This window comes from Callithrix jacchus, chromosome 10 (genome assembly GCF_049354715.1).
Source record: "Callithrix jacchus isolate 240 chromosome 10, calJac240_pri, whole genome shotgun sequence".
In the NCBI taxonomy this organism is placed as follows: domain Eukaryota; kingdom Metazoa; phylum Chordata; class Mammalia; order Primates; family Cebidae; genus Callithrix; species Callithrix jacchus.
The window spans coordinates 116,417,574-116,489,042 of NC_133511.1; the positions used below are offsets into that span (position 1 = coordinate 116,417,574).

A 71,469-nucleotide genomic window follows, 5' to 3' on the forward strand; every position below is an offset into this window, starting at 1 on the left:
ACTATTGATCGGATAGCCAAACAGGCTACTGTTTCTTAACTGTACAACTGGCCTGCTTTACAGCTAAATAAAACCTAGGGCACATAGAGCTAAATGCTAGAATAAGCCAGACATTATCTGCACTTCTGTCTAAGTCAGAGGCTCTACATCTAGCACACAATTAAAATCCCAAACTTACAAGGTTTTCAATGAAAGTAAAGTTTGCTGAAAGTTAATGTAACATGTACTATCCTAACTTCCAATTTTGTGGCCTTAAGCAATCTAGTCCACAGACATAAAGGAAGTTTGCCTTAGAAAAAATGGTTATCATCTTTAACAGTAAAAAGGGGAAATTTATGTAAAAAGAATCTTATATAGTAAATTCTTGTCCTAAAGTAAATTAACTAGTTGTTTAAAGAAAAAGATGTTTACAAGTCAGAAACTTGAAGCATGTCAAAGATTGTCTGGGAAAGTCATAGAAAACGTTATAAAAGAGAATTTATGCAAGAAATGTATAATTTAAAAGTAATTAAGCCTTCTAAATGCAAAACTATTAAACAGTTTATGTGCAAAGTGTGTAAAGAAAGTAAATTTTACTTTTAGTAAAATGATTATAAAGAAGCATAAGAATATAGATTTTTACCCACATTTAAAAGTTTTTTAAAATTGTTTTGAAAGTTTAAGCAAGTGTTAAAACGTTAATTGTAAAAGAAATTCTGTTTGTAAACATATTAGCTAAAGTTAAAGAGTGTCATCAGGTTTTTCTGTACACTAGACATTAAAAACACAAGTTTTTCTTAAAACACTAACCTTTTCTTTAACAAAAATTATAAAAGTTAAAAAGAGTCTATAAAAATCTTACCTTATAGTCAGACATTAAAATTAAATAAATGTCTACAAAATATTATTAAAATTAAGTTTACCCCCGCCGGAGGTCATGGCGCTCGCGAAGGCGAGGTCATCAGTTCAAGGCTAACCCGAGCAACCTCATAAGCCCAAACTGATTGGCAAAAAAAAAAAAAAAAAAAAAAATTAAGTTTAACATTAATCGCACACTAATATAAAGGTGAAATTTAGCTTATCTAGTATAAAATCATACAGGAAGCATTGTCAAATATAAAATAGTGTTTAGCTTTCATTAGTCTAAAAACTAATAAAAATAAGTGCTTATGAGAAGTCAGAAATTCAGATATTGCCGGACCAGAAAAAAAAAATGTTATCCAAACCCCTTATGAAGAAAATCTTGTTCTAATTGACTCAAAAGACCCATTAAAGGCCCCAAGCTCTGTGTAATGCAGTTCTCAAAGTTTATAAGTGCATTAAAATTTATGCTTTCGCAAAAAAAGTTGCAGACAGTTGTCTAATTGGTAAGAAAACAAATAAATCCTAAGAAAATTACCCCTTGGGACTCCATGTTTGGGTCCCCCTCCACGAATACTCTCTCTCTCGGAAGCTACTTTCCCTCTCCTAAACTCCATCTCTCTCTCTTTTCCCTTCTACTCAGTGTGGAAGCTGCTTTCCTCTCCTGGATTCCTTCTTTCTGGATTCTCTCACTTAGTGTAAGAGGAGCTTTCCTTCTCTGGTTTTACCCTCTGGGAACCCTTCTCACTCAATATGAGAGTGGCTTTTCTTTCTCTCACTCAGTGTGAAAGTTAGCTGTTTCTCTCTCCTCCTTTTTCTCTCTCCAAATAAATCACTTTCTACAAACAAACAAAAAAGAAAAAGAACAGAAAATTACCCCCTAGAAGAAGAAATTCAAGACTCAGACCATTTCCAAGTGTCCAAGTTGATTACACTGAAATATCTGCAATTAGTCAGTGGAAGTATTTATTAGTAATAGTAGATCATTTCACCCATTAAGTAGAGGCTATTTCTTTTTCAAGTGTAACCACTAGTAATGTAGTTAAAGCATTAACTGAATATATTTTACTCAAGTTCAGACTAATAGAAAACATTGATTCAGACAAAAGAACCCATTTTAATGCACATATCATTAAAAGGTTAGCGCAAGTCTAGACATAAAGTAGGTATATCACATTCCTTAGCATCCATACTCCTCAAAAAGAGTAGGAAAAATAAACCAAACTCTTAAAAGCCCCCTAACTAAATTAGTCCTGGAGATCCAGTTGCCATAGTATAAATGCCTTCCTATTGCTTTATTAAATATTAGAACCACCCCTCAGAAAGATGTTGGTCTATCCCCTTATAAAATGTTTTACGAGTTGCCTAACTTACATTCCACAGCTGATTTCCCCATATTTGAAACAAAAGATGAGTTTCCCAGAAATTATATGCTTAGTATCTCCTCTACCCTTTCTTCTCTTAAAACCAGAGGGCTTTTAGCACAGGAAGCACCCCCAGAATTTTCATTACACCAGCACCAGCCTAAGGACTATGTCCTAATCAAAGGATAGAAAGAAAAAAACTCGAGCCAGCCTACGAAAGACCCTACCTCATGCTTCTAACCACCAAGCTAGTGCCATTTGCATAGCAGAAAAAGATAGACACATAACACCCGTCGAGAAAGCATCATCACCATCAGAATCATAGGCCATTGTCCCAAGATAAAGCCCTACGAAATTAAAGTTAAGAAAAGCTTAGTCTATTTTTTCTTTTTCTGTTTTTCCCTTTAACCACTCCCCATCTTATAATGTAATTAGATCTAACTCACCTCTAGTTATTATTTTTGATGCCTGTTTAGTTATGTCTTGTAGAGATTTACATAACCAAAGACAGCTTATGACTTCAGAAAAATATCTCTGTCCCTCTTAAACTTCCTCAGATTAAGAAGACATTATAAGTTCCTGTAAAGATACTAGGAATCTAGAGAATAGTAGCTGTATTAATTAGTAAGGATCAGACTCTTGCCCCTCTAAAACAAAATCTCTATGTTCTGCTAAGTCTAATGTCCTATAGAACCCTAAAAGTTTGAGATAGACCCTACTTCTGCAAGTCTTTGTCAGTCCTTAAAACCACGTATCCATTTCACCAAAAGCATTACCCTTGTTAGCTGTCAATATGACCAATGTAATCCTATACAGCTTACTATTACTATCGCAACATCTAAAAACTCTTCCTTTTCATTAAGCTGTGTTTATAGTATAAGAGCCGACATTTCAGGAAAAGATCTTAAAAGATTTTTTTAAATATGCTTTATTGCTCCTTCAACCTCTCTATCATCACTTCTCACAATGACACGATGACAAAACCAAAGTCTCTGTAGTAGAAGTAAAAAATCTAAATCAAACCATAGCAATTAAGACAACATATCACGACGTAAATGCTTGGCTAGAATAGATTAAATATTCCATCCATATTCTAAATAAAAGTGATCATTATGCTTGTGTGCATAATAAGCCAGAAGCCCAAGTTGTCCCCTTTCCATTTGGATAGTCCTCTAATCAATAAGACAAAGACTACATAATAGCTCTTTTTCAAAATCCTACAGCCTAAGATAATGAACTGTGCCAAACTCCCTGCTATTTCCTGAAGTACAGCACCCTGCAAGTCAGCCCCTGAAGGCCATCCAGGCTCCATCTTCCAAGTCCAATTTTATCTTGTGCCTCCAATGACAAAAAGAAAATTTAGCATTCCTTAAAGAAGTAACAGAATGCAGTGAAGTCAAGCACTCACAAGAGCTGACCCATCAGTCCACCCTTATTCATCCCTGAGAAGATGTATAGTAATATTTTTGAAGACCTTCACTAGACACTCTGCTAAATAATTAGAGCAGTGCTTGTGTTCTAGTTAAATTAGCTATTTATTTTACCCTAGCATTTCATCAATCAGAAAAAAAAAAACAAGACATCGTAAAACAAGAGAAGCCCCTCATAACTCTGTCAACCTGCATGTCTGTTTAGATGCAATCGGCATTCTACAAAGTGTACCAGATGAATTTAAAGCTAAAGACCAAATAGCTGCAAGAATTAAATCTATCCTCCCATAGATAACACTTAATAAAAATATAGATTAGATAAACTATATTTATTACAATCAACAACAATTTATTACACTAAAGATGCTGTCAAAAGAAGAGCAGAACAGTTTAAGTCCACTAGCCAAATAGCCTAGAAAAACAGAATAGCTTTAAATATAACATTAGCCGAAAAAAGTAGCGTTATGTTTTGACTAAAATCCGATGTTGTACTTTCATCCCAAAGAACACTTCTCCTAACAGAAGTATAACAAAAGCTCTATAAAGCCTTAATACTTTAAGTAGGGCTGTAGGGCCCCACAGGATCGTGGGGTGCCCCTTAGGCTGTGCTGAGGTGCAGGATCCAGGAAGTAAAGAGACAGGACACTGAAGAACTGATGAAGAGCATCTGGACCCAGGGGGCTACGCAACCGATGAGTGGAGATCAGTGAGAGCCCCACATGCCTAGAAGCATCTGTATTTATTAGGTACAAGCAGAGGGCAGGGTGATGAGTGCAGTCATCATCTATAGGCTTAGTAATAGGGCATACATAATCACGTGAGTCACAAGCAAGGGTACCACCCCATTATGTCACCTGGGCAGAGAAGTGGGCCGTGCAGCAGGGGGCCGTGCTGTGTGCAGTAGTAGAGGGTCATGTACAAAAAAGAGGTCCACCCCCATTAGGCCACCGAGGCAAGGAGGTGGGCTGTGTGCAACAGGTGTCATGTGCAACACTTCTTATCTGGGGGTTGGAGACTTCAAAGGATTTCTAATAGAAGGATACTGTAAGCCAATGCAGTGGGAACTGACAGACTTGTGCTCTTCTCTTAAGATATTTATGGGAGGATGATTTGAGGTAGCACAGAAGCAAGAAAAGACTGACAGGGTATACAGCCACAGTATCTGGTCACACCAGAGGGGTTCTTCTCCCTCAGTTATTTTCAGGATCTCAGGCCTGAGGCCTACTTTCCACAGGAACTGGATGCAAGGTACTACAACTCCTTTATCAGGAGGAGAGACCCTTGCTCCAAGCCTGCCATATAGCATATGCCCTTTCAGGCAGGGATGCCACCACCTGAATCTTTGGTTCCAGTCCTGGTCTGGCTGTTTTCCCACATACTGCTTCTGTTCTGTGACTGCTCTAGGCATTCTTCCTACTACAAACTACTATATGGTTATATGGAAGGATTATATAAATCAGCACTAAATGTGTCACTACAGCTCCGACTAAAATACCTATATGATTGTATAGAAATATTATATGGGCCTAAGTATGATTATATATATATAAGCTAGATATAGTAAGCAGTGAGTTATATTTTAGGTACTAAATGTGCCTGGGGTCTGCACAGTTCTCCTTTCTCGGTGCCCCTGGGGGGTGTTGCCCACACTTTATCTAAAGAACTAGCTAAAAATTTTAGAATTAATAATCTTGTTTCAAACTGGCTAGAAAAGTAGTTCAATAGAAAGAACCATAGTCTCAATTCTTACCTCTTTAGCAACTGTAATAAGTATGCTCCTTCTTCTTAAGTGTTATGTTATACCATGCATTCAAGAGTTAGTGCAAAAGTTAATAAAAGCAGGTTTTACAAAGCCTCCCTTAACTTTCTTCCACCTTATTCAGAGAAGGTTTTTCTTAGAGACTCAAGCAGAACAACTAAGCCGAGACATGCTAAAAAAAGTTTGAAGAAGAAGAACTATAAAATCAAGAGGAAGAAATTGTGGAAAGTAAAAGGTTCCTCTTCAAAGTTTCTCTTCTTGATAAGAATAAATAATAAATGTTAATAATAATTTTGAATACTAACTTTCTCCAAAGACTTCTTGGTTTGGTTTTGTTTTCTAATAACTCTCTGTTAAGCTCTATCCTAAGTAGCTATTAGATATAAATGAAAAAGTACATACTATGTCCTTGTACTTTAACCAAGATGTTTGTCTAGACATGCTCAGGTATGTCCCAGCTCGCAGCCTGTGCCCCTTCCTTATTTAGAAATATTATTAATTTTCTAAGTCCTTTTGCAAGCAGCTTCCTTCCTTTTGTTCTCCATTGCCCTTACCTATTTATGAAAGTTTTAAGCTGTTATCAAGTTTAGCTTAGACTGTGAAGTCCAACTCCAACCAATAGAAATAAAACACAGCAGTAAAGACCCAATACAAAAAAGATAAATATTTCTGCCTTTCTTTGTTCATTGTGCTCTTATGGCAAGATTGCTGACAGGCAGCACCCTTTCTAAAGAAAGCAAAATTCCCTTGCCGAGAAAACTTTTTGTATAAATACTAATTTTTCCTTGCAGCACCAAAGAACAGACATCTTGTTTCTAACAGTCTGGGAAGAAAAAAAAAAAAACAGGAGTTGTAACTATCATCTCTGACAGAATAGACTTTAATAGTAACAGAGACTAAAGGAAACAAAGAAGGACACTACATGATGATAAATGGATCAATGCAACAATAGGAGTCAATGATCACAAACATATATGCACCCAATATAGGAGCACCCAGATACATAAGACAGGTTTTCAATGACTTATAAAGAGACTTGGACTCCCGCAAAATAATAGCAGGAGATTTTGACACCACATTGTTAATATTCAACAGATCAATGAGAGAGAAAATGAACAGGGACATCCATGATTTGAACTCAGTAAACTCAGTGAATGTTTATAGAATTCTTCACCCCAGGTCCGCAGAACATATATTTTTTTCAGTATCACATTACACCTATTTTGAAAGTGACCATATAATTGGAAGTAAATCACTCTTCAGCATTTGCATAGCATTTTACAGACTTAAATTAAATATTGGTTGGCTGTTTGTTTGTTATTTTCTTCCCTTATTCCTTCCTGTCTCCGCTGTTAAGCACAATTATCGGCATAAAAGAGGCTTTTAATACCTACTTTTAGATTGCATTCCAGCCTGGGGAATAGAGCAAGACTCCTGTTCTCTCTCCCCCTTTTCTCTTTCTCTTTCTTAAAAACAAAAAACAACAACCACCAAAAAAAAAAAAAAAAAAAAAAAAACAATGAAATTGACATGCTGCTTAGAAAGACTGGCTGGGAGGCAGGCAAACAGAAAGGGAGAGGTGGTGAGAAAACCAAATTGCCAATAAGATCAGGAATGAAGCAGTGTTGTCACAACAGCCCTTAAAGATATCAGAAGTATAAAAAGTGCATATTATGAACAACTCCACACATAAATTTGACAACTTGTATAAAATTGACCAAGTCCTTAAAAAATACAAATGACCACAACTCACCTGATATGACACAGATAATTTGAAGAGTGCTACAACTATTAAGGAAATTGAATTAGTAATTTAAAATCTTCTGAAAAAGAAATCTCCAGGGCCAGATGCTTTTCCTGGACAATTCTATCAAACCCTTAAAGAAGAATTAACACTAATTCTATACAGTCTGTCCCAGAAAATAGAAGAGGGTGGAAAACTTCCCAATTCATTTTATAAAGCTAGTATTATTCCTACACCATCCCTCTCAAGATGAAAGAAAGTATTAAAAGAAAAACTTTAGACAAATTTAATTCAATGGAATTTCACAGAGCAAAGAACAATTCGAGAATCAGGCAGCTCCCCAGAACTAGAATAGATTTGGAGACGCTCCAACGCTGCCACTTAGCTGAAGATAATTTATGAACAGAGAAAGGAAAGCTTAGAGAAAACAGAAGTGAGGTATAGAAACAGCTTCCTTGGCTGTAGTTCACAATACGGGAGAGACTCAGATAGCTAGAAAGATATTGAGTGTTCTCAACACAAAGAAATGATAAATGTTTGAGGCAGATGGATATGCTAGTTACCCTGATCTGATCACTATATATTATATGTATCAAAACATTCCTATGTACCCCATAAATATGTACAGTTATGTGTTAATTTAAAAATGCAATTTTAAAAAGTATTTTGAAAATAAAAAGGTTAAAAAAGAAGAAAAAAGAAAATAAATAGCTGCCCTGGCTACAGCTGGACACTCACCTTGTCTGAATACCATTGGAACAGTTGGCCACCTCCTAGTGGTTGAGGTTTTGCTTCTGTAATTGGCTGAGCCTCAGACACCTGTTACAAAAGCAGGCTAGTGTGTTTCCACTTTCAGTTAGGTTATAGTTCACTATGTATTGAAAAACATTTAGGCCAAACTTAAAGTATTAAGGAGGTAGCTTTAGGCTAGATTAATTTAACAAAAGAAAGAGAAAAGTAAAACTAGACACCAAGGTTCATTGTAAAGATAGACCACTCCCAATTTTTTAAAACTTTTTTAGACAGAATCTTCCCCTGTCACCCAGGCTGGAATGCAGTGGCTCGTCATAGCTCACTGTAACTTTGAAATCTTGAGCTCAACTTACCCTTTTCCCTTAGCCTCTCAAGTAAGTAGGACTACAGGTAGGCATCACCATGCCCAGGCCCCCAAAACCTTTAACGAAATATAGCAATATTTTAAAATAATTAGACACTATGACTAAGTGGGGTTTATTTCAGGAATGCAAATCTCATTCAATATTTTGAAAATCAATCAATGGAATCTACCATATTAGCAGTCTAAAGAGAAAAAACTTATGATCATATCATTGATAACAAAAAGCATTTAATAAAACTCAATATCTGCTCATGACAAAAAAAAGACTCTCAGAAAAATAGGAATAGAATAAAACTTCCTCGGTTTGATAAAGAGCATCTAAAATAAACTCCTATAGCTAATATCATAGGTAATGATGAAAGACTAGATGTTGTCTTTCTAGGTGTGATGAACTATAAATGATCATGGATTATTAAAATAAAGATATCTTACAACTATAATTGATTCCTAATGTCAAGTTGTACACACACAAAACATGAGGGGGCCAGGTGCTGCGGCTCACACCTGTAATCCCAGCACTTTGGGAGACTGAGGCAGGCAGATCATGAGGTCAAGAGAGTGAGACCATCCTGGCCAACATGGTGAACTCTGTTTCTACTAAAAATGCAAAACTTAGCCGGGCGTGGTGGCACGTGCCTGTGGTCCCAGCTACTTGGGAGGCTGAGGTGGAAGAATCGCTTGAACCCAGGAGGCGGAGGTCGCAGGGAGCTGAGATTGTGCCACCACACCCCAGCCAGATGACAGAGCAAGATTCCATATAAAAAAAAAAAATGAGGGGACTTCAGAAAGTTTGTGAAAAATAAAATTAAAAGGCAAAATAAAAAATGTACACTTCATATCGTAACATAAGCACCATCAAGTTCAAGATACTTTTGCAGGTGATGATACAGTCATTAAGTTCATTCCTAAAGAACCGGGTGTCCTGGGACCCTAATCATATCAATGCAGTCTTTCTTTAATGTATAAAAATAGGAGCTCTTTAAAAACTTTTTAACATCAGGAAACAAAAAGAAGTCAGAGGAGCCAAATCAGGACTGTACAGCGGACGCCCAAAGATTTTCCATCGAAATGCTCCCAAGAGTGCCTTTGTTTGATGAGAGGAATGAGCAGGAACATTACCTGGAGAAAGACTCTCTGGTGAAGCTTTCCCATGTATTTTCTCCTAAAACTATTGCTAGCTTTCTCAAAATATTCTCATATTAAGCTGATGTTATTGTTCTCTGGCCCTCCAGAAAGTCCATAAGTAAAATGCCTTGAGCATCTCCAAAAAACTGTTGCCATGGTTCTCTGCTTGATAACCATTTCTTTTTTTTTTTTTTTTTTTTTTTTGAGACGGAGTTTCGCTCTTGTTACCCAGGCTGGAGTGCAATGGCGCAATCTCGGCTCACCGCAACCTCCGCCCCCTGGGTTCAGGCAATTCTCCTGCCTCAGCCTCCTGAGTAGCTGGGATTACAGGCACGCGCCACTGTGCCCGGCTAATTTTTTGTAATTTTTTAGTAGAGACGGGGTTTCACCATGTTGACCAGGATGGTCTCGATCTGTTGACCTCGTGATCCACCCGCCTCGGCCTCCCAAAGTGCTGGGATTACAGGCTTGAGCCACCGCGCCCTGCCGATAACCATTTCTTTGGTTGTTTCTTGCCTTCAGGATTGTACTGGTAAGGCCTTGTTTCATCTCCTGTTACAATTCTTCAAAGAAATGTTTAATGATCCTGATCCTACTCGTTTAAAATTTCTATTGAAAGGTCTGCTCTTGTCTGCAGCCAACCTAAGGTGCAATAGTTTTGGCACCTATCAAGTAGTGGGAAGTTTGTTCAACTTTAGTTTCTTGGTTAAAATTGTGTCAGCTGAACCAGTTGAGGTATCTATGGTGTTGGCTATTGTTTTGACTGCTAATCCTTGATCCTCTTCAATTAGGGCATTGTCTTACCCATCTTAGTGTCTCAAACTACATTCTGTCCAGACAGGCTATAACAAATTGGTGAGAAAACTTTTTGGGTTCAAAACAAGATCGGAACTACATGCCTAGTTTTTTTCATAACATGCATTTTCCACAAACTTTTTTAGGACCCCTTTTGTGTGTGTATTCACTTCTTGCAAATGAATCAGGCTACATACAAACCTTCTTACATGTCATAAGATATTTTTATTCTTCTGTAATACTCTGTTTGTTTAACATGGAAGATACAAGAAGACCAGATACAAAATTAGGCTGGACATAGGCAGGTAGGAGTCAGTTTCCTTCTGCCTTTTATTGATTCGCCTTTCAAACAGCTCATCTAACATTTGCTAATAGCTTTCTTATCTAGTTTAGATTTTTTCACCTGGGAATTTCTGGCTTAGCTGGTCAGGTATTATATTTTCCCTGTACTTTCAATATCCTCTTAAAGCATTACTCTTCCCTTTTTGATTCATACCTACCCTGACTGTAAGGAGGTTTACTGGGTTTTGATACTCTCCACTCTTATGACTAGAAGTAAAAGTAGCCCAATAAAATTTTGAATTACCTTTTCTTCAATTTGACTTTTGCTTCTCTTCCAGAATATTCTACCCTCATTTTCTCCCTTCCCTTTTTTCACACTGAGACACTTTTACATTGCCTGTTATTGTGCCACCCTTATGTCACATAGGACATGTTATGGAACAGGCATTTTCTTTTGAGTCAGCCCAACTGAATTTTGAATACTGGTTTCCCCTCTAACTAGATATGTAATCTAGGGCAAACAGTTTAAATTCCTTAAGTCCTGTCATTTGTAAAATGGTAATAATAACGGCCTGTGATGGACTTAATTGAGGTATCCTTAACTCCATTTCTTTTTGTTCTTCTAATTCTGAAACTCATTTTAATGAGTGCTGTTGTTTGGGTTGATTAGGAGCAGTTCCCAATTAAGGGAGAGGCTAACTAGGCATTTCGGAGGTCAAGCTGTGCAAGGAGACCTGAAAGAACAAGGCTGAGAGGTCCCTTGAGCCTGGTGCTTTTAGAGGCCTGAAGAAGAACAGATCTTACAATTTTGCTTTGTATTTACAACTCTGTTGGGAGAAAGATAAAGACAGAGGGATGGAAAATTCTGACAATGGGAGAAGGAACAGCTGTAAGGAGAGGGAGGGGGAAGTAAGTTCTAAAACATAAAAAGGTCATATGATATTTATGAAAAAAATTATTATTTCAAAAAGATTCTCAATCTCATTCTCTAACACATAATCTATTTTTACTTTCCCACATCCTATGTCTTGGATCTTGATAGACTCAGTTTGTTGTTTTATGTGGTTTGCAATCACAACAAAACAAAATTTGTGTTCTTTGACGAGATTAATACATAATACTGACTCCAGTATTCCCTTTTAGTCAGAACCGACCCATTTAATTTTATTTTCCATATTAACTATTTATGATCAAAATAAGTCTAGCTTGTGTTTGTCCTAGTGTTTCATAATTTTAGTTATAGAAACGATCCAGACTAAATTAATTTAGCATGTGTCTTCTTGACTAGTACATTGAATCTGGCCAGAAAAAACACATTTGCTCTCTACATAGGTAATATAAATCCATCATTAGCCAAATTGCTGCATCCCTTTGGACTGGGTCTCATTAGCAGAGATTGGAGTGGCCATTGGCCGGCACACTTTAGGCCAGCAGGGGGCAGATTAGCTCCAGGGCACCCGCCGGAGCATCAGGGGGCGTGGCTCCTGTTTCCTTGACGGACAGCTGAGGATTCGGGCGAGGATGAGGTAATAGGAGCCCGGGCAAGGAAGACTTGGGGGTGTGCGCGCGTGTGTGTGCGACTGTGAGTGTGCTAGTGCGTGCGCAAGGCCCGAGACAGTGCGTGTCTCCAGCTCGCGCTGCGGGCACTGATCATGCTGCATTAAGAAAAAAAAAAGAGAGAGAGAATTACATTTTGGGGAAGGAGGCTGCAAAGTTGCAGCTGGGCGACAGTGGTGGTCCCGGGGCCATGTCATGGCGGGTCGCTTCTCCGCATCAAACAACCAGGAAAACCCAAGCGGGCGCGGGTTTGCCTTAGCGCCCCGCTCGGGAGGGGGAGGTTCATTCTGGAAGGGACTGAGCAGAGCCGCAGGGAGGAGGAGCTTTCCCCGCGGCGGCGACTGCAATTCGTGCGGCTAAGAGAGAGGGAGGGAGGCAGAGAGGGGAGGGGACCAGAGCGTGCCATTCGGAGCACGGCCGTGCGGCGAGATCCCACCCCGGCGTCTGCAGAGCCCGAGGCGCAACTGGTGCTAGGGCTGGGTCCTCGCCTCGCCGTCAGCCCCAGCTCGCGGCTGCCGGGGCTCGGGCCGCGCGCCCGCCGGGTGGCTTTTGCAAGGCGGGGCCTGTTTGCAGAGAGCCGGGCATTTGCATGAAGCGACTCGACCCCACGGAGCAGCGGCAGCAGCAGCGGACCCCGGTGGCGGCGGCGGCGGCGGCGGCGGCGCGCGGTCCGAGCCAGGCGGCCCCGGTGTCCCGGCCCCGGTGGATGCAAGGCTGGGGAGGAGCCCATGGGCCGGAGCTGAGGCTGCCCGGGGCGGCGGGGCGCGGGGCAGGGGGCGCGGTCGAGGCCCGGAGGCGGCGGCGCAGGAGGAAGCGGAGGAGGTCGGGCGCTCGGGGCCCGGGAGGCGGGCCGCGCAGCGCCGCAGTCCCGGGCTCGCCATGCTCCTGGCCTCGGCGGTGGTGGTCTGGGAATGGCTGAACGAGCACGGCCGCTGGCGTCCCTACAGCCCCGCCGTGAGCCACCACATCGAGGCGGTGGTCCGCGCTGGCCCCCGCGCGGGGGGCAGCGTGGTGCTGGGCCAGGTGGACAGCCGTCTCGCGCCCTACATCATCGACCTGCAGTCCATGAACCAGTTCCGCCAAGACACGGGTGAGCCGGCCGCCCCGTCCCCGCCCCGCTCGCTCCCACCACCTCCCCAACCTGCCAAGGTATCTCCCGCCCTGGGAACCCACTTTGGCCACCTAGTCGGCGCCTCCGTGCAGAAGTGTCACCGAGAGGTGGTGGTGAGAGGCGCGTCGGTCATTCCCCTGGATCCTCGCAGGATCCTCCCTCCCCCAAACGTCCATGCAAGTAATATCAGTGTTCCCGTGTTGCAAACCCACCTTCAACCTACTCGCTAAGAATCCACTCCCCATCCTCTTTCACGCCCCTACTTTTCGGCACTTGGTGGCCCTAAGTCTTTCCGTGTAGAAATTCTCGGGCCGCCTTCAGCCTACAGGCAATCCCGGCCCATCGCAAAGGCTTCCTGCCCTCATCCCCTGGCGGCCGGCACCGTGGCTGACCTGACCCTGCTTTGCCTCAGGCACGCTGGGGCTTGCCACACGTCCCCTCACCCCTGTTCTCACTGCCTCTGCGTCTCCTCTGTGGGATTCCTCCCCACAGCTGGGTCCTAGGTGTGGGAACTGGGGGAGGAAGAAGGGATTCCCTGGAGGCTGTCGCTACAGTTGGGTAAGGGAAGCGCCGGGCTCCCTGTGAGCAGAGACTGGAGCTGGGGGACCCTGGACGCCGTGGCTTTGGCGAATGCCTCTGCTACACGCTCCAAGCGCGCAAGCAACAGGCCGGAGCAGATGGAGAGAGGAGGAGGAGGCTTGGGGCTTCGGAATGCCTGGCAGGGAAGCCGCTCCCTTTGTCTGCTGAAGAGGAGGAGGCAGATTCCTAAGGAGAAACTGTCCCCAAGGCTTCCTCTTGAAACCGTAGCCCGCAAGGAACCCCTGGCCTCCCGGAGCGCCAAGCTCCTGTCTTTCCCTGAGAATCAAGTTGCCACTGTAGCCAGCACAACCCCGCTTCCCAGCTGACCTGCCTTTCCAGGACAGAGCCGGGAAGGGAGCCTGAAGGATGGGGCCATAGGGGGCGGGGGAGGGGGGTCTGCCCTAGGGAGGAGGACGGCAGAACTGCCCCTCTTTGCTCGGTCCTTGCTTAACTGGTGAATGGGAAGAGTTTCTGTCTCCTTCAGTGACAGGTGGGAGGGGGCCATTGTTTCTGGAATTCTGGCTGGGCTTTCCCTAGAGTGTAACCGAGGAGCCTGGAGAGGCCGGTGTGCTGGGGAGGAAGTAGAGAAGATGACTGGGAGAGGCTCTCCCCAGCAAACAGCTGTTTGAGCAGGGTTTCTCCGCTTCCTTGGAAAGCCCCCACATCCTGTGTGCTAATTAGGATTGTCATGGGAAAGGGGTATCTTTCCACCCTCATGTCCCCATCTTTAGTCATAATTCCCAGCAACCCCTTTGCCAAGGACTCTGCAGACACTGGCTGATTTGAGGAGAGCTTTCTGGGGACAGAATTTCTGGAAGTGTCCGAATTGGCAAGGGCTTAAACCGTGTAGGGAAGGGAGAGAGGTGGAGCTGGGAGAGACTGGGAGGAGGAGAGAATAGAGAGGAATGTGGGGAGATTGAGAAAGAGGATTAAGTGTGGCTGAGGGGGAGGGAGAGAAAGTCATTGTGCAACTTGAGTAGAGGTTGTGGAGGTGAGGGTGGACGCCGCAGGTTAGCAGAGGGATGTGTGTTGTGGGGAGCTGAGCCATGGAGGTGGGACCAGAGAGAGAGACCAGCGGTTAAAGATCTGCCAGGGGATTCCAGTTCTGCTCAAAAAAAAAAAAAAAAAAAAAAGCAGGTGTTAGCTTTTCTATTTCAAACTAAATCTCTGCAGCATTAGGAAAACCACCCTTGTGGTAGAAAGGTCTCAGCCCCTTTCCCACATTTGGGAAGAGCAAAGGTGGAATCTGTGTTTGTGGGTACTTAAGACGGGCAAGGTATCTACAAAGATTCATGACCCTTTCTACCGAAGTGAAGTTATAGAGAAAACTGGGCAGAAGGAAAGAAGCCACGTGTCCCAGGTCTCATCACTCCCACCTGAGGACAGGTTGAATACCTCCTGATGGTGAGCAGTTTAGTGAGAGGATGGCACTTCCTGGACTTCAAACTGCAGTCAGAGAACTTGCCCTGGATCGTTTTAAAGGCTGCCTGAGGGTGTGTTTTACATCTGACTGCTTTGGTTTCATCCAGTCATTGCTAGAGCCAGTCAGTCAGTCAGCCATCGTGAGTACCTCTGTCCTGTGCGCCAGGCCCTGTGCTGGGTGCTGCAGGCATTGGGCTGCATTCCCAGAAAAGCTGGGTCTGTCCAGGCACTTGTCAAAGCAGAATAGAAGAATCTCTGGGTTTCTGAGCTCTGAGCCCCCTCCTCTCCCTTCTCCACCAATGCACACATAGTTTCTCTCAGTCTCATTGATGAGGCCATGACAGGGTAGGAACTTTCAACCAGTGGCTCCCAGGCAACCTCAGCCAAGCCCTTGCAATGTTTAATTAAATTATCCACCATCCTTAAGCCATCATTCAAAGCTGGGAACCAGAAACATCCCCATAAACAAAAGAGAGCTGGAAGTCCCCTGCCCAGAGGCGATTCCTCTCCTTTTTTGTTGCCTCCTCTCTATGGGGACATTTCCTGACATGAGAGCTTTGTCTTTTTAGAAGTTGCTTGCTGGCTGCTTAGAGAGTCCTCAGTCTTTCCACTGGCCTGGGCTCCTGACCTCATCCAGCCTGTCTCCAGGGAGATGGCTGGGAGGTTGCAGACACCCATCTGCCCGCCTCGTTTGCCCTGGGTCCTTCTCCTTCCCCAGACTGCCTAGGGTTCTGAGCTTATTTGCATTCTATGCCAGTCTCCTCTAGGCACTTTGGGCTAGAGAATTTGGAAGAAGGGAAGAGATGGGGTGAGATAGATGGGACTGGTTCTTGGCCACTTCCAAAAGCCTTGGTGGGGTCCTCTCCACCTGCCATCATTTACCCTGACTGGGTTGCCCTTTTTCTGTTATCGGGCAGTGACTGAGGAGCTTTACTGCAGCATCACTTTCTCCTGTACCTTTCAGCACGCCTGACCCTACCATCTCCAGGGCTTCCGTAGCAGGATGGGGAAGATCCAGACTGAGAGTGGGAAGAAACAACTGTGGCTCTCATTCCAGGCTTACTGTTTACTCCATGAACTTGAGCAAGTCCCTAAATGGTTAGGCATCTTTTTTTTTTTTTTCTGTAGAATGAAGAGCAGTCTTAAGATTTTTTCCTTTTCCTCTTTTTCTTTCCTTCTGTCAAACGGATCAACAGGTGAATGGGCTGGCCTCCGTGTCAGTGATGATACTGATAAGCACAGGGTGAGGGAGAGTTCTTTCCAGCTCAGATTTTTCCGTGCAAGTTTTATGTCTTAGAAGTGGTGAGAAGTGTCGGATGGAGAGAAAGAGAGTGAGTTGAATTAAATGATTTAACAGGCTGGGCGCAGTGGCTCACGCCTGTAATCCCAGCACTTTGGGAGGCTGAGGCAGGTGGATCATGAGGTCAGGAGATTGAGGTCAACAGACCAACATAATGAATCCCCATCTCTACTAAAAATACAAAAATTAGCCAGGTGTAGTGGTGTGCACCTGTATTCCCAGCTACTTGGGAGGCTGAGGCAGGAGAATCGCTTGAACAGAGAGGCAGAGGTTGCAGTGAGCTGGGATCGTGCCACTGCACTCCAGCCTGGGCTATAGAGCAACACTCTGTCTCAAAAAATAAATAAATAAATACAAATAAATGATTTGACAGAAGCTGAGTTTTAGCCCCCTGCAACACCCTCTACCCTATGTCGGTATGGGAGTGGAGGAGGCAGGCATCATGGTGACCACATGATACTTACCATGCACGGGATGCACCAGGCGTCTGCATCACACCAAGCACATTGCACACCCTATCTTGTTTAATCCCCACAACAATCATATGAAGAACCTATTATTATCCCCATTTTGTAAGGAAACAAGTTGAAAGAGATTAAGTTGCTCAAGGGTTTACAGCTGTCAATGGCAGGGCTTAGATTCCGAATTAGGTGACCTATGTCCTATTTCTTCATTCAGTGAATAGTGATGGAGCAACCATTTAGCGCAGGCACTGTTCCAGACATGTGGGATATAGCAATAATAGGGCATCCAAATGTTTCTTTGTCCTCGTGAAATATTCTGGTGGGCGTGGGGGATGCTGGTAAGAGTGGCCTGGGATTTCTTGGACTCAGTACATGCTCTAACAGCAGTGAGTCATTTACATAGATGTGTGTAACATGCCCTAGAGACCTCGGTGCATGTCTGGAAGGCATTGCCTTCCACTTCCCAGAAGCTGAAAGATTTTGGGTGCTTTCTGAGGCAGGTGGAAAATCTGGAAAAAACTGATTTTCTTTTTCCTTCTTCATCCTTCGATTATGAATATCCTCAGTCCCTATCCTACTGGAGTTCATTTCCTTGGGTTACTTCACAGATTATCTGGGTTATAATCCTGATTCTAGACAAGCTGAGAAGTAGCACATCCGAAATAGGGTGGTCTTTGAAAATAATCAGAGAATAAAATCCCACCATGTCTGTTGTCTCAGCACTTTGGTTCCGAGATCTGTATATTCTCTCTGACTGTCCTCTAGGATTGGACTCAACAACATCCCCTCTAAAACTAGCTCTGCCTCTTGACATCCCTCTGACCCATTTTACCATGTTCCCAGGGTCTAAGCCCAGGATTCTTTGACTCATTCTGTCATTTTGAGTCTTACTTGAGCACCTAATATGTACAGGCATATAGATCCTGCAGCCCAACAGCTGAAATTTGAGTGTTCCTGGCACCACTCAAGGTGATCATTCACATGCAGATTCCCGTGCACACAACCTGGGGATGCTGGCCCGTAGGTCTCAAGGGCATTAATGATTCAATTTGTACCCCAGGAGATTCTGAAGGAGGCAATCCTCAAGCCTCACTTGGAAATCATTCAGCTCCTCGTAGTCAAGTCTTAGCCATGTTTTTCTCTGTAGGGTCTCTCCAGTTTGTCGCCTTCTTTTCATTTTCCCTGCCGACATCTTTCCACTCACCTGGAACTAACGGACAGAGTAGCTCTTGTCTTGTCCCTTTTTTCTTAACAAACTTTACTAGCTCTTCACTGATTACAAATTAAATCTATCATGGCCTGGCATTTCAGACTTTCCAGGCCCTCCCTGGCTCTAACATACCTCTCCAGGATTGTCTTCTCCTATGCCTTATATTTCCCTCTAATCTGCCAAACAGAGGCCACTTCTGTCCTCATGCATTCCTTTAGAGTTCTCTGACACCCTTCACCCTCCAACTAGTCTTAAGGTCCTTTCTTATAAACGCTGTCCTTTGCCATTTCTACCTGTCAACATTCTTTTTATTATTGGAGTCCATGCCGTTTGTTATTCATTTCTTAAAATGTTCTCCACACCTTGAAATGCTTTGCAAACAAACCATCATTACTTCATTTATTCAATCAATATTTCTGAGTGCCTAGCACATGCTGGCATGGAGAATACATTGGTGAGCACACACCTTGATGCCCACTCTCATGGGATTGGGAGTCTACTGAAAGGGACAGATATTCATCAAATTAGCCACACAAATACATACGTAACTGCACATTGAGATGAGTGCTATTAAAATATTTTTTAAGGAACAAGAATTTAACCTGGCCAGGACTGCCTAGGTGGGCTTCCTTGAAGAAATGAGCACTTCCTCTAGGAAGAGCTGTGAAAAAGATGTCAGAGAGTTTTAGGGAGGAAGAAGCATTGTGAAGAGGTCCAGAATCAGAGAAGCCTGGCAATGGGCAGAGACTGAATGTCAGCATAGCTGTAATGTGGGCAGAGTTAGGCTCTGAGGGGGCCATGTATGTTGGTGGGTCAGGGGCATTTAGATTTCAACCTAAGGGGAAGTCATGGAAGGGATTTACGCAGGGAGGGGACGTCGTCAGTTTTCCTGCCAACATGCATTTTGTTGGCATCCTCTTTGCAATATGTTCTGCCTCATAGAGAGTCATTTGCACACTTGTCTTCTAACCCTGTTTTAGACTGAAAGCTACTTGAAGAATGCTTGAATCTGCATTACCCATAGCAGTTAATGGGTTCTCAGTGATATGTGATAAATGATTAAATATTAAAGTAGCCAGAAGTCTTCAGTCACAGCACAGTTTCTGGAGCCCTTGCAACTTCCAGGCATTGGGCACTAAGAATGCAATGAGCTCCACAGCAGCACGTCTGCCTTAGCAGGATGGTATAAAAAGTGTTGCTGAAACATTGGTGCACATCAGCATAGTCAAGCTATACACCTCAGGCTTCCTGAGGGTGGGGCCTTGAGTATGAGAACATTTTAAGAAATGGACGGAAAATGGAGTAAGACCTGAATGGTAAGGAGAATTTCAACAGGTAAAAATGGCAAAGAAGGCCATTTCAGTAGAGGGGACGTAGCGAATTGTGGGGGAGGGAGCCAGTGAACTCTGAAAGGACGTGTGAGGATAAAGGGGGCCTCCGTTTGGCAGGAATAGAAGAAAACACAGAGATTGAGGAAGATAACACCTGGAAAGGTATATTATAGACCCATAGCATAGCTTCCAGAAGTTCTGGGACCATTCTCAGGCATCTCCAAGACTGATAACACTATTGTTATATATATATATTAATCTCCCTCTCAGATGTGCCTAAAATATATAGATATAGATATAGATATATACACATATATATTTCTACATATATAATATACATACATATATATTTTAGGCTCATCTGTGAGGGAGTTAAGTGCACTGACCCTGCCACCCTGGAGAGAATATACAATAGTGCCATTTAAACTCTCTATACTTAATTTCCTCATTTGTGAAAGGTATTTCTAGGCTTGCTATGAAATTACATGGGATATGTGAGGTGCTTTGTAAGTAATAAATATTGTACAAATACCAGTTATGAGAACAGGGGAAGGTAGCCAAATGCTTGGGAAGATAGGGGTAGGTCCCCAGTGAATCCCCACCTTCAAGCCCTTACTGGCCTGAAGGCTGAAAGACTGGACTGCTGGTCTGGGATGAAACCCACAACCCAGAGTGAAAACCTCTGTTCTTGTTTCCCTGCCCTTTCCCAATTGATTCTTTCTGAATAATGCCTTTTAACCAATCCAATGTTGCCTTTTCCAGTACCACTTACAGCCTGCCCCTCCCCTATTCTGAGCCAATGAAAGCCCCGAACTCAGCCACATTGCAGAGACTTTCCTAACTTTGTATAGGGGGACCACCTCTGGGTCCCCTCTCTGCTGAAAGCTGTTTCATCACTCAATAAAACTCCCCATGTTGCTTATTCTTTCATTGTCCACATATCCTCATTCTTCTTGGGTATGGGACAAGAACTTAGGAACTGGTGTGCAGCCAGACTTGGCCCAGGTGGGCTGAGTGGGCGGGCCGTCTCCGGCAGTAGGTAATTTGGTTGAGTGAGGCCTAGGCAGGGTGTCACTGGCCAGAGGTCCCCGGCTTGCAAAGTGAGAAGAAAATCTTGTATCAGTTATATAGTAACTTTCTCTCTTTCTTACACCCCCTAGCATCCTCCACACACACACCCAAACACACACACACATCCCCTGAACTAAACCTTTCCATGGCTTTTCTATCCTGCTTAGCCATATAATAGAAAATAAATTACAATAATAATCACCAATTTTCACTGAGCTCTTGCCATGGTGACAGGTGCTATTTTTGAGTTTTATGTTCATTTAATCCTCAAATCCACCCTTTGAAGTCTCTACCCAGGACCCAAACAGATAAGGAAACTGAGGTTTACTCACACAGCTGAAAAGCACAGAACCACACCTGTTGGCCTGAAAGCCCATATTCTTTGTTCCCCAGCAAGCTGGGCACTTAGGAAGGAAATGGAGGCAAACTAGGGAACTATCGCCTCCCCTTCTCCTGCCCCCCCCATCCTGATACCCCCATGTCCCCCAGCAGAGGCCCTGGTGATGAATAGGGGATTGTTCTGCGTCTCCCTTGTGCCTCTGAATGTTGATGTTTTGGGTCATTAAGGGGCTTGGAGATGGGGTGGGGGGCAGGTTATGACCCTGGCAAAGGCCTGAATAGCTATTGTTTCTTTTCTTCCCCTCTTGAATGGGATTCTGTCCCCAGTCTTGGTGTCTCCCTCTGGGTTGGAGGAGGGGTGGGTCAGAGGCCGGTGAAGGGAGTCTTTTCTCACCACTTTGATGGATAGAGCTTAAGCTGACAGATGCAGAGATTCCAGCATTCCAGGGGCTCTCCCCAGCCTCCCCACCCTGCCCTGAGCCAGGCATCTTTAGCCTTGATGTTGATACCATGAAATGAGCCCTGGTTGAGGATGGGTCAGGATTCAGGTTTTGAGAAACGGAGAAAGAGGCAACAGTTAGAGGCTCAGTTCCCTTGCAGTCCTGCCAGTTCATATCTGTTGTGCCATTACCCTGTAATAACCATGACCTTTTCCCGGCCCCAAAGTGAGATTATCAAAACTAAGGCAATCCTATCTTTAGGAGGCGTCTTGAAAGAAAGGCATCAGATAAATATAAAATGATTCTCATGACCATTAAGAATGTTACGTTTGCTGCCAATATAAGATTTAATCCTGGGAAACATGAGAGAGTTCTAACCTGATTTCCCTTCTTCTCATAGTAACACACCATTTTTTTTTTGACAGCATTTATAAATGTATAGAGACACAGCTTCCTCACAACCGCTTCTGGGCAGCCTTCCCACATGGAGAAAGAATCTTCCCTCAATCCTCCAGGCTTTCACAGCCTTATATTCTTTTCCTCGTGACTCTTGGTGCAAGAGCATTTAGAGGGACGAGAGAAGGAATGTGATCATTATGAGCACCAATGTGTGACAAGGGCTTTACATGCCTTAGTGCATTTATAGAGTTCATGTGAAATCCAGAACCTGGCATGTACAAATACATATTCGTTGAATTAACAAGTGAGCTATATTCAATTTGTACAAAAACTCTAGGAAAGAGTTATCCTATCTCCAAGGAGGGAAAAGGAGGCTTAGAGGTTCTGTGTCAGCTAGTAAATGGAATAAATTTGGCTGTAAACCGAGGTGTCCCGACTACAAACCAAGAGCAGTCGTTCTGCTCCCCTGCACTGCCACCCACATCCTTCATGTTGTAACTCATCTGCTTCTACTCTGGTTGGACTGTAGACATCTTAAAGGGAGAAATGAGTTTCATTCAAAGCTGGCACTTCAGGTAGTGTCAGGCCCAGTACACATGTGACTTGCTAATGCCATTCAGTATAATTGCATGCTGACCCTGACCTCTCCTCTATCCCACCCTGACAGGAACTCTCCGCCCAGTTCGCCGCAACTACTACGACCCCTCCTCGGCCCCTGGGAAGGGCGTGGTGTGGGAGTGGGAGAACGACAATGGCTCCTGGACGCCCTATGACATGGAAGTGGGCATCACCATCCAGCATGCCTATGAGAAGCAGCACCCCTGGATCGACCTTACTTCCATCGGCTTTAGCTACGTCATTGACTTCAACACCATGGGCCAGATCAACCGTCAGACCCAGCGCCAACGCCGAGTCCGCCGGCGCCTTGACCTCATCTACCCCATGGTCACGGGGACCTTGCCTAAGGCTCAGTCCTGGCCAGTCAGCCCTGGGCCAGCCACCTCGCCCCCCACCCCGCCCTGCACCTGTCCCCAGTGTGTCTTGGTGATGAGTGTTAAGGCAGCCGTGGTCAATGGCAGCACTGGACCCCTGCAGCCCTCAGTTACCCGCAAGAACATGGCCCCTCCTGGAGTGGTCAAGTTGCCCCCACCACCAGGCCCTGGGGCCAAGTCACTATACAGCACAGACGCCATTCAAGTCCCGAGGAAGACCGCCCCATCGCAGATGATCCGGAGACAGGCCTCCAGCATGCCCAGTGGGACAACCGCGGGCTCTCCTGCCAGCCCCCCAGGACCCAACGGCAAGACCGGAAGGGTAGCCCTGGCCACCTTGAATCGTACCAACCTGCAGCGACTGGCCATCGCCCAGTCCCGGGTGCTGATCGCCTCTGGGTAGGTGCTTCCACAGCTGCCTCAGGCATACTCACTGCAGAGCTAGGCTACAGCAGGTCTTCTGGATTAGAAGAAGGAGGAGCTGCCAAGACTTAAGCTTCTCCTCACCTTGCACTGACCCCTGGCTGCAGGTGAAGGCAGCATGGGGTGGTAGACGAGGGAGGGTTAGATCCTCGGGCTCTGATCTGGACTCGGGTTGAGACTTTGCCTCTTACTAGCCGTATGATCTAGGACCAGATTCCTAACATCACAGAGTCCTAACTTGGTCATCTGTGAATGCTGGCAGTATCACTCCTGTTCGGGGAGCTGTAAGGCTTAAAGAAGATTGTGGCCAGGCGTGGTGGCTCACACCTGTAATACTAACACTTTGGGAGGCTGAGGCTGGAGGAATGCATGAGCCCAGGAGGTCAAGGCTACAGTGAGCTATGATTGTACCACTACACTCCAGCTTGGGTGACAGAATGAGACCCTGTCCCCCCCCCCCAAAAAAAAAAAAAAAAAAAGATTCTGCCTACCAAGTAATAATAGGCAACATTGATTGAACTCCCACTATATTGTAGTTTGGGGCTTTATCATCTCATTTAATTTTTACAAAAACTATGAAGTAGGCAAGTAGGCATTATCCCATTTACAGATGAAAGTAGCTGTTCACTTGTTTAAGGGTACATAGCTAATCATTGGCAGAAAGTGGGATTCACACTTCAGGATATCTGACGCTAGACCCCAGATTCTGACTCTGCTGTGTTCCTCTTCCACCCCGTACCTTCCACAATGCCCAACATTCAGTAGGTGCAAAACGAGAGTTAGTTTCTTTCCTCTAGTCTCTCTGGAAGCTGGAGAGGTGACTCCGGATTGGAATACCGGCCTGTTTTCAGTGGTGACTTATTAGTTGCCAGGTTCTTTCCACGTACTGTCTCAGTTATTCCTGTGACAACCTGGTGATGCTGTAGGTCCTGTTTATATTGCTTTTTATATTCTTGATCTTCCTGATCATAAAATCGAAGTGACCCAGATCCATGTGGTGGCTGCAACCTTTGCATGCCAGCCACTGCTTTCCTAGCATCTTACAGCCACCCAATCTTCCCTTTCTGTCTCCAGAGAGGCCTGACTCTGCCTGTGGCCCCTCAGCCCAGATGATCAGGATGGTTTTCGATTGCATTGGGTGCTTAAGTCTGAAAGTCCGGGCTGCTCTAAGAACGTGGTTTCAGTACTCAGCTGGGTCCCTATACACAGAGGTTTGACACTGGGAAGAGGGTTGAAAAAGGGTATACCACGGAGTGAGGAGTGCTGAGCTGGAAGTCCAGAGGCCCAGCCCCCACTCCTACCTCTGTCATTGGGGTGAGCCAGAGAATCTTTGCAAGATCCAGTGGCCTTACCTACCCCATGGAGTCATGGTGAACACCTCCACTCAGGGAGCCGGCTCCTTGGCAGTGCATTCCCTTACCCTGTGATCTAAGTGTTAAGCACAGACATTCAGCGCAGAATTGATTTCCCCAGGAGGAACACAGAGCTTCTGTGTTATGCAGTAGGGGATGGAACCCAGGTTTGGGTCTCCTGATTCACTGTTCTTTTGGCTAAAGCCCAGCTCCTCATTGTATGCAAAGTCAGTTTGTAAAAGGCAAAATGCTGGTGAGATGCGTGAGATTTCCCCTGCGATGGCAGAAGTATTTGGGAGCCGGGGATACTTCTGGGGGAAGTCATGAAATGACTTAGCAGCGGCAAGGCTTAGCTATCAGTAGGTACAAAACGAGAGTTAGTTTCTTTCCTCTAGTCTCTCTGGAAGCTGGAGAGGTGACTCCAGATTGGAATACCAGCCTGCTTTCAGTGGTGACTTATTAGTTGCCAGGTCCTTTCCATACATTGTCTCAGTTATTCCTGTGACAACCTGGTGATGCTGTAGGTCCTGTTTGTATTGCTTTTTATATTCTGGATCTTCCTGATCATAAAATTGAAGTGACCCAGATCCATATGGTGGCTGCAACCTTTGCCACCACAAATAGCTAAGGCTTGTGCTGCTTGATTTCTCCCCACTGTCACACAGAAGCATCCTGGGGGTGCATAACAGAGTTCCAGGGTGATTGCTGGCATGGAGGAGGAAGGCTCCTTTGCTGGATAAGAGCACACCCTCCAGAAGTTAGGACTGTCTAGGGCTTGAACCCAAGTGCCTTGCTGTCCCTTGGGGAAAGATTTGCATCCTGTCTTCGGTTTCCTCATCTGTAAGATGGGATAGTAATAGTAACTTCCTTTTACGGTTGTCATAAGGATCAAATGACATATTAAGTGTATAGACTTAGCACAATGCTCGACACATAATAAGAGTTCAGTCAGTATCGGCTGCTGTCACTGTGATTGCTGTTATTATTGTTAACAGGTGTCCATGGAGTTGAAGTCAAAGCTGGGCGGGGTCTGACATCCCACCTTGCCTCTGGTGTCCTTGACAAATGCCAAGTGACTTCATGCCATCACTGAGGGAGAGGCACCCAGGTGGCTTTGAATCTCCGTGAGGGAGTGGAGTCAGCAGCTTTATCTCTCTTCTTTATTTCCTCTGCCTGCTCATAGAATGGGGGCTAGAGAATGTATGGAGGTCCAGGCAGTCCAGTTTCAAAAGGGCTATAGAAACAAGCTGTTTTTTTCTCGACTCTTTTCCTGACGAGGGAGGCCCCTGCCTACCCCTCTCGATCTTCCAGCCCTTTGCTTTTCACCTCTTCCCACCTCCCTCACCCCCATTCCCATCTTCTCCTCCAGCCTTTCTTGGCCATTTAATTAGCGTGTTTATTCCCTTTGTCTGGCATTGCCATCGACCTTCTGTCGTTCAGGGCCCCTTCCCCCTCCTCTGTCTGCCCATGACCTCTTCCAGCAACTTTCCCACGGAAAAAGGAAGACCAGGGAGGCGGGAGGAGTGGGATGAAGAGAAAGGTTTGGGGGCAGGAACAAAAGATCCTGTGAATTATTCAGAGACAGAAGCAGGGGGTTTCTAAAGGGAAGCAAGAAGGGGTCTGCGCAGTGGAGGCGAGCGTCACCCGGTAGCCCCCTCCTCTAGAGTTGAGGATTCTCTGTCTCCAGCTAGGCCTCAGTTGCTGTAGAGACGAGACCCTTGTCCTTCTGGAGGATTCCTGGGCTGGTGCATAACTCTGAGAAAAACACTGCTTCTCGTCATGGTGCCTACAGAGATATCCTCCCTCCCCCAAACCCCCTTCCTCTGCCGCATTGCCAGCTCTCTTCTGTCTTAGTTTTATGTTTTAGCAACAGAAACAAAAACTTGGACCCTCCATAACCAGGAACAGCCCAACTGAATAGGAGCACAGGGTGTCTTCTGATTGGCCAAGATGTGGTTAGGACAGACAGTTTTGGCTAATGGAATTACCGGAAGGATGTGAGATGCATGCCTGCCCTTGGGTTGCTGTTTTCTAGGAGAGCTCAGGCTTTTGTAGCTGGGGCCCCAGCAGGGCGTGACCAGCTGGAACTTCATGGGCTGTTCTCCAAGGTTTCCACTTTAACCAGTCATAGTGGGGGAGGTGCGGTCAGGTGTGGCCAACTCAACAGTCTCACATACTGCCCAGCCCTCAACTTTATACCTGGATACGCATGAGCTCAAGAATTGGAAAATTGGAATATTAGAGCAGAAAAAGTCTTTATTCAGCCCAATGCCCCTTTTATACTTGGGAGATGAAAGCAGAAACAATCACCCCAACTTGCACAGGGCTCAGCTGTTTGCACAGTTATTTGACCTAGTTCCTAAATCCTCACAGGGACCCCGTAGGGCACACATTTAGGATGCCCTGTGCGCAGCCGTGGTAACTCAGACATGGTCAACATTACACAGAAAGGCTTTGTGGCTCTCCCAAAGGCAAAGCAGGTCTGTGCTGAGCGGGGCCAAAACGAAGACTCCCTGACACCAGTGCCAAGCCCCTTCCATCACATCGTTCTGGATTTCACAAGCAAGTATCCCCCTTCTCCCCAGGCCCCTCCTTCCCAGAGCCCAGTGACAAGCCTACCCGCCATGTCATTCCTCTCCTCAAGTGGCAGGGACATGGCATCTCTCCCACCTGTTGGCCCCACAGTCTTCTTGGGTGTCCCAGGTCCACATTCAGGCCCTTCCCTCCCTCTCTCCAGACCTTGCCCCAGAGTTCTTGAGCTGCCTGAGATGTGTGGTGTTCTGGGCATTGGATTATTTCCTGGTTGACCAGATTGGGTGTGAAACCTGCCCGTCCAGTTTATGGGAACAAAGGAAGCTTTTGTCACCCAGATCACAGCTACTTATCAGCTGGAGTGGGGGGTCTGTAGATGGTGAAGGAGAAGGCAGGTGCAGGGCTGGCCCTGTGTGCTGCCCCCTGCTGGGGAGCTGAGAGCAGGACATAGGAAGCCAAGTCTCCCCAAGCCTTTCCAGAAGGAGCTGGGTAAGGAGAATCTGCTGTAAGTGGGGGACTCAGGACTTGGGTGTTCACCTTTGTGTTGTCTGCTATTCCCGATGCCGGGGGAAATTGCCCTTCTTCACGCACACATTATAATTGCCAGCATGTACAGAGCTCACCTTCTCCCAAGAATGGCTCCAACTGCTCACAGCATATAAACCTGTCTAATCCTTCCAACATCCTGTGCAAGAGGTGTACTTATTAAGGTGATAAATTGTCAACCAATTTCCCTGGCATCTTCTAACCCAAGAACCTCACAGTTGTACAGATGAGGAAATGGAGGTTTAGAAAAGTTAACTACCTTAGTGAGGAGCTCCTGGCAGGGATGGAAACCTGATTTTCCTGACTTCCCGTCCACCCTACCATGCCTGGCCCTGGGGAGCAGATCACAGAGTCCAGAATCAAGTCCATTCTTCTTTTCTTGGCCCAGTGGCCCTTGTTTTATATTCAGCTTTCGCTTCCATCGTCCCATCCTGGTTTGATTTGTCCCAGGGACAATTTCAAAGAAAAGTGGCTTTGGGTGGCCCGGTGAGACACAAACATTCCCATTCCCACATCTGTTCTTTCACATCCATGTCCCAGCATTGGTGCACATGTCGTCATTCCTGGGAAGGCACAGAGGCCCAGGCAGGCTCAAAGTAGCTTGGAGCTGGGGAAGCACCTCCCTTACAGGCATGAGGGGCAGAGACAGACCCCACTGCTGGCATGGAGGTCCCGTTACAGCTTCCCCATTCCTCGTGGTGGGTTTCTTCATGGCGCTATCCGAGTTTCTGGTCTGTGTCTGCAGTGTGGGATGTTACAAGGATTACATAAACACATGAGCGCGCCATAGTAAATGGGCTCTGGTGCGAGATTTTCTGGCTTAGCTGTGTAATCTTACCAGGTTTCCTTAACCTTTCTGTGCCTCCATGTAGTTGTCTTTAAAATGGGGTTAATAAATATACCTCTTGCAGAGGACGTTGGAAGTATTAGGTTTATATACTGAGACCAGTTGGAGCCACTCTTGGGAAGAAGTGAGCTCTGTGCATGTTGGCAATTATAACATATGGGTGAAGAAGGGACACGAGCTGTGTGTTCACTGCTGACCCCCAACATCAGGAATAGCAAACAACACAAAATAGGGCTCAATAAACAGTTTTTGGATGGATAATTCCATCAATAAATATTCTTTTTTTCTTCCTCCTGCTTTCCCAGCACCATCCTACCCCCATAGCACAGCTGCTGGCTTCGCAGGCTATCTACATCCTGGAGTCATCTGTGACCGGGTTAGCCTCTCCAAGCCCAGCTGCAGGAGCGTGGGTGGCAGAGGGGATGGCGCAAGACCCAGCCCCGTGTGTCCCATATTTTCCAAGTCAGCGCTGTGGGAGGGCTGTGCCTTTCCCAAGCAGCTGTGCCATCTCCTCTTCAGCCTGGCTGGAGTTGCTGGGGAGAAGGACAGAAAGGGGAGAAGGCTTTGCCTAATATTTATATATGTCTCGGGGAAAAGGGGAAGTGACAGCTGTTCCAGCATTGGTTCCAAATGTTGGGCTGGGGATTGCTACATCTGCATTCTCTCGGGAGCTTTGGGAAATGCAGCTTCTTGTGCTCCGCAGGTGGAGATTCTGGTCTAGATCTGGGACTCCGCCCTTCTAAAAGCATCTTAGGAGACTCTTTCGTATAACCTGGTTTGAACTTGCTTCTTTATTTTTTCATTTCTTCAATAAATATCAATTGAATGCTTACTAGTGCCTGGCTCTGAACAAAACAGAGAAAGATATTTGCCTCTGTAGAGCCTAGATTCTAGAAGGGGACATAATAAGCAACAATTTCTTTTAAAGGATCCTAAGTAGAGCAGGAGTCCTGGCGTGGGATGGAGGGGAGGATGGCGAAACTAAATCTGATGGTCTCAGGAACCTCACCCGGTAGGTCTGAGTGAAGCCAGGACTGAAGGAGTTGTAGGAGGAAGCTAAGCAGTTGTCTGTTGGAAGAGCATTTCAGGTACAGGGAACAGCATATGCAAAGGCTCTGAGGCAGGAGTGCACCTGGCATGTAGGAGGAGCAGCAAGAGCTGAACAGAGAGCTGAGTGATACGAGAGGAGGCAGGGGGGACAAGGGAACCTCGGTGGCAGTGTAGGCTGATCCAGGCTGTGTAGGTCTTGCTAGAACTTTAACTTTGACTCCGAGTGAACTGAAGAATCATAATTCTGAGGTTCTGGGTGGCAGAGTGACATGGCCTGACTTAGGTTTTGAAGATGTCACCTCCTGCTGGCTGCTGTGTTAAGCACTTACTGCATTTTGTTAGAATTAAATACTAGTTTTGTTCCACGTGTCAAATGACATTGTATCTGCTTTTTTCCTTCCACAGGGTCCCCACAGTCCCAGTGAAGAACCTAAATGGCTCCAGTCCTGTCAACCCTGCCTTGGCAGGTAAGAGAAACCCCAGGATGCTCTGGGTTAAGGTAGAGAAATCCGGTCGTGAGCATTTGTGGGGAATAAAAGGAGAGAATCAGATATTAATGAAAGCAAATGGTGCTTTCAGGAATTGCATGGGAAGGCTGTGCAGAGTTTGGAAGAGAACTGATTACTAAAAGCAAAGCATGCAATTGAAAATAAGTGAATGAATAGCTTTCTGGGGGAAAGTACGGGGTAGAGAATCCAGGAATTCTGAGAACTTTCTGCTGGAAAGGAGGAGAGTAGGTTAATGGAGAAAGGAATTTGGGGAGTGTTGAGAGCTGAGTCTCCAGTCCTTCCTCACCCATGCCCTGCCCCTTCCAGGAATCACTGGGATCCTCATGAGTGCAGCGGGGCTGCCTGTGTGTCTCACCAGGCCACCAAAGCTGGTCCTACACCCACCCCCCGTCAGCAAGAGTGAAATAAAATCCATCCCAGGGGTTTCCAACACAAGCCGCAAGACCACCAAAAAACAAGCCAAGAAAGGTACTAGCCTTTTGTCTTATGGGGTACTTGGCTCCCAGCCCTGACTCTGCCTCCACCTCCAAGGGTCATAGCCACAGCTTAACCCTCTGTGCCTCAATTTCTGCTTCTTCTAAGTGGGCCTAACCAGTAAATGTTGACGATTGTACAAAAGCTGATGGTATATGGATCAGATGGAAACACCTTGAGAAATAAAAATATTCAGTGCAAAAGTATAGAAACCTGAAAATATAAGATGTGGTACAAAGAAAATATGTTAGAAGAGAAAGATGACTTTGACATTGGAACCAAAACATACTGGGTTCAAATCATACCTTTGTTTCTTGCAAGTTGTGTGGCCGCACGCAGCCCCTATTTTCTAATCTTTATAATGAAGTAAAAATGGTCACAACTGGTATCCAGGAGGGATATCCTGGAAGGCATCAATGACAGGAAGCAGTCACTAACTAACCTGTATCCCCCTAGAACCTACAGATGCTCTGGCCACTCGAATCCTCCTTTAGGAACCCCCTCCTCCCTGCACGAAATCCAGCAAGTAAGGGGTAAGGGGTCAATATCTGTATCTTTCTAGCACTGCGGGACCCCAGCTTAGCTCTGTGGGTCTTTCTGGTCCCTGGCATTGGTTGTTAAATTTGACCCATCTCTCTAAGCCCCAACCTTGCAACCTTGTGACACTGGATCATGTGTGTGTTGCACTTAGTCCAGGGCCTGGCAAGGAATAGGCTGTTAATTACTAGAAGCTTAATTCTTACAAGAGAAGCAGGGCAACAGGAGGAAAGGGCCCACATTGAAGCTTCTGGCTGTTGCATGATCCACTTCCTCAAACCCTTGTCCCACTTTCCAGTCTATCAAGATTTCCCTGCTTAAATGAACTCAATTGCCTTGCTCATAGTCTTATCAGAAATAACAGCATTTTACACTTTCCCACTCTTCCTGTTATTATGAATAGTGCATATCAGGCCCTTATCTGGCAGAGAGCTAAAGGGCAGTACATCCATTTGCTCATTCAGTTGTCCAAGCAACCCTTTGAGGTAGGTGCTATTGCTCATCCTCATTTCATAGGTGAGGAAACAGAAGCTTAGAGAAATTAAAGGGAGTGGCCCAAGGTGGCACTGAACATTTTTCAGACAGTATCATCCTACCCTCTACCTTCAGGTTGGGCTGTCTTTTACAAGTCCAGTCCCCCCCAGAATACCTAAATCATTGCAGCCCATCAGGGTGCTTCCCAGAGGATCACCCTCCCCCTGCAGCCGGGCTGTGCCTGCTGGCAGTGACAGTGCCATCTGCAGCCAGGAAAGACTGTTCTGGAGCCGTGGATGATAACTTCCTTGTTTCCCATAGAAATAATCTCACTTTGACACCACATTATAAATTGAGACTATACTTAGCAAGCTGTAAAATGAAGGCAGTAAGACTGCCTGATGTTTATTTAACCTGCAACAGTTTACAAAATGCTTTCATTTCTGTTATCGAATCATTTGATTGCAAGGAAGAGAAACCCACCCAACTCATCTCATTTAAAATGTGGGTCTGCTGAAAATAGGCAGAGAGATGTCAGAAAAGGGACTGCAGGAAGTAAAACCTCCTCGTCAAACCATCTCATTGCTTTTCTACAATCCATACTCGCTTCCACCTTCTTAACTTCAATTGCAGAAGGAATTCCTCCCCCTTTTGCTTTTGACTTACCTTATAACTTCCCCATCTGCCATGCCTAATGCGGCAAGCTGTTTGATCTCTTACCTCTGCCTTGGTGGCCCACTGAACCTCCTGTCTCTACAGGTAAAACCCCAGAGGAAGTGCTAAAAAAATATCTGCAGAAAGTCCGGCACCCACCAGATGAGGTGAGTTCAGGGTTAAGAGAGCGGGATTCACCTTCTCCATCACCCACAAGCATTCCCTCTGCCATTGTCAGTTTCTACGGGATATGGCAGGGGCTGCTTTCCAGCTCTGATGGATTCAGGACTGGTCAGAGCTGACTCTGAGGCTCCAAGGTCCATGGTCTAGAGCTGCAGCTGCACCTCTCCTGCCTCCCCCTTCAGCATAGCACTGGTTAATTTTAAGCTATCTTAGCATGGCAGTCTCAGTTTAAGAAAAACATTATGGGCCAGGCACAGTGGCTCATGCCTGTAATCATCCCAGCACTTTGGGAGGCTGAGGCAGACAGATCACCAGAGATCAGGAGTTCGAGACCAGCGTGGACAACATGGTAAAACTCTGTCTCTAATGAAAATACAAAAATTAGCTGGGTGTGGTGGCAGGTGCCTATAATCCCCGCTACTTGGCAGGCTGAGGCAGGAGAATCGCTTGAGCCTAGAAGGCAAAGGTTGCAGTGAGCCAAGACTGTTCCATTGCTCTCCAGCCTGGGCAACAGAGCGAGACTCCTTATCAAAAAAAAAAAAAAAGAAAAAGAAAAAAGGAAAACAGTGAAAAGCTGCAAGAACTCACCTTAAAATGGGTTTGTAACAGAACAGTGGTTCTCAACCAGAGGCAGTTTGGTCCCTGAGGGAACATTTGGCCATGTTCAGAGACATTTTTGGTTGTCATGATTCATGGGAGAGATGTCACCGGCCTCTTGTGAGTAGAGCAGCGGCCAGAGATGGCACTAACCACCCTACAATGCCCAGGACAGTCCTCAGAGCAAAGAATTATCCTGCCCAAAATGTAAATAGTTCTGAGGTTTAGAAACTTCGTGGGACACTTATTTAAACAGCGGTCTCTCTGGTACAATTAAAATGCAATTCCTTTACATTCCTTTACAAGTTCACCTTAAGTAAAGCTTGTCGGTGGGTCTGTCGACAGCATTTGTTTCCTCCACCAGCCATTGGAGGACAAAACAGGACAGTGCATTGTCACAGCCCTCAAGATTGTGATAATTTAGGTGATGAGTTCAAGTTCATCAGCACCAGGAATTATTTCAGGATGTTGTGTAAAGTAAGACAAAATGATATTTCGATTCCAGAAGGCATATGCACCCTGATTTGTGGGCTTTTTAGAAGAGAAGTAGTAACAGCTCATCTGACTTCTGAGATCGTGTGGGAATGTCCCAGGCTGGGTAAGAGCTGACAGCCTGTCTGCTGTGTCTCCCCCTACCCAGGACTGCACCATCTGTATGGAACGCCTCACAGCCCCCTCAGGCTACAAGGGCCCGCAGCCTATGGTCAAGCCCGACCTAGTGGGGAAGCTGTCCAGGTGCGGCCACATCTACCACATTCATTGCTTGGTCGCCATGTACAACAATGGGAACAAGGTCAGTGCCAACGTCTGGAGCTCCTGCCACCCTTCACAATGGGCTATGGAGTAGCAAGATCGTGAAGGCCCTACGGGGCCCTTGCCCAAGTGATCTGGGGAGTCCTATAGGTACCTCTAGGCAAGAGTGATGATCTTGGCTATTCTCAGCAGGATCAGTTCTTCACTCAATTACGGTGCTGGTAAAACCCGTCTTCACCTTCCCTTTTGGGCTGTGCTATCTAATTCTCAATCTCTGGTGTCAGGTCTAAGAGTGGGGTGGGTTTTTGTCCATGGGGATTCTGAGGGGAGTGGCCCATTGTTGCGGCTCATTGCTAGGTGAAGTGTGTCCCCTTCAGTGAGAGAGAAGGAAGTTCTTCTCACAGCGCTAGACCCATGGTGAGTATTCATTCACAGCATTGTAAATGGGTTTTCCAATCACTTTTTCTTCTCCAGGGATAGTGATTTTCAACTATAATTTTCTTTGGACAATTTCAAAACACCCTTGACTGGCCTTTCAAAGATATTAAAGACTGTTGCCAAAGTACACCTGGTAATCCCTGCCCTAGAATCCACTGTTGGAAGAGGGGAAGGCTGTTTGGGATGCTTGTCTATTATCTGACAATGTGGTGATATCCCCTCATTAAAGCCGGTTCTTTGGAATCTGGAAGTCTCCACAGGTGGCAATTATCTCCTTACAATGTCTGAGCATTTCCTACGTCATTGACTCATGCTCTTTCCTGTACCTGAGGTAACTTTCACTCTCCATTTCCATGAATTTGAATACTACTTATTTCCCCAGGCTAAGCTTGGATTACCTTAGAGTCTGAGATATAACTGAGAGCTCCAAGCTTGCTCTTGAGAGCAAGAATTATGTCTGGATTTCAGGGTCTGCTCTGTTTGTCTCTTACTGTGGAAAAGAAGGAGAGGCAAGAGAGGTGGGAGACCTGAGCTTGAATCCTGGCTTATTAGCTGAATGACCTTGAGCAAGGTTTTCTAATCTCTTTGAGATTTTACTTTCCATCTGGAAAATGGAGATGAAAACCCTACCTGCTTTATGGGGTGTTAGGCTATTATTATTCAAATTGATGTGTCCTTTGTAGTAAAGGCTATGATTTTTTTCCTTCATCTTCATGTAGCCTATTTGATTGAAGTTCCCAAAGTACTTTCTTGTTGTCCTTGAGAGACAAGCTCATAGCGGTGGTCAGTCACTGATGGGGGATGCAGATCTGGATCACTTGCTCACTTTCCCAACCCTGGGCTAAAAGCTTTCATTGGCATCTTGCATTTCAAGACGTGATTTTGGGCTTAAAGGGGTTTCTTAGCACATTTGTTCCCTATTTGATGTCTATAACCAAGAAGAGTATGGTAACCCTGCTTTTATTTCTGTGGGGCTTTCAAAAATGTTTCTCAAGACTCTATGCTTTATTCTCTTTTGCATGAATACTTTGAAGCATGTGTTTTAATTTTATCAAACACATGAGATAAAACACAAAAGGGCCCAGGAAGAAGGGAGTGATTCGCCCTAGGTCATGAAGCAAGTCAAGGCTAAAGCAGAGAGCGGGAGCATGGTTTCCAAGAATAGTCGCCTGAATACGAGCTATTGCTTTAAGTGAGTAGACTGGAGAAGTCCCTAAATAGCTCAGCAGAGGATTCCTGTCTTCCTGAGGAGATGGGGTTGTCCTGGCCAGCTTTCATCCCAGCTGCACGGCAGCACATTTCACACACAGCACTCTCAGCCCATGCGCCTTCCTTCTCTTCACCTCTCCTTTCTGGTAGCCTGGGAATAGGATTTGGTGCCCAGGTCCTCCTCCAGGCAGCACCTCACCAGGCCCTGCAGTGAAACCATAACCCTGTCCATCCCTGCATCCAGAACTGCCTCTTCTCACTAACGGAGCCACTGAGTTGCAGTGCAAAGTGGGAGGTTTAAACAGACCTCACACCCTGACAAGCAGCAAGTCCTTTAATCTTGCTGTGTCTCAATTCCCCTCTCTATAAAAAGGGGCTAATAATTTCTTCCAGGCCAGTGTCAGAAGCTGTGGCCTAAATGAAATCAGAAATGTTAAACTCTCTTTATAGAATGATTTAAAGCACTATAATGAATGGCATCATTCTTTCTTCTAGGTGTCTGTGCAGACGTTACACTCTATCCTTCTAAGCAAAATTCATAGCTATTCGTCAAGGACCATTTTCTTAAAGTTATCCTCATTTACTCTAGCTCTTAGTGGCCGATTTCTTTTTTCAGAGCGGTAGTTTCCAAATCTGTATAAGCATCAGTCTTTCCACAGAAATTATAAGAATGCTAATAACATTTAGATACACCACAAGCTAAAAGCTTCCTATGGATTATCTCATTTAATTCTCCCAACAACCCAATGAGACAGATATTTTTTATCTTTCTTCTATAAGGGAAACTGAGACTCACAGAAGTTAATTAATTTGTCCAAGGTCACCCAGCAGGCAGATGGCAGAGTTAAGAATTACGTCTAGGCAGTTTGATTTTCGCATTTGTGGTCTGAACCACTACACTCTGCAGCTTCCCAGTTCTGATTCAGTGGACCTGATGGGGCCAGGCTTAACAAGCTCTGTGGGCGATTCTGATGCGCAGGAACTGGGCAGTTGCTGCTCTCCTGGTCTTGCTGTCTGTTCCATCCATTTGGTACTGAGTGGCTGAATAATGACTTCCTTTGTATGCTCCCCTCAGTGTATGCTCCTGCCCTAGTGATATGGTCCCCTCCTCAGGGACAGGGGCTTCTCTTACATATCCCTCAGCTTGAGGCATGGTACCAGTTGTGGAATTTACCTCCTGTTACTTTGGAGAAAGCAGAAATAGCCTAGGTGACTGGGCTGGAAGGGAAAAACTAAGATCTATCACTCATCATGGTGCACCTTTATCTCTGGTACCTTTTGGGACTCGGTGAAGAAGTTATTACCAGTACTGTTTCTCGATCTGGCTCTTCTGGCTTTGGCCTCTCAGGATGGGAGTTTGCAGTGTCCAACCTGCAAGACCATTTACGGGGTGAAGACAGGCACCCAGCCTCCGGGGAAGATGGAGTACCACCTCATCCCCCACTCCTTGCCTGGCCACCCGGACTGCAAAACCATCCGGATCATCTACAGCATCCCCCCTGGCATTCAGGTGAGCCTTTCTCTTAGGTGGGCCTTTCTCTCAGCCCTTGGTTTTTATTGTTTTAGGTGTTTGTAGGTAAAATGTTACACATGAAGAGTCTCCTTCCCACACTTGTCCCCCATCTACCCAGCCTCACCCACTGACACCACGTCCCCCAACTTCACCACCACTGTTCTGACTTTCCTATGGATCCTTCCAGGATTCTTTGTGCACATGCAACAGAGAACTGCATCCACCCCTCCCATTTTTTTCACAAACAGTGACATTTAGGCACATTGTTCAGCACCCTGCATTTTTCAATTAACAATATAGTCTATAGATCTCTCGACATCACTATAGAGAGAGCTTCCTCGTTCTTGTGTCTGTGTAATCATCCATTGTATAAATGTACCACTATTTGCATTCAGCAGTCTCCATTTGATGGGCATATGGATTGTTGCCAATCTTTGTCTACAAGAAATAGTGCTGGAATGAATCACCTTGTACACATGTGAATGTATCTGTAGAATAATTTTCCAAAAGTGGAAATTTTCAAATGGTATTTGCGTTTGTAATTTGATAGCTATACTTGACTTTGATTTTGAAGGGCATTTCTTTCCTCTTTTGATTCTTTGAAAGTCCTGAAGAACAAATTTGAACACTATTCCTGACTAAATACAAATGTGGCACCTTCCTTCACACAATGAAGCTTTTTCTGAGTGTTCTAGGGCATTGACCATATGCATTTCTTTAGCAAATATGAATTCTTCTAGCCTCTTTTCCTTCCTCCTAGTTTTCTTCTTCTATTTTGTCTTTATTTAACAAATATATGAGTGTGGATTATGGTCCAGACATGTTCTAGGTGTTGGAGAAGCAATGAGCAAAATAGACACAGGCCTTGCTCCCTGAAGTCCTTATTCTAGTGGGACCAGGAAGGCCATAAAGGAAACAAAGGAATAAACAAGGTACTTCCAGATAGTGATGACTGGTGTGGAGGAAATAAAACAGGAAGTTGTGGTAGCCTGTAAAAAGCAGTGAATAAATCATGGTTCTTCCTGGAGGGACTTACTAACCAGTCAGGGGAAGATAAATGTATATTGCTAACAAAACCTTTGAGATGCAGTGCAGGCAAAGTGAGACAATAAGGCCTTCAAAGTCCGATGGACCTGGGTTTCACTTCCTGGCTGAGTCTTTATTAGCCGGTACCTTCAGCCCAAGAGTCCCCAACCCCCAGGCCACCGAAGGGGCCACACAGCAGGAGGTGAGTGGTGGGCCAGCTAGTAATACCACCTGAGCTCTGCCTTCTTCCAGGTAAGTGGGGCATTAAATTCTCATAGGAGCACAAACTCTATTGTGAACTGTGCATGCGAGAGATCTAGGCACGCTCCTTGTGAGAATCTAATGCCTGATGATCTGTCACTGTCTCCCATCACCCCCAGATGGGACCATCTAGTTGCAGGAAAACAAGCTCAGGGCTCCCACTGATCTTCATTAAGAATAATTGTTTTAAGCTAGGTGTGGTGGCTCACGCCTGTAATTCCAGCACTTTGGGAGCCAAGGCAGGTGAATCACGGGGTCAGGAGATCAAGACCAGCCTGACCAACATGATGAGACCCGGTCTCTACTAAAAATACAAAAAAATTAGCCAAGAGTGGTGGTGCGCTTGTAGTCCCAGCTACTTGGGAGGCTGAGGCAGGAGAATCGCTTGAGCCTGGGAGGTGGAGGTTGCAATGAGCCAAGATTGCACCACTGCACTTCAGCCTGGGTGAAAGAATGAGACTCTGTCTCAAAAAATAATAATAATTATTATTTTATTATATATTACAATGTAATAATAAAAAGAAAGGGCACAATAAATGTAATGCTCTTGCATCATCCCAAAACCATCCCCCACTACCCTGGTTCATGGAAAAGTTGTCTTCACAAAACCAGTCCCTGGTGCCAAAGTGGTTGGAGACAGCTGTTTTAGGCAACAGTCCCTTGACATTTCTGAGCTTGGCTTCTTCACCTAAGCAGCCAGGAGCCCAAATGGCAGAGGTTTGGTGAGGATGGAAGATAACATTTTCCTATGCGTAGTAAAGGAAGGGCACAGTACCAAGGTGCTCAATACCTGGTTGTCAACATTATTTGAAGTCCTGCTTGTCATGGGAAGGAGGGGGGCTTATGTCTGTCTGTCTGTCTGTCTGGGAAGGTCAGAGGGGACTTTGAAGTACAGGGAATTCTCTAGTCGAGTCTAGAAAGACATGAAGAAATGGAAGAGAACATTTTTAGTGGGAGGAGGTAATAGAGTTGTAGAGGAAACATTTGCGTATTGAAGGGCAAGAAGGAATGGTTTAATTTGGGGCTCAAGACTTGCAAGGAAGTAGAGGGAGGGAGCATGAAGGAGGTGGAGGGAGAAGACTAGGCTGTGAGGGAGGTTGCAGCCAGATCACAGAAGTCCTTGAATACCAGGGCGGGGGCCATGGATTTTACTCATCAGTTACTGAGTGTGAGGTTAAGAATATGGACCATTGTGTGATTTGAATTATGCTCTAGGAAGGCTAGTCAGGCAAAAGAGTGGGGGATGGCCAGAGGGAAGAAGACCAATTAAAAGACCACTGCCATGGTCCAGGCCCTAGGAATGGGGCCTGAACAAGGGAAGGCCAGGAAAAGGAAGAGAGGGATGTGGTTGGATATGGGGTCAGATGAGACTTCTGGAGTGTCTCAGAGGCAGTCAGTCAAGGTGATAGGGCCATGAATGAAAAAACAGAACTTAGGAGAAGCAGCTGATGGTCTGGTGAGCAGTAGAACAGACCAAAGCATGCAAAGACAAGGGTGGGGCTACCATTTCCTCCAGGATTAAAGAGCGGAGAGTCTACACTAGGGGATAGAGGTGGTGCATGCTGCCTTAATGGGTGCCCCTGTGGCTCTTCCTGAAAAACCCAAGCTCGTATCACAGGAAATGTAGGTCTCCACAGTTAGGATATGCATTCATCCCTGAGTGTAAGTTGCAGGATACTCAGTGCCATGTTACTCAAGTTTCCAGGGACCACACAGGCATGGGCTTCTGTGAAGAGTTGAGACCTTCAAGCTCTGCATTCACTGCAGAGAACCATTCCCTTGGGGAGAAACTCTGGGCTGGGCTGAGGCAGAGTCGTGACTGCTCCACTTAGCAACGAGCTGGGAGGGTACAGCCATGTTGGGTTAGTGCCAGGCAGGCATCCGAGTTGGCCACACAAGCGGCAGTCCCAGGCAGATCAGGAGCAGTCAGAGCCATGGTTAGAATTGGCCTTTCAGTCAGGCAGCTTGGTTTAGAAACAGTCGCAGCAATGGGAAGGTTGTAAATTTGCAGTGATTTCCTGTGAATGTGAAATTCATAACTGTTGGATTCTGCATCTCCGAGAAGGCGTTGTTGCTTCTTTCAGCTCGAATGGCCTCTCCCTTCTGAGAGACCCCACCGCATTTACCGTGCCAGACCACACGTGATCGTGAATCATGTTAGCTATTTTAAAAAATGGAAAACCACAGAATTTCTTATCATTTTGGAACCATGGTCCATAATAAGAGAAAAAGAAAAATCTGTTTTTTTCTTACAGTTTTCTCATTCATTTGTTCTTCCACACTCATTCATTTAATCAGCCAGGACATATTTGCTGATCATCTACATGAGAGCTTGTGCCAAGAGCTGTATGCAATTATCAATATTATACTGGTTGAATCTAGAAAGGGTCTTTTAAGAGGGTTCCAGTCCTGAGGGGGTCAGGGATGCTCAGAAATTAGAGACAAACCTTTGTATGGAGAAGAGGGGATATGGTCATTGTTACCAGGAGAAAATTTGTCACTTTTCATGAGCTTCTCAAAGACACCTGTGCACCCATTCTGGGCACTGGTTAGGAAGCCTGATCTCACTCAACTGTGCTTCAGTTTTTTCTCACCCGGCCAGAGCCTCCCTACTTAATAGGGTATTGTGTGGCAATAGTTGAAATGCTGTTAGAAGATTGTTAGTCTTGACTGTCCCAATTCCTATTGTTTTAAAAAAGAAAATAAAAACCCATGAGGACGAAGGAGAAAATCCACAAGAATCACTCAGAAAATTCTGATGGCATGGCTTATAGCTTGGAGGCACTTTCTTTATTCTGAGTAGTTAAAAATCTAGAGTGCGCGTCGGGAAACCCAGGCTTCAATTTTAGCAAAGCCATAATATTACAGAAGCCACTTATCTTCCCTGCACTGCAGCCTTTTTCTCCTGTAACACAGTAGATGACGAAGATGATGGACAATGAGTTTAACATTTACTGAGCTCTTACTACCATCAGGCACCGCTCACTTAACGCTTATAACAACCCCGTGAGGGAAGGACTCTGCGTCATTCCTCTTAAAGAGATGGAGAACAAAAGCCCCAAGAGAGGCCTCCAGCTAATGCAGTGGGAGGTAGCGGCTCTGCATCTGAACCCGCGTCTAAGGTTGCAGAAATGTGTTAAATGAGCACTCACACTGCTTTTTGGGTCTATTCTCTGTTGAGGTTCTAGGGGCATTATTATTGTCATCATTATTGAAATTAGTCACAGCCTAACCCCCCTCTTATCAGAAATATTTTGAAAAATGCCATTTGCTTGCTTGCTTTCTGCTTTCAGGGACCAGAACACCCGAATCCTGGGAAGAGTTTCAGTGCCCGAGGCTTCCCACGACACTGTTACCTTCCAGACAGCGAGAAAGGGAGAAAAGTAAGTCTGGGGATTTCCACATAGAACTAGGTTTTAGAATAGATCCGGACAGTTGACTTCTATGTCAAGGTCCAAAGTTTTGCTTCTTACAATGCACAGACCAAAGAGAACTGTGTCTCTTTTAACTCTAGACGTACACAGTATCAAGATCAAATTTGAGTCAACCATAGGCAGGGGGTGGCTATGACTAGAATTTTTTTTTTTTTTGCAGTTGGGGTGGGAGTGGGACATTTAGTTTGTGTATTAGTCTGGTCTCACACTGCTAATAAAGACATAAATGAAACTGGGTAATTTATGAAGGAAAGAGGTTTAACTGACTCACAGTTCCACATGGCTGGGAAGTCCTCACAATCATGGCAGAAGATGAAAGGCAAGTCTTACATGGCGACAGTCAAGAGAGATTGAGAACCAAGTGAAAGGGGAAACCCATTATAAAACCATCATATCTTGTGACACTTATTCACCACCAAGAGAACAGTATGGGGGAAACCACCCCCATGATTCAGTTATCTCCCACTGAGTTCCTCTCACAGCACATGGGAATTATGGGAGCTACAATTCGAGATGAGGTTTTCGTGGGGACACAGCCAAACCATATCAGTTTGTTTGTTTCCTCTTTAGGATATTATTGGCAATAATTCATTTATTTTAAGATCCTGTGTCTAGAGCCCTACTGCTTAAAGGCTGGTCCTGGGATGAGCACCAGTAGCCCCACATAGGAGCTCGATAGAAATGCAGAACCAGAAACTACTTCATCTTAATGAGATGCATAGCTGATCTGACAACACATTAAAGCTTGGGAAACACTGGTCTGGGGCAGGGATCTTAATATGTAGATTATTTTCTTTTTATGCATTTTCATATTATTTGACTTTTTCCCTTTTGGAAAAAGTTTCTGCCCTTTTCTCAAAAGGACAGAGAAAACAATCATTGGGTTTCTGGATTCCTAGTGATTCATGATCAGGCTTCCGTGGTTCTATGAACTCTAAAATTAGAATTAAAAATTTATGTTTGTATTTATGTGGATGAGGCCAGAAAATCATTGGATTTTCAAAATCTTTCCTGATCTCAAAAGGAGGAGGAATCATTGATCTAAAGGGAGTGCTGCGGGGAATATCGGCCAAGATGTATTTTAGAGATACAGAGCTTCCTCTCCGAATTTCAGCAGCTTACTCCAACAAGTATTTATTTGTCATGTACTTTGCATGTCAGTAGCTATGGCTATGTTGTTGCTATGGGTCAGTGTCTTAGTCTGTTCTGGCTGCTGTAACACAGTGCTGTAGACAAGTGCCTTATAAACAACAGACACTTATTTCTCACAATTCTGGAGCCTGGGAAGTCCAAGATCAAGGCGCTGGCAGATTTGGTGTCTGGCTAGGACTTGTTTATATGAACCCATCCTGGTTCATAGATGGTGCCTTGTCACTGTGTCCCCACATGGGAGAGGGGCAAGGGGTTTCTCTGGGCCCTCTTTCATAAGGGCACTAATGTCATCCATTAGGGTTCTGCTGTTATGACCTAATCACCTCTCCAAGATCCCATCTTCTAATACTGTCACCTTCGGGGTGAGGATTCCAACATAGGAATTTGGTGAGGACTCATATTCTGACCATAGCAGCAGCTTCAGTCAGCTCTACATGTCTTCCTGTTCTAGAGGCCAGGTGAAAGGAGCAGCCCTTCTCTGCTCCATGCCCTTCCCATGGAAGGGGGCAGAGGACAAACAGAGAACCCAATTGGAAGCGTATCATCCCATTTAAAAGTTCCTGGTTGCTTGTTACTTTCACTCATCCTTCACCGGCCCCAACAAGTCCTAGGCAAGCCAGACAAGGGGTGGGACAGTGACCTGCCTACAGGGAGGCAGTTTGGGTTTCATGTCAAAGGGTATGGATCTGGTCTCTCCCTACAGGTGGGAAGCAGGTCTTTTGGAGGAAATAGAGAATCAACCACCTCAAGATGTGCCAGTGCAGTGTCTCCAGATTAAAAGTCAGGACGATTCTTGCTACTGCTGGCCTTGAAGGGCCAGCTTTCTGTGCTTGAGCCCTGGAGCTACATCCCAACTGTTGGCAAAATGTCTCCGGTGCAAAGTCTTGTAGTTAAAACTAGAATCCTGTTGTCAAGAGCTGCTTTTCTTCCAGGCCTCCCTCTTTATGTTGATGACATACTCAGCATCCCTGGTACCCAGATGGGCACACTAACCTTCCTGGACTCCTGTTCTTATCCATCGCATCCATTGAGCTCATTCCTCCCCACACACTCACTGCCTTCCAAACCACTAGAAGGGTTAGACCCCTCTTCTAACCCTGCCACCACCAACAGAGATAAGACTTCTTCATCTTGTATCTGCTACCAGATTAGGTATCTCAAAGAGTTTCTAGAATCAAGGTTTTTGTGTGTAAAAGAAATAAAACGAAGAAATAACAAAGTGCAGTCTTCTCACCTTGACATATAAAACCGACTGCAGTGTGGGTTAAACTTTCTCCTCACACTAATTTCCCATCCTTATCCTTCACATCTGCTGGTCCAGTACCCTAACCTTGGGCTTCATTGTACATTGAGATATGATTAGAGGATGGGCTTTGGAGCCAGACCAGCCTGGGTTCAAGTCCCATTTCTGCCATTTACTAGCTGTGGGAACTGGCATGAAACTTCTTGTCTTGAAGTCTCAGTTTCCTAATCTGTAAAATAGTGGTGATAATTTCCATCTGTATGGACAGGATGTTGGAAAAATGAAATGAAAATCTCTTTTTTAAAATGCATAGCATAGTGACAGCGACTGTAATTTATCCATGCCTTGAGTTTATATTTTACTATTCTACACATTCTTCTCTATTGACATACCTCAAATCCTTCCCTTCCCTTCCTTTACTACTCAGCTCAGAAGCAGCCTCCTCCATGAATTCTATACTGATTCCTATCTGAGAGTCAACAGAGTGTGATTCAGACCATGAGCTATGGAGTCAGGCAGTCCTGAAATCAATCCCCTAACCCCACCACCCCCAGCCACTTACTAGCTATGAGACTTTGGTCTTTATCTTTTGAGCAAGTCTTTATCTTTTGAGCCTCTGTTTCCTTGAGGGGGATAATGAGAGTACAGTTATCTGTCATTTAATGACAGGGGTATCATTATCATTAGCTTCATCATCATACAAACATCATTGAGTGTGCTTACACAAAACTAGATGGTATAGCCTATTACACGCCTAGGCAATATGGTATAGCCTATTGTTTCTAGACTACAAACTTGTACACCATGTTACTATACTGAATACTATAGGTAGTTGTATGATGGTAAGTATTTGTGAATCTATACATATCTGAACATTGAGAAGGTATAGTAAAAATACAGTAAAAAAGATAAAATTGGGAGGCCGAGTTGGGTGGATCACAAGGTCAAGAGATCGAGACCATCCCGGTCAACATGGTGAAACCCCGTCTCTACTAAAAATACAAAAAATTAGCCGGACATGGTGGCGCGTGCCTGTAATCCCAGCTACTCAGGAGGCTGAGGCAGGAGAATTGCCTGAACCCAGGAGGCAGAGGTTGTGGTGAGCCGAGATTGCGCCGTTGCACTCTAGCCTGGGTAACAAGAGCGAAACTCCGTCTCAAAAAAAAAAAAAAGATAAAAGTGGGCTGGGCGTGGTGACTCACGCCTATAATCTCAGCACTTTGGGAGGCCGAGGCGGGTGGATCACGAGGTCAAGAGATCGAGACCATCCTGGTCAACAAGGTGAAACCACGTCTCTACTAAAAATACAAAAATTAGCTGAGCATGGTGGTGCACGCCTGTAGTCCCAGCTACTCGGGAGGCTGAGGCAGGAGAATTGCTTGATCCCAGAAGGCAGAGATTGCGGTGAGCCGAGATTGCGCCATTGCACTCCAGTCTGGGTAACAAGAGCGAAACTCCGCCTCAAAAAAAAAAAAAAAAAAGATAAAAGTGGTATATCTGTGTAGGGCACTTACCATGAATGGTACTTGCAGGACCGGAAGTCATTTTGGGGGAATCAGTGAGTGGGTGTGAAGGCCTCGGACATTGCCCTACACTACTAAAGACTTTGTGAGCACTGTACACTGAATTTACATAAAACTGCTTTTCTTTCTTCAATAATAAACTAACCTTATTGTGACTTCCCCATTTATAAACCTTTTAATTCTTTTAACTTTTGACTTGTTTGTAACAACACAGCTTAAAACAGAAACATATGTTCAGCTGTAGAAAAATATTTTCTTTAATCCTTGTTCTATAACCTTTTTTATTTTTAAAACCTTAATTTTTTTTTTTACTTCTGAAACTTTTTATTTAAAATGAACACGTGAATGTATGTATACATTAGCCTTGACCTACTCCGGGCAGAATCATGAGCATCACTGTCTTTCACCTCCAAACCTTATCTCGCTGGAAGGCCTTGGGGGCAATAACAGGAATGGAGCTGTCATCTCTTATGATAACGATGCCGTCTTCTAGAATGCCTCCTGAAGAACCTGCCTGAGGCTGTTTTACAGTTAACCTTTTCTCAGTAAGCAGGCATGCACTCTACAATAATGATTAAAAGTACAGTAGAGTAAGTAGTAGAGCAATAGGAATTTCTCAGCTCTATTGTAATCTAATGAGATCACCATCGCATGTGTGTTCAGTCATTGACCCAAACGGCGCTATGTGGCACATGGCCATACCTATATCATCTTATTACTGTAACGATTACATGTCTCATTGCCCAGCACTTAGAAAGTACACACTCAGGAAATAGCAGCTCATATTTCTAATGTCTGCTTTTGTTATTACCAATACTATGATGGTTTCCTCTCCTCCAGCCCATACCATGTTTATAGTAGTTCAGTTTTGAACCCAACACATTTTTATTGGATGCTTTTTCTTCATGCTGGACACTACTTTGACCAAGGCCTGGAACAGGGCATTAGGCATTAGTCTTGCTCAACAAACATTTAAAAAATTTAACTGATTTAGAACATTCTGCAGGCCCCAAAACTTTCTTTGAGCCTCAGTTTTCTCACCTACAGAAAATCAAAGTGCTCCAAGATGTCACTAGAGAAATATTGCACAGCATCAGCTTTGGATAAATTAATACTACATTGAGGTAGTGGTGTGGTAGTGAAGGGCAGAGCTTCAGAAGTTCTCAGATCATAAGCGCCTTCAACTCCTAGATTCTATCTTTCAAAATGCAGCCATTATGTTAGCAGATAACATTTATCAAGTAGTGCGTTGTAGGCACTGGTGTGAAAATACTTTTCATGTAGTACCCAGTAAAATGTTCACAACCTTCAGAGGCAAATTGTACCATTGCCATTTCATAAATAAGAAAATTAAAGTTCAGAGACATGCTATAACTTCTCCAAGGTCACACAGTTATTCAGTGACAGAGCCAGAGCTCAGCCTCTAGCTCCCAAACTCCAAATCCAAATCTCTTTATTTCCCCTGGGCTACTGAGAGCATCATGATGCAGGAAGGGATGGGACCCTTGGGCTGACTCTCTACCAAAGGATAGTGTTTGATCGCCCATGAATGTCTGCCTTTCATGTCCCACTTTTGTCCCTCTAGGTTCTGAAACTGCTGCTCGTGGCCTGGGATCGCCGCCTCATTTTTGCCATTGGCACCTCCAGCACCACGGGCGAGTCAGATACCGTCATCTGGAATGAGGTCCACCACAAGACAGAGTTTGGCTCTAATCTCACTGGCCACGGCTACCCAGATGCCAATTACCTGGATAATGTGCTGGCTGAACTGGCTGCCCAGGGCATCTCTGAGGACAGCACTGCCCAGGAGAAGGACTGAGGCGAGAGAAAAGCTTTGAGGTGGGATGGGCCGTGGGGACTGCAGGACAGGAAGTGGGGAGAGTGAGTCAATGTAGAAGTTGGTGTCGTGCCCTCCCAACTTTCTCACCTCCCCTCCTGTCCTGTGTCCATCCCTCGTCCCTCCCAACCACAGGGGGAGCCAGACTGAATAAAGCGACATCATTCATAAACCTCATCCACACAAAGGGAGATGGGATGAGGGCCATCCTGGGTCTGTTCCCATGGAGTTTTTGGTGCTGGGTAGGCAAGAATCCCCTCCCTATCCCACCTCCAAAGTAGGGGCATGGTCAGCACACCCAGGACCATGGACACAAATGCCCATGGAAACAAATGCCCATGGACAGTGCCTGGGCATTTGGAAGCTGGGGTTTCTTGCCTCAGCCAGCTTCTTACTACTTTCACTCTGCTTTGAGAGTGGAGTTTCTGCTATTCTCTCCTCCGCTGGAGGCAGGGAGCTCTCACTGTGCAAGGTTGGGGGACAAAGGGGTGAACCGCTAAACTGCTGTGACATCAGAAACTGATGCCTTGGTGTAGAGTGAGGAAGCACATCTTCCCAAGAGGGTCAGAGAAGGAAAAGCCTCGGGGAGCACATTCTGCTCTCATCACAGCCCTTGGCTTCTCCGGGCCCTCCTCTCCTCCACACAGCTCTGACCTGTCCAAAGAGGCATCTGGTTCTCTCATGTGGATGAATGGACTCTGGAATTCCTCCTTGGGGGTGGCATCCCGTGATGCTCTTTCTATCCCCTCTCTGATCAAACCAGAGCCTGAATCCCACTGAGTATCTGAACTGTCCTCAGGGAGAGGAGCCCACAGCCTTCTTCCCAACTCATTCTAGACCAGCTCAAAGATTCCATGAGTTTCATCAAGTCACTGTGAGTGGAGCCCATGCTGGGCTCTGTGCCCTCTGTGTCTGTGCATGCGTGTGTGTGTGAGTGTGTGTGCATCGCTGGGCCAGCTTGATGGGAAGGCCCGTCGTGTCCCTGCACTCTGTTTTGCAAGATGCCAAACCCCAGTTCTGATGGGGATCCAATAGTGAGACTGTGGTTTTTTGATGTTCCTCACCTGTTGCTAACCTATCCCATAGTGAACTGAAACCCCAATGGAGACAGAACTGTGCCTGGGGAGATGCAATGAGGTGAGGGCTGGACTCATCCTTTTATATTTCTTTTCAAGATTGGATCAGAGGTCATCTCCATCCAGTTTTGTTTCTATGAAGGCTTCAATCTGTTTCCATGCAAATTTGCTAATCAGAGCCCAGAGCTGCTGGGCTTCTGATCTCCCTCATCTATTATAGATTGACTTAGAGCGGGGCGGGGGAGCCTCTTAAGTTCATTTCTAATGGGGTTGAGACCACAATATGGTCTGGTCCAATCTGCATCTTGGTTGTGTCCCAAGACCCTATCTCCTCCCCAACATTCCTGTTGCCTTTGGCTCTCATTAAGGAATGAATTGGGGCCAGTGAGGAGAAAAGGGGGAATCAAGAAGGGAAACCCAATTCCTCCTTTGAAAGTGGGTTCTTTGAACTATGTGTTTGGGGGAAGTTCCTCTGGATACTAATTTGAATTTATATACCTCAAGTTTTGGGGGTTTGACGTATATATGTGCATATATATTTCATAATATTTGGAAGGTTTTTGATGCTGGAAAAATGGAAACAAAAGAACCTTCAAAAATGGTACTTAGATGGGAACCAGAGGCCAAGCTTTCATAAAAGCCAGCAAGCCCCATAGCTGCTTGCTGTTAGGCCTCCAGCCATTTTGATGTTGGTGTGGACAGTGGATTCACCTGCCTGTCACCCAGGTCTGTGGATGTGCTGGTGCTGAGCCTTTGCTCCCTTTCCAAATGGCTACAGGGACGTTGATCAGCTCCACCAGAGGGAGCTCTGATGGGAGGAATCATTCTGCCATCCTTGTCCCTGTATCTCCTGTCAGCAGGCAGCCATTGTATCTCACCAGCCAACCAGGAGACTGGTCCCCAGGTTACTGCACCACAGGGCAATTTCCTGCCACAATTAGGAAGGAAACACCTGAACTAAATGGAAGAGATATCCCTGCAGTGTTTAATGTCACACCCGTGCCCTTTGTCAGGTTATCACATACCAGAGATTACCTGGAGAGCCTCATGCCGTCTCTGCCTTCAGCACGCTGGTCAAGTATCTGCTGAGCTTCTTGGCCACAAGGGTGCAGAAATAGGCTGAGGGTCCATGGGAAGAAAGACACAATGAGGCAGTAGGAGGTGAGGAAGAAGAGAAGATAGATTTTCACAATGGAAGAAGGCAGTGGGGAGAGACCGGTTTCCCCATATCAGGCAGAAGAAGGTATAGGTGGGGAAGGGGGTGGCCAGAAGCAGAAGGAAGAGGACTCAACATGGAAAGGGAGCCACTATGCCCGTGGCAATACCACTTGGAGAGGTAGTCTTCATACCTTCAAGCCTTTCCCCCTAGGATTTGATTGTGTCTATGCCCCATTTCTTGTCCTCTCTGCAGATGCCCAGTAGGGGCTACCTCATCCTCGTGCTGTTCTTATGTGACTTTCTAGGCTACAAGGTCTTGAATTTCCTTTCTAACACTGTGCCAGGCAAGGCAAGGTACTTTGCCCTTTCTCTTGTGCCAAAATGGAAAGGTATGGTCTGGATTTCAGTGAAAACCCTGCCAGCCAAGCCCTGTGCATCCGTTACCTTGACACAGGGCATTTTCCCACCAGAAGCCCTGCTGTGCTCTCCTGGCCAAGGTAGGGGATTCCATGCCTTCCCTTTCATGGTCTTAAGCACCAGCAACCGAGTTTCTCCCTTCCTAAGTCTCCAGGGATGACAAATGGGATTGCAGACAAACCTTGTCAGATGCTGATCACCTAAAAGGTTCATCGTGTATATGTGGCTGTGTGTGCCTTTTGTGTTTTCATTCTCTTCCCCTTTTTGTAAAATTTGGTCTTCTCTGTGGTTTTACACTTGGTCGAAAGTCCTCATCTTGGTATTGCACTGTTGTGTGCATGAGAAAATTGGGGGAAGGCTTGTGTGGTACAAGAAAGGACCCCTGACCCCTTTCCTTGTCTGTGGTCCCCAGCATTAGATTGGGTTTCTGGGAGAGGCAGGTGAATGTCCTAAGTGAATTGTTCTGTTTGTAACTGGAGTGTTTTGAAGTCCTTGGTGTTGCTCTGTGAGAGGACATCGCCACCTGGTGCTCATGAGGTGTCTGTGCAGAACAATAAATGGCAAATGAACAACCACAAAATTGTTGCTGTTGTTGACCTTCTGCTTTTTGTAGATAAGTGCACCTACCTGTGAGGGATTTGGGTTACCTCCCTGAGTCTGTAGGCAATCACAAGCCCTTCCACTGGGTGGGGGAGGTCCCCCCCAACCGCCTAAAAAATCATTTTCCACATATTACCCGCCCACACATTTGATCTAGCTAGACTCTTTGTTCACCTGAAGGAATAATAGACCACATGGCTGGGAAAATGAGTAAGTGAACATGTGGGAGTTAAACCACCTTTAAAATCACAAATATTCACTTTTAAAGGTCCCTTTCCCTGACTACAATATAGTGTGTGTTTAAATCGTTTCCAAGCTGTTTCTCAAGTAAATGTTTAATATTAATCATTCAAAACTGACAAGAACACAAAATAAAATGCAAATGAAGAGCCACCTTTGTCACCCAAATCTGTGTCTATTTCTGGTAGTACGTGGAATGTGGTTTTCTTGGAAGCCAGGCTTGGTCTCCCCACTGACCCCAGCCTAAGACGACCAGTTAGGAACCCAGGACTTGGAAGGTAGTTTGTCAGCTTGTCCATCAGGGATGTGACTCTGCCAAACGGCTTGATGAATGCAAACGGCAAACTCCCATGGTCTGACTTCAGATGCATGAGCCGTTGGGCAGAGAGTTCCTTAGTACATATTTTAATGCATATTTATGTGGAATCTTGTTAGTAGGAATATACATTTATAAAGAACTTTTCATTTCAATAGGCAGTTAATGTGCATTAAAAGCCTGGAATGGGTGCTATATTTTGCCTTTCTGACTCAATAATCTTCAAAGAATTCACAGGAAAATCAGTATTTGCAGATAAGTGATTAGCTTGGCTAAAATGTACAAAACACCCAGAACCCACAAAACACTCAGAAATTTAAGAGAATGTTTTAATGCTTAAAGGGTAGGGTTAAGTGAAGGGGTTACAGAAATCAGTGTCTCTGGCTGGGCAGTCAGGAGAGCAGGGCTCAAATTCTGTGACTCACTTCTCTGTGTCTCAGTTGGAAATGAATGGATAACCTGGTTCCCACCTTCCCACATGCTGTGATGCTTCAAGCTCTGGGGAAGGGCCTCTTCTCAGCCCAAGATCTAGATTGTGAACATTAACAAAGAGAACAGTCGTTCTCCACAGAAGATAACTCATTAATGACGTATGATTCAGTGAATAAACAGTATCATTAAACAAATATTGTAGGGGGGTCATAAAAGTAGTGGAGGTAATTACAATCAGGAGGGATTGGTATTAAAACTGAACACAGTCCCAACTATTGCCAGCTGAAGGTCATACATCCTGCTAGATGCTCCAGGGCGCTCAGTCTGGAACTGAAACAAACTTGAGGTGACCCCAAGGAGATAACACAAAGTGGTGCTAGATGCCTTTTTCAGTTCATTTGAAAAACATGGATTTGATCATGTCAGCTCCCTTTCTGCTGGAAAAGAAATGAGGGTGCATAATTGGTGTTATCTACTCTGTTGTGAGTCTACAGAGTAAGTAAAATTTAGTTGCGGGCTTACTTTAACTTCTTGCCTTTTTTACCCTCAAATCTTTTTCAGTTTTTACCTATCTTTCCTTATTCCTTGTCTCCAAATCATCCCTTCCTCTTTAACCCACTAATAGAAGTTTATAAATTAAAATATTTTCTGAGGACTTGATGACACTAGTCAGAAGTCCAAGAGTGGTCTGGTCTAAGGGAGTCTTCATCATGGGCCAGCTGGAAAAAGTGGAATTGGCACAGGCAACATCATTCTTTTCACGTTTTTGAGGTGACCCCAAGGAGATAACACTGTCAACATGGAGCCCTCAAAGTTAAAAAGCAGTAGTCAAGCAAGACTTATGTCTTTTCAGGGCTCTTCCAGGCTCTAAGACTGTGAAATTCAGACAGCTGTTTAAAAATCAAAATAGAGCCGGGTGCAGTGGCTCACACCTGTAATCTCAGCACTTTGGGAGGCCGAGGTGGGCGGATCATGAGGTCAAGAGATCGAGACTATCCTGGCCAACATGATGAAACCCCGTCTCTACTAAAAATACAAAAATTAGCTGGCGCGCACCTGTAGTCCCAGCTACTCGGGAGGCTGAGTCAGGAGAACTGCTTGAACCCGGGAGGCGGAGGTTGCAGTGAGCCAAGATAGTGCCACTGCACTCTAGCCTGGCACCTGGCAACAGAACGAGACTATCTCAAACATATATATATCAAAATAGAAGGAGGGTAGTTCTTACAGGCAGAAATTCTTAGAGCTCACAAATTGGAAGCAGTGGCAAACTTCAGAGTAAATTCAGAGCTTCCAAATCCAAACATTAACATTCTCCTCTATTTTTACACAAATGCATTCAGGTGAAGACAGCAACACACATTGGGAAAGGACACCTGCTTCCTATTTTAGTCCCAGAATGGCTTTTGCTTCTAGTCCCAGCTGTTCCCTCTCCCCAACCCCACTCTTATCCATGTAACAATATGAACTTCCTGACCCAGAGACCTAAACAAGAAGTCACAAAGTTACACCTACTTTTGGTTGCACTTGCCATTTCAATACTTAGGAAAACAGAGTGATCAGAAATGACCACACTGGTAGGAGATGAGAGAAGCCATTTTCGGGGAGAGATTTAAGCTGGACTCTGCACCTGCACTTGGTCCGGGATGTCTCCAGTTGCTGCAGTGCCTGGAACCAAACTCTGCCTCTCTTCGATTTCCTGGTATGCTTTCTTCTTGAACTTCCGGGTGCCGTAGATGGCCAGGGTGATGACAACAGCCAGAATGGTGGTGACCCCCACTGTGACCCCAGCTGCAGCCCCTCCTGACAGACCACCACCATCCCCATGAATGACGTTCATGGCCCTCCGCAGCTCTATCGGCTCTCCCAGCCTCCACTGGTGGGTCTGGGAGTCTTTAATCCAGGATCTTGCATTCTCAGAATTGGTCACTATGACAGTATTGGTGGCAGCCTGACTCATGAGGGGTGGCCGAGTGAAAGGTGGGAGCCTGACAGGCGGCAGGGACCTTCCTGTAAAGAGCCCAGACTTGACGCAGTAGGACACTTGGCATCCGTCGCTGATGAGGGCTAGGTGCTGGCTGAAGCCCCCAGGGCACTTTTTCAGAGACGGTGCCCCTAAGTCTTTGGATATAGCAGGATCCACCAAGGGGTTCCCAATTGTGCAGCTGAAGAACCCACCAAAGGGAACCGCAAACCTGCTTCCCAACTCATAGTCCTGAGAGGCACATACCTTGAGGTTTTCAAAGAGTCTCAGTGGAAAGTAGCCAGCTGGGCATGACTGTGCATTTGTCATGGGGTTTATGTTCTTGCTGCTGAAGAGGCCCCCAAAAAGCATTCCTAGGTGTTCAGGTACTTGGCTACTGGCTGCACACCAAAAAGCCCTAAATTCAGCCTTTGCCACCTTGAACACATCTTCACACACTGTCTTGCAGAAGACGAGGAATGTGCACTTCTTATGACACTCCAGGTGGTTGTAACCCTCTTCATGGATCTGGGATAGCAGGTGCACTGGGGAGTAGCCAGAGGGGCAGGAGAAAGCACCAGTGAGTGGATTCTTCTGCTCCAACTTTTGGCAGAGGAGGACATTCCCATTCCCTGAGAGCTGAGTGCATTCCTGATAAACCCCACCAAAAGAGAAATTGGTCATTTTTCCTTCGCAGGAGCCATCATCTGTGTTGGCCTGAAAATTGAAGTTGGGAGAATTGAGATCTGTGCAGCCAGGGTAGGTGTTGAACGCGTAATAGCGCTTAATGGCAGTTTCCACCGTCTGTGACACCTTCTTCACCAGGGGGCCTGGCAAGTCAGGCAGCATGTTGGGGTTGATGAAGAAATGCAGAGGCAGGCCAGTGCGGTCGATGGCCACCAGGTGGTTGGCGATGCCCTGCTGCCAAGCCTGGAGGGTGATGCCTGGGTAAAAAGGAACCCCTCCGATGCTCTGCACCCTGGAGTTGGTTCTGTTTGAGAGGTAGCTCTTGGTGAGGATATTCTGTGAGGTATAGTTCTCCTCAAATTTGAAGTTCACAATGTTTTGGAAGGCAGCTCCAGCAGATGCAGTCAGGGCGCTACGACTGCTCTGGCTGTCTTGGAGAAAGGAGGCCCTGATGTGGTCCTCCTGAATAAGAGCAGCCCCAGCATCCACGCTGGTGATGACATGGGTGCCATAGTTGAGGACAAGGAGTTCTGCCAGGTAGGTGGCCATCCTTGTCTGGTTGTTCTCTAGACGGTCAGAGATGTCCAGGAGCTCCCTCCTAAAACCTGAGCTTAGCTCTAAAGCTGGGTTGATTTTGACTGTGTAGATCAGGTTTCTCACCTGAACTCGGGTAGTAACAGCCTTGTCCTTCACTTGAAGGGTCTTCATTCTTTGGAACTCAGTGGAGAATTTGCCATTGACTTTGGAAAAAAGAGAGAGTTCTGTGTTGATGGAGTAGGATGTGCTGCTCTGGTAATTTATCCATGATTCCAGGATTTCTGAGTTCATCTCCAGGTTGCTCTGTTTCTGGGGAATGGTGAAGATTTCATCCGGGATAATATACTGTCTATCCTCAGTTGTCCTGCAGTTGGTGTAAGTCAAGTCCATCACCCGTCCCATGTCCACATTCCGCAGATTGTCCCAGCCCCCTCCAGGTAGGACTTCCAGGACAGGTAGTTTCAAGGCATTCTTGCATTTTTGAAATCCAACTTCATCTGTCTCTCCTGGAGGCTTGCCTGATTTAGCCCATCCTGCCACTGCCCAGAAGAGGATGGCAGCCCTGAAGCTGTTCATGGCTCAGACAGCTCCAGCCGCACACCAGCCCTACACAACCGCCAACAAGCTTCAGGCAAACTAAATGGGGAAAAAAAAGTAGGCAATGAAGCAGAAAATTCAGCAGTTCTCTGAAAGCTACAAGTTCCTCTTTAAGCTAATTTAATTGCAAAATGGGGAAACGAGAGTTGCTTGGAATATTTAAAGACCGTCAGGACTTTGAAGAATTTATGCCATATTAAACATCCAAACACAGTCCTACAGGCCTAACAGTTAACCATTCTAATTTTCCCCCGGCCCAGGCTGGTTACTCTGCTGCAGGGGTGGGCACTTAGAAAAACAAAACAAAACAAAACAAAAAAAAACGTGACCCCACAGCCTACTGCTTCCTCCACTAGAAAGTTTGACTTTGCATTTTGCTCACTCTCTTGGACTTGATGTTGCACATTTTCCCTGACTGCTCTCTCTTCGGCCTCCAATACCAGTTTCCTTTTACTGAAAACACAGAGGCAAATGACCACATCGCCCTTACTGAAACACCCTGTCTCCACCACAGCCATGCAAGCTGTAAGTCAAGGCCAGTTGTGGGTTTCCTATTTGCTTGAGGGTGGAAGCTGTTTCCAGAAAGAAAGGAGTGAAACTCTTGGACATTCGTCCCATGGGGTTCATTGTTATGAGCCGTAACAGTTCTGTCTTTGGGGATGGCATTGTCTGGAGCAGAGCTGATGGGGCCTGGAGAGGATTTGATGCAATATATACTGGGAAACCCTAATTTGCATTATCCTAAACATTCAGAGTGAGGGCAAGGAATCCCTACACTGTGTTGTTTATATTCAGATAGAAATATTCAAGAGAAAACCACACTATAATCTAGATTTTGATTTATCAATGGCAGACAGGGGCCAAGGAACATATGTGTATGTGTTCACACATTTATATATCCTCTGTATGTGTGCATTTTGCATGAAGTTGGTTCCTGTCATACCTTTTTCATTCCATTGCTAGAGTGTAATTGGTTTAGGCGCATAATAAAGAATGCAGGTCTTCATTACCCAATATTTTTTTAAAGCAACAATTCATCTGCTATTTCACTAGAAGAATATAATTACATGAATTTCTTTTCAGGTGCCAATGCCAGCTCTATTAGACCCCATAATTTAAAACAATGTTTCCTGGCCCATTGATCTGGTGCCAAGATTGATTGAATCCCAGCTCTGTTAATTCTTTGGGACAATTGGGCTGTGTCTTAGTATGCTTAGTGGTAGCCAGAGAATCCAGAGGAGTTAATGAAGCTCCCAACTGCATCCTTAACACCCCCCAAATCATACCATGAACCAGATACAGTGCTGAGATGGAAAAAGTCACACTGCAATTCACAAGTATCACTACACCATAACCTGTATGCATTCTGGAAAGAAAGTTCCAAGGAATTGAATTCCTCTATTGGTCATTGATGCAGCTAAGATGTATTTTTAGAAAGAAAGAGGCTACTTTGGGAGGCCGACGCGGGTGGATCACGAGGTTAAGAGATCGAGACCATCCTGGTCAACATGGTGAAACCCTGTCTCTACTAAAAATATAAAAATTAGCTGGGCATGGTGGCACGCGCCTGTAGTCCCAGCTACTCTGGAGGCTGAGGCAGGAGAATTGCTTGAACCCAGGAGGCGGAGGTTGCGGTGAGTCGAGATCGCACCATTGCACTCCAGTCTGGGTAACAAGAGCGAAACTCCAACTCAAAAAAAAAAAAAGAAAAGAAAAAAGAAAGAAAGAGGCTAGTTGCCTAGCTTCCCAGACTGGGCTGTACCAGTTATCAAAACGATGATGGTGTTCTGTAAATCTAGAAATACTGTATTCTGAGTCTATTTCTTTTTCCAAAACAGGGCCTCGCTTATTGCCAAGGCTGGAGTGCAGTAGCTATTTGTACCTGTGGTCCCATTACTGAGCAGCATGGGAGTTTTGACCTGCTCCATTTCCAACCTGGGTCCTTTTATTCCTCCTTAGGCAATCTGGTGGTCTGCTCCAAGGAAGTCACCATAGTGATGCTGAACTTAGTGTGGACACCAGATTGGCATAGCTCACTATAGCCCAGAACTCCTGCACTCAAGCAATCCTCCCATTTCAGCCTCCCAAGAATATGGGACTGCAGGCATGCACCACCACACCTGGACATTCTGGGTCTCTTTGTGCCACATTTATCATGCTTCTGGGAACTGACAGCAGCCACCCAAGAGGAATTAATTTATAAACTAATATACAGTCTATATTTTGCTAGAGAACCAAACCTTTGCACAGGATGTTCTAATTTATAAATCAGTTATAAATTTATACCTCAGCAGCATGATCCCAGAATTAGAAAAATGAGAGTTGAATGCCCTTGAGTACCTCCAGTAAGTCTGTTGAAATATCTACATACTTCTCTTCAAACTATTTCTGAGATGGTTCATCAAAATTAGAATACTCTCTCACACTGCTTTGGAGACAAGCTGACAATATGTTACCCTCTGCTTTCTCTTTAGTAGATGCTGTTGAGAGCTCACTCTCCTGAAATGAGAATACAAGCAAAGTTAATACAGACAATTCTATATTCAGGTTTTCCTATGTCTCCAGATGCCCATTCACTGTATTTTTTATTTCTTATACAGCCTTTGTCTTCTTTTTATCATAGGAAAAAAATGGAAAATAGCTGAAAGAGCAATTACATTGTATCCATAAGAAAAAATACTTTACAGCAGTCACAATTACTTCAAACAATTTTAATATCATGAGAAATTCTTATGCCATAATGTTACTGGAAAGAGTTCCCAATCCAGACCCCAAGAGAGAGTTTTTGAACCTTATGAAAGAAGGAATTCAGGGTAAGTCCATCAAGTAAAGTGAAAGCAAGTTTATTAGAGAAGTAAAGAAACAAAAGAATGGCTACGCCATAGGCAGAGCAGAGGCATGTGCTGCTTGACTAAGGATACTTAGTGTTATTTCTTGATCATATGGTAAACCAGGGGTGGATTATTGATGAGTTTCCTGGGAAGGAGGTGGGCAATTCTCAGAAATGAGGATTCCTCCCCTCTTAAAACTATACATGGTAACTTCTGGACAGGCAGTCAAGGCACTGGTGGAAATATCTTTTAGCATGCTAATGAACTATAATTAGCGTATAATGAACAATGAAGATGACCAGAGGTCACTCTTGTCACCATCCTGGTTTTAGTGGGTTTTTTTTTTTTTTTTTTTTTTCACTGTTCAAGGTTTATTGGGGGTTTTAGTTGGTTTAACATTTGAATAGTTGGTTGCATTGTTTATATTACATTGTATGGTAATGTATACTACTGAAATATAGTTCACAAAATAAGATCCTTTGGAACAAGACATGCGATATTGGATCTATACATTGAATGCCAGGATGAGACCTACTGGGAAAAAATGTTGAACTAGGCATGTTCAGTGAAGGAGCCAGGAAGTTATATAACAAATGAACATCTCTGGCTCAAGGGGCAACTGCAACATGTGCAGCACTGGCAGTGGTGCCTCAGAGGTGGCAGAACTATTTCACACTGACTAGTTTAGGACTACCCAAGGTTACCACCATCCAGCATCAGAATATAGCTGTAGGACTTTACAAAGCATTCCTATTTTTAACTTCTGGAATTGATGTTTTTCCCAGTCCATCTTAAAATATTACTGCTTTAATCACAGATCAGATAAAAAAGGACAACATGCGCAATCTCCAACTAAAATCCTGTTGTAGCCTAGACAGTAAAATGGCATGACATCAGAAGACTTTAAAATTGCAGCTCTTTTTGGATCCCCCAAAGTGTATCCGCACTCTTCTTCAAACGGGCCTCTTCCTCAGGAGTCAGAGTCACCTTCACAACGTCTGAGATTCCATTCTGTCCCAAAATGCAAGGGACACTAAGGAAGACATCATCCTTTATTCCATAGAGACCCTTAATCATGGTGGAAATTGGGTGCACCCGCCTAAGATTCTTCATTATAGTCTCTGCCAAATCTGCCACAGAAAGTCCAATGGCCCAGGATGTGTAGCCTTTGAGTTTGATCACCTCGTAAGCACTCTCAACCACCTGCTTGTGAACCTCTTTCCACTGTTCCTTATCTGTATCAGTCCCTAACTCTGGGTGCAGAGTCTTCAGGGAGACACCAGCAACATTCACTCCACTCCATACAGGCACACTGGAATCTCCATGTTCCCCAAGGACCCACCCATGACAGCTTAATGGGTGAACTCCCAGCCTTTCCCCCATCAGGTAACGGAATCTGGCTGAATCCAGATTGCAACCACTTCCAATAACACGGTTTTTGGGAAAGCCACTTATCTTCCAAGCCACATAGGTCAAGATATCCACTGGATTTGAAACAATAAGCAACTTGCAGTTCAGGCTGTATTTTACAACATTAGGAATGATGAATTTAAAGATGTTCACGTTACGCTGGACCAAATTAAGACGGCTTTCTCCCTCTTGCTGACGAGCCCCAGCCGTAACAATGACCAGCTTGGAGTTTGCAGTTACATTATAATCTTTGCCAGAGACAATCTTTGGTGTTCTAAGGAAAAGGCTGCCATGTTGAAGATCCATCATCTCTCCCTTCAATTTGTCTTCAATGACATCAACAAGAGCAAGTTCATCTGCCAAGTCCTTCATTAAGATACTGATGGCACAGGCCATACCAACAGCACCAACCCCAACAACTGTAATCTTATTCTGGGGGGTCTGTTCTTCCTTTAGAAGATTATGAATCAGCTGATCCTTGAGAGTTGCCATTTTGGACTTGGAACCAAAAGGAACCAGGAATGCACGTCGGGCGGGCTTCGGGGGCGCTCAGCAGTGGGATCCGGACTCGGCGGCAGCTGCTCCAGCACTTCTTTAGTGGGTTTTGATTGCCTTCTTTACTTCATGCTGTTTTATCAGCAAGATCTTTATGACCTGTGTCTTATGCGGACCTCCTATGTCATCCTGTGACTTAGAATACCCAACCTACTGGGAATGCAGCCCAGCAAGTCTCAGCCTTCTTTTACCCAGCCCCTATTCAAGATAGAGTTGCTCTGGTTCAAATGCCTCTGACAAGAATGTTATGAAAAAAAAATGCAAAACGTTCAGCATGACCCCAACTATGTGCATAACTAGAGGGATGTATGCCGATACATAGACAGTAATTACAAATGGTTGGGACGTTTTTCTAAATTATTTTAATTTTTTCCTCTTCTCTGTGTTTTTTGAGTTTTCAACAATGAGCATGTATTTATTAACTTGAGAAATTTGTATTCAGAACCTACTAAGTGCCAACAGTGATGAGTATTGGGTAATCACTACTTTTGTGCTCAGGAAAATAACCAATGCACACCGATTTAAAAAACAAAAGAAACAGGGCAGGCATGGTGGCTCATGCCTGTAATCCCAGCACTTTGGGAGTCCAAGGTGGATGGATCACTTGAGGCCAGGAGTTCAAGATTAGCCTGGCCAATGTGGAGAAATCACATCTTTACTAAAAATACAAAAAATTAGCCAGTGTGGTGGCACACACCTGTAATCCCAGCTACTTGGGAGGCTGAGGCAGGGGAATTGCTTGAACCTAAGAGGCAGAGGTTGCAGTGAGCTGAGATCATGCCACTGCACTCCAGCCTGGGGAACAGAGTAAGACTGTCAAAAAAGAACAAAAAAAATTATTTCTAAAATTTTTATATGCCTGAAATGACCCAAAGCCTATGGATTCTGTGTCTTCTGTGCTCAAGGAAATTCTCTTTCCAATTCACTGGGAGATAGTGGAAGGAGAAGTAAAAATGATGAGAAATTTGGCTTAACTTAATTTTGCATACCAGGAGCAGAACTATTCATAACAGTTACACATGAGGAAGTGGTGACCAGTGGGTTTTACCCACACCTTTTCTTGTTTATCCTGTTCAGCAGCAATTTCCACTGCTTTTTCTTGTATTAGAATGCATATGCAGTCACATAACCTCCCCAGGTGGCCACACTTGAGGAGTAATGGCCTATGGGCTAACACTGAACTTTCATCTCTAAAAGAAAGAGGCATCTTGTCCACAAAAATTTTGCATCTGCATTGCTGAAGGGCAATTTCACTTCCTCCAAAAAGAGGCAAGAAGGAAGTCCCACATCTGCTTTCTTTCTCAGTTTGATCCCGTGCAACCTTCTGACACCATTTCATTCAGAGCCAAACCATGATTCATGTCTGAGGTTCAGTCCTGTGTGGGCTTGGAACTAGCCCAGGTGTTTCCTACTTCTACATTTCACCTGTGGTCTGAATTGGGGAGGAAAGTCCAGTTACATTTGCTAAGACAATTCCCTTTCAACCGGAATCCGGGGCACCAGTGTGAAAACTGATAGTCAAATAATCACTAAGTGGATCAGAGAACTATGGATTTATAGACTTTGGAGTAAACTTTGTTAAGGAAAATCTGGAAGGAATCAATGAACAAAGTGGCAGTATTTTCCTTTCTGAACAGTTGATATCTAACCTGACATTTTAGGAGTTGCTTGCCAGCTTCTTCCCCTCAGAGGCTGTTCTTTCCACCAGGATTGTTTGGGTACTGACCACAAAACTAAGAAGGTGGTGATTCCATGACTCCTTTTAATATGGAGAAAACAGAAGGCCCATGTGAAATTCTGCATATTTCCATTAAAAGCTAGGACAGAATGTGATGGCCTAAGCCATTTCATGTCTGTTCTCTATCACTCTCTTTCTTCCTCTCTCTCCTACTTTCGTTGATCCATTTTCTCATCAGTTATTCCCTTTCTGCTTTTTTTTTTTCGCTTTGCCATTTGTAAACTTATGGAGGACACATGTCACTGATCTGAGGTGGTACTTCCACTGGACTCAAGAGGAGCTGGTTTGATGGTGTGAGCCTGTAGTCCAAGCTATCCAAGGGATCCTGCTGAAGCAGAAGGATCCCTTGAGTCCAGGAGTTCAAGGCCAGCCTAACATAGTGAGACACTGTCTCTAAAAAAAGAAAGATAGAAAGAAAGAGAGAGAGGAAGGAAGGAAGGAAGGAAGGAAGGAAGGAAGGAAGGAAGGAAGGAAGGAAGGAAGGAAGGAAAAGAAAAGAAAAAAGGACACCCTGATATGGCAAAAGCTTAGTCTTTTTAGCCTATAGGCTTCTACACCCCTATTCCATATAATGGGAGACATCACCAAGCACTCATACTGTTGACTTCCAGTGAGCCCTGAGGTTGCCTCAACATCATTGTCAACATAGTTTTCCAAGACATTCTAGAGAAAGCCTAATTTATCAATCCATTAAATAAATACTCCTTGAGCATCTGTTATTGGTCATTTGAAGAGTCTAGGAGACAGAGTGAGCCCTCAGAGCCATTGTTCCCTCTCTGTCTGCCCTCCAAGCTAAACTCTACAAGGATTAAGCATTAGGGCCAGCTCACTTCCCCTGCCCATCTGCCTTCAGGCTTCCAAATGACATCAGCCTAACATAAAAAGTGTCTCTTGCATTATCCTTCAGCTGAAAACCATGTAGCATGAAGACCTTTGCACACACAGGACTGGAAACACAGTGGAATTTCTCTTATGTCCTCATTTCTCAGTCTCCACTTTTTCCCTGTCATGTAACTTCTTCTTAGGGAAGATTTGAATAAAAGCAGTGATGGAGTTGCATTTGGTCTCTGGGTTAACTGCTGTCAGACTTCATATCTCTAAATTTGTTTCATTATTCAGTAACATATAAAACCAGTCTCATGTTCAATCTTTTCTTCTTTTACCCTGGGATATTCAGATGAACTCTGAGATGAAGCAGAGTAAAAATTGCCACCATCTTTCTTTCTGCCTGAAATAACCATGAATAAGTTAAGGTGAAAACAATTTAAGTGAGATGATTCTTCCATCACAGAATTATACAGAATTTGGAACTTTGGGTCCTCTACTGAAATGTTCCAATTGTGTCTTCTATTTGTTGGTAATCTCAATACGAGATTAAGAGCAAAGCCTGCGTTGCGAGTCTATTCAGTCTCTAGACCTTGTTCTTGCTTGGCTAGTCAAATACTGCTAGAATGACAAATATGGATGGAAAATAGAGGTTTCAGAATTGAAATACAGCAACATTCTAGCCGAGCAGGTGACTCTGGGCAAGCTCTGAGCTTTCCCTAAGCTTTCCTCTTCTCAACTGTGAAACACAAACAATAGGAGCTTCCTCTATACAGTAGTTGCAGTTGCTAAGAGGACTGACTGCAATCCTCCATGTAAATCTCAACGTGGTGCAGGCAGGAGCTCAATGTATATCAGCCCTCAGCTTTGCTGAACTTGCTGTGCAGTCTTCAGGATAGGAGTGGGGGAAAAGGCATCTCAGAGGCTTGACTTCCCCCTCCCCAGTTATGTATTTGACAGTATGAGAAGTCATATTGACTCTGAGAGACCACCTGACTATTGTTTACTAATATCCTAAACAAATGTATGAATCTCTTTAAGGAAAACAATCTGGTAGCAATGCCATCTGGATTAATGACACAGGTAAATGTGAAGTGATTGGTTACTTCATCAAAAATTCATTTTAGGAGTGCTTTACAATGGGATTACCAAATTTATTTCTATAAATGAGAAGCTAGTAAATATTCTAGGCTTTGCAATCGAATGGTCTCTGTGGTAACTACCTACCTTTGTCACTGTAGTGCAAAAGTAGGTGATAAGAAAATGCATGAGCATTAATGTGTTCTAATAAATCTTTTTTTTTCCATCTTTACACAGTGTCAGGCTTTTATTGATGCTAGTTCCATCACAAATGCCATGAGCTACATGGAGTTTCCAAGGAGGCCTTCTTGGTACTTCCCCTTCCTTCAGGAGTCAGAGCTGCAGGCACACAGGCTCAAGACACTCCAGAAGTCAATCAGTATTGCAAAGCATATATAAAAGTATATTTAATATACAAATGTTCTGGGTCAAATATTCTACAACAAACAAAGTAACACTTAACATCAAGAGGAAAAAGAGATAGGAGAAAGGGTTAAGGAACCAGTCCATGGGCAAAGACAAAAGGAGTCCTGGTCTGGACTGGGCAGTCCATCAATCTTGCAAGTAAGAATTTTTGATGTGACAGAGCCGTCCACAGCAGATGCCAAGTTCTTTTTTTTTTCCCACATTTCCTTTTTTATTTTTTGTTATTGCATTTTAGGTTTTGGGGTACATGTGCAGAACATGCAAGACATTTGCATAGGTACACACATGGCAGTATGTTTTGCTGCCTTCCTCTCCTTCACCCACATTTGGCATTTCTCCCCAGGCTATCCCTCCCCAGCTCCCCGCCCCCGCTGTCCCTCCCCTCTTCCCCCCAATAGACCCCAGTGTTTGGTACTCCCTTCCCTGTGTCCATGTGTTCTCATTTTTCATCACCCGCCTATGAATGAGAATATGCAGTCTTTCATTTTCTGTTCTTGTGTCAGTTTGCTGAGGATGATGTTCTCCAGATTCATCCATGTCCCTACAAATGACATGAACTCATTATTTTTGATAGCTGCATAATATTCCATGGTATATATGTGCCACATTTTCCCAATCCAGTCTATCATCAATGGGCATTTGGGTTGGTTCCAGGTCTTTGCTAATGTAAACAGTGCTGCAATGAACATTCGTGTGCATGTGTCCTTATAGTAGAACGATTTATAGTCCTTTGGATATATACCCAGTAATGGGATTGCTGGGTCAATTGGAATTTCTATTTCTAAGGCTTTGAGGAATTGCCACACTGTCTTCCACAATGGTTGAACTAGTTTACACTCGCACCAACAGTGTAAAAGTGTTCCTATTTCTCCACATCCTCTCCAGCATCTGTTGTCTCCAGATTTTTTAATGATTGCCATTCTAACTGGCGTGAGATGGTATCTCAATGTGGTTTTGATTTGCATCTCTCTAATGACCAGTGATGATGAGCATTTGCCAAGTTCTTATCACGAGTAACTGTAAGTCAGTGTCAGTTAAGATGGCCATTTCAAGCTGCTGAAGTCATTTTTTTTTCCTTTTTTTTTTAGACAGAGTTGCACACTATCACCCAGGCTGGAGTGCAGTGGTGTAATTGTAATCTCGGCCCACTGCAACCTCCACCTCCCAGGTGCAAGCAATTTTCCTACCCCAGTCCTTTGAGTAGCTGGGATGATAGCACACCTGGCCAATTTTTTGTATTTTTAGTAGAGACAGGGCTTCACATCTTAAAATCATCCAGAGAATTTTTAAATCCCAGTTCTTACCAGGTACGGTGGCTCACACCTGTAACCCCAGCACTTTGGGAGGCTGAGGAAAGCAGATCACCTGAGGTCAGGAGTTCGAGACCAGCCTGGCCAACATGATGAAACCCTGTCTCTACTAAAAACACTAACAATCAGCTGGGCATGGTGGCAGCCGCCTGCAATCCCAGCCACTCAGGAGGCTTAGGCGGGAGAATCACCTGAGCCCAGGAGGCAGAGGCTGCAGTAAGCCGAGATTGTGCCTCTGCACTCCAGCCTTGGCAAACAGAGCACAACTTCATCTTAGATAAATAAACAAACATATAGATCAATAAACAAATAAAATCCCAATTCTTGGCTCCACCTCCAGAAATTCTGATTCAATTTTCCCGGCATAAAGCCCTGTTTTTCTTTTTTTTTCCTTTTTATATTTCACCAGGTATGGGAAGCTGTGGATTCATAACCTGAGTCAAATAAGGAATTTTACATCATGAGCTCAATTTGAGATGAGTTGGGCCGGTGGTCCCTAGAAGGGGTAAATGAAAATCCACTCTGGAGGCACCTTATGCATCAAGGAGCCTCCACAAATAATTTTTCAGCAACAATGACCAGCAAGTGGTCACAGATATCCAGCATGCAAGGGAACAGAGCCACATGAATGAGATCAAATAGATACAACAGATAGTATAGCAGATTCATCTAAACAGAGTAGCTTTGAACTAGGGATGTTGCTTTGGTTTGGGTTCAAGGCTTTCATTCTAATTCTCTTAGCCCACAACTGTAAGTCTTCAAGAAATATGAATATACATTATAATGACAGCTAGCCCTTTGACAGTTATCTACTGTCAGGTACATACTATGGCACCACTAATTTCCCATAAAACCTGCCCCCACTCCAAAGTTTTTATAGGAGCTGTAATAGTTGCCTCTGTTTAGATTACGGGGTTTATTTCCCACCTCCATATGTGGTGCTAGACATTGTTATTTCTAATAGCACTAATTTCTATCTCTTTTTGTGCTCTTACCTGTGTTTCAGGTGCTGGAAACCTAAGAATTTTACTTCCTAGACTACTTGCTACAAGTCATCTAAAAACAGTCTGGTTACTACCAAAATACGCTTTCAAATAAGATTTGGATAAAGAAAGGAGATAGATGCCTTTTTTCGGCAGTGAAGTGATGTATAGACCAGCAGATATAGGCATCTAAGTGAATCCATCAATCACCAGCAACAATTTCCTGAGACCTCCTGAACTCCAGACTGCAGCTTCTTTAGCATGAGTTTAAAGTCAGCTAGATGCAATTCTTAGGTTCCATGCATATGCCCAAGGGTCCAGGAAATAATAAGAAACAGGGTTCAGGGGATGGTTTCATGGGGCATTTACTTGAATTTTCTATAAATCTTTTTAAAAATAAGATGAGGCTGGATTTGGCCTATAGTCTGTAATTTACTGACCCTCAATTTAGAATGATAGAATTATAGAATACTATAATTGAAAAAGACCTGCCCTCCCAGCCAGTGATTTAACATTCTCCAACAAAGTCTAACAAAGTGGTCATCCAACCTCTGCTTGGATGCCTCCAGAGCATGAGGGCTCCCTAGCTCCTGTCTATAGACAGTTCTAATCTTAAAACATGCCTTCAACTGAGCCCAAATGGTCTGTTTGATCCTCTAGTGGCTGACCTCACTCTTCTTCTATGCTGTGGCCGTCTCTGCAGTGATGCTGTATATCATATCCTAGCAAAAGAAGATGGTGGCCTTAGACGGCCATGAGCCTAGAGGCCCTGCGAGGATGTGACTGTATGTATCTTGTTTCCTGACGAATTAGAATGAATGAGGATCGCAATGCAAGGGTCCCAGGCCTCCTGTTGGGCCAATTATTATTTTGTTATTGGATTGTGGTGAATTTCATTGGTTTTCAGGACAGAGATCACCTGGGCAATTGATGGGCTTGAAGATGAATAGGGCAATTGATGGGCTTGAAGAAGCACCAGTTAACTTTCAAGAGGAAAATATTTCAATATTTCCAAAATCCCTCAATGTGGGGATTTTTTCAGAAGAGGTCCTATATAACCCAGAAGAGTACCATTCTACATGATAACTGTGAGGCAGGAGATGCCCACTTTCCTGGGATAGCTGTGAGGTTTTCCTCAATTTCAACCTAACGTAAGTAATTGAAGAGCTATCTTTTGAGGGGCAGGTGAAAAGATAGGTGGAGGCAATGGCTCAAACCTGAAGTGCTCTCTCTAGGGCCTGGGAAGTGTGTGCTGTTTATCCAGCTTGGGCTACTTCCTAAATTCTCTAGGCTAATTTCTGCTTGTCCTTCATATTTCAGTTTAAACATGATTTCTTCCTAGAAGCCACTGTTGAATCCATAGGCCTATGTTGTAAGATAAACATTTATGTGCCTCCCTAGATTCATCACAGCACCAGCTTCCCAAGCCCTTGGCCACTCCCTCTGTGTAGATTCCCAGGTTGTCCTCCATCCCCTCACCTCCAAAACCACCTGCCTGTCTCCCAGGAAAAGGCCCGGGCTCTGGCATAGCCTCCCCGTCCCCAGTGGCTCCTATGCAAGTCCAAGAGTAGGGTTCCAAGATTTAACAAATGCAAATTCAGGATACCCAATTAAAATGGAATTTCACATGTATAATGAGTATGTTTTTTAGTATAAGCATGTCCCATGCAATACTTGGGGAATAAAAATGATTATTCACTGTTTATCTAAAATTCAATTTTAACTGTGCATCTTGTATTTTATCTGAAGACCCTAAATGCGAATGGCCGCAAAGAGATTCTTGTTTGTCTCATCACATCCAGACTCCCCTGAAGCACCGAGTCACTGTGGGTGGCATCTGGCTTCTCCAGTGGCTGGCCAGAGGTGCTGCACAGCCCACAGGTTAAGAGGGCTTAATTCCACAGGGCAGTGAACATTGAGGAATTAGAGCTGAGACACAGGAGAAATCCAGCAGACAATTTCCTCTCCTTTCTCCCTCCAATGGACTGTCCTGAGTCCTGGTTGGTTACATATGGTCTGGTTAAAGAAGGTAACATGATTAAACAACCATCTGTGTTTTTCACTGAGCTGTGATCAGCTCAGTAATACACCCCTTTAAGTTTGCTTCCTCTCCTTCTCTACCTTATCTCTCTTGCTCCCTCACATTTGCTGCCCTTGAATTGTACCTCCCAATAAAACATTACTTAAATGATACCAGAATGTTCTTCTTATGTGCTCCAATAGCACCCCTTGAATTATTACTCTGTATTTCAATTGACTTTTGCTTTGACTCTCTCCGCTAATGAATATAAGTTCTTTAATGGCAGAGGACTGTGTCTTTGGTTTATCATTCTCTTCTTGGAATATAGCACAGTGTTTGGTACACAGTTTGCTTATATTGAATGAATAAAGACATGAATAAAACAGACAAATCTGACAGTGTTTCTCAAACATTTCCCTGGAAAAGCAGGCCATTGAGAAGGAATACTCAACTGTAAGTGACATTATTATGGAATTTTTGTTTTAATTTACTTCAACATTTTTGGACACTTATCCTGGGTCTAGTGTGTGGTATTTGTGCTTCTTACTGTAAAATAATTGGTTTTCTGGTCTGAAGTTATATCCGTGGTAAACCTGGGATGGTGTAAACCTGATGTCTTATATAATAAATCAACAACAAAGCTGAAAGAAAGTGCTCCTCAAAATAGGAACACTTTTACACTGTCGGTGGGAGTGTAAATTAGTTCAACCACTGTGGGAGACAGTGTGGTGATTCCTCAAAAATCTGGAACTAGAAATACCATTTGACCCGGCAATCCCATTACTGGGTATATACCCAAAGGAATATAAATTATTCTATTATAAAGACACATACACATGTATGTTTATTGCAGTACTGTTCACAATAGCAAAGACTTGGATCCAACCCAAATACCCATCAACGATAGACTGGATAAAGAAAATGTGGCATATATGTACCATGGAATACTATGCAGTCATAAAAAAAGATGAGTTCATGCCCTTTGCAGGGACATCGATTAAGCTGGAAACCATCATTCTCAGCAAACTAACGCAAGAACAGAAAACCAAACACCACATGTTCTCACTCATAGGTGGGAGTTGAACAATGAGAATTTATGGACACTGGGAGGGGAACATTACACATAGGGGCCTGCTGGGGGTCGGGGACTGAGGGATGGATAGCATTAGGAGAAATACCTAAAGTAGATGACAGGATGATGGATGCAGCAAACCACCATGGCACGTGTATACCTATGTAACAAACCTGCATGTTCTGCACATGTACCCCAGAACTTAAAGTATAATTTTTTTAAAAAGAAAGAAAGAAAGAAAGTGCTCCTCTATGCCAAAAACTGTGGCCTTATTTATATCTGATCTGGTCTTCAAGGCTCTGGCCCTGCAAGGCTGAACCCATAGCCAGTTCCATACCCACTTTTCTCCCCATCTTTGACTGATATCTGCAGCTAGTGATGTTGGCCTGAAGATACCTGGTCTTACCCCTCTTCCTGTTCCTAATGCTCCTACATAGAAATAGAAGCAGGGTGGGGAAGAGGTTGGGAAGAAAGGAGGAACTGTCACAGAACCTGACTTGCCCCAATTGTAATAAGACTTGCATTATGACAACAGCAGGAGAAGGACTACGTAAGAGAAAACTAGGAAAGAGAACCGCGTCAGCATAACACAAATACAAGACAGGAGGCATTCATTTTAAATTTCTAGTTATTACAGAGCCAAATAGGAGCTTTGCCAATTAGAACTAGTGTTCTCATTCCAGGTTTTCCTGGATCCTGGGTAGGTCTTTCTGTCCCTCATTTCTCCTGGTCCTCTCTTGAAGTTAGATTTTTAAATTTTACCTTGAGAAATCAGGGCATCATAGGACAGAAAAAGGAGCACAGGGCTAGAAACCTGGCAACTTTGATTCTATTCCTACTTCTCCCACTAACCTAAGGGTGACTTTAGACAAGTCACTTCCCCTCTCTGAGTCTCTGTTTCCCCATCTGTAAAATAAAAAAGCTTGTTGAGACCTAAAAATTATGACCATGATGTTTTATATATATGTCTTGTTGCATCCAGGTCATGGTGTGGAAATTTTCCCGTGTTTTGTTTCTGCTGATACTTCCCCTTTGTGACTTGCTTCCTTGTGCAGTTTGTAATTTATGAGTCTTGAGTTCCTTTTCCACTGGGGGTTGTTTGCTGTGGGAAGCTGGTTTGCTCTAGTTTATGAAACTGTCCCTCCAAGATGGTTTTAGCTTTGACTCGGCTGAGGACTACTCTACCAGTATATGAGGACTTAGACTCAATATACTGAATAAACTTATACCGAATATACTGAGTATATGATGACTTAACCAGTGTTTATGGTAATTTCTTGGTTTGGGATCAGTGTGAACAAAACCTCACACCCATGTGGACATAGGTCTTTTTGACTCCCAGGACAGTTCAATCACCCCCTTGACCGTTGTGCACAGGACCAGCAGCCTGGATCCCCAACCACAGCCCTTAAAGCCCCAAGACTCTACCATTAAGTCTACATAAGCCCAGCAAACTCCTTCGCTGCAGGGCATCAGCTCCCACTTACTGCTTTGATCTTGAGTTCTCTTTTTTTGGCCTTCAGGTATTTCCCTTTCTTGGTTTTCAACTTGAATCATTGTGTTTGAAGAAATGTGTCTATACCTGAGTATATGTAGGGCAGGGTTTCCAGGCATCAGCTCTACCAGCCAGTTCTCTTTTGTTATGATTATTTTGTAATGATTAACTTTTTCATAGATATAACAGGTGGCCATGCATGTATTGAGATATCAGGGCTATGGGAAACAAACTTTCCTACTGTCACACCCCTGCCCTGAATAAAAGAACACTTTCACTGAAGTCTAAAACCCCTTTTTCCGGAGGTAACAACTTCCTTTCCATAGGGAAATCTCAGGCTGCAAATGTAATCTGCCTTCTCTCTCCCCGAACTACTGTGGAATAAAGATGAAGAACTGCTATTTCACCAAGAGATGAGAGCAGAACTTTTCCTGAGAGTCAGGAGAGAGCAAAAGAGCAGCTGGTG

The 71,469-nt window shown here is 44.6% G+C and overlaps 2 protein-coding genes and 1 pseudogene across 3 annotated transcripts; 1 reads left to right on the top strand and 2 right to left on the bottom strand.

The window, feature by feature from the left end:
• Nucleotides 1-11,942: 11,942 nt before the first annotated feature.
• DTX4 (deltex E3 ubiquitin ligase 4) lies at nt 11,943-50,469 on the top strand. Of its 2 annotated transcripts, none has more exons than XM_078339322.1 (9): nt 11,943-11,982; nt 22,347-23,070; nt 29,827-29,888; nt 30,237-30,398; nt 32,175-32,236; nt 33,490-33,642; nt 36,598-36,759; nt 41,343-41,432; nt 46,987-50,469. In XM_078339322.1, the coding sequence occupies exons 2-9, from the start codon at nt 22,454-22,456 to the stop codon at nt 47,218-47,220; spliced, it is 1,542 nt and encodes a 513-aa protein (XP_078195448.1). In that variant the 5' UTR covers nt 11,943-11,982; nt 22,347-22,453; the 3' UTR covers nt 47,221-50,469. The 2 variants fall into 2 exon arrangements, with proteins under 2 accessions (XP_078195448.1, XP_009006432.4); XM_009008184.5 differs by lacking the exon at nt 11,943-11,982 and adding an exon at nt 12,832-13,103.
• An 891-nt stretch (nt 50,470-51,360) lies between these two features.
• MPEG1 (macrophage expressed 1) lies at nt 51,361-55,299 on the bottom strand. The gene has a single exon (XM_002755367.6). It carries the CDS (start codon nt 55,235-55,237, stop codon nt 53,087-53,089), a length of 2,151 nt encoding a protein of 716 aa, XP_002755413.1. The 5' UTR covers nt 55,238-55,299; the 3' UTR covers nt 51,361-53,086.
• Nucleotides 55,300-58,880: 3,581 nt separating this feature from the next.
• Nucleotides 58,881-60,091, bottom strand: LOC144578004 (L-lactate dehydrogenase A chain pseudogene; annotated as a pseudogene).
• Between the last annotated feature and the right edge of the window lie 11,378 nt (nt 60,092-71,469).

Coding starts and splice junctions, on each gene's coding strand:
- DTX4 (XM_009008184.5), top strand. CDS start 12,893: ATGCTCCTGGCCTCGGCGGTGGTGGTCTGGGAATGGCTGAACGAGCAC. Junction 13,104..22,346: donor CCAGTTCCGCCAAGACACGG/GTGAGCCGGCCG, acceptor CCACCCTGACAG/GAACTCTCCGCCCAGTTCGC. Junction 29,889..30,236: donor TGTCAACCCTGCCTTGGCAG/GTAAGAGAAACC, acceptor TGCCCCTTCCAG/GAATCACTGGGATCCTCATG.
- MPEG1 (XM_002755367.6), bottom strand. CDS start 55,237: ATGAACAGCTTCAGGGCTGCCATCCTCTTCTGGGCAGTGGCAGGATGG.